Below are 72,089 nucleotides of genomic sequence, written 5' to 3' on the forward strand. Positions count from 1 at the left end.
AACCTAGCTTCAGAAGTTTACATCAGACCCCCAGATATGGTTCCCCTATGGGTGCTCAGACTTTAATGACATTATTAAGACTAGCTAGGCACCAAATCATCTTCCTATCAAAATCTCTGGGCCACTTGCTCTTATATAGACTCACTCATGTCTTTCATATTGGAAACCACATAACATTGTACCTTATTTCTTCAGTTTTTAAGGCAATCTGAAAGACTCTTCTGTCAAATATGCTATAAAAGCACATGTCAAAATTTTCTGTACAAGTTCCCCAAATCAGAGATGGCCAGAATCTGTGTAGCTGACATTCAGAGTGAATTCATAAATGTCTTGCTTTCACTGTAACCCTGCACACAGACCACAGTCTCCATCTGTGCTGAGTTCCCTCTGTGTGTACCCCTGTCCAAAGAAATTCTTAGTTTATTACCACAGCTCTGACCATACCTCTGTTCTTTTCCTGCAAACTCTGATACCAGCTATTTACTGTGCATTTAAGAACCTTAATTTCAAGCCCATCTTTGCTGTTTATATTAGAAATTATTTCCCTTATTTTTGTAGTAGAAGAGTAATGCAAGTGAGAATTTTCTTTGACATGTTTCATGAGGAGTAGGTACATGGTGTAGATATGATAGAAGATGCAAGAAAACGTATTATGGTAAATTATTTTTTGCATGAATTTAACATTTCTTTTTCCCAAGTGTCCCAATGCAATGGAGCCCATTGCTGTTTTCCCAGTACAGTATTTGTTTTTTAATGCAGTGTTTTTATCCCCACGAACCTGACCATCTCAAGCATTCAGTGCTTACCTGGAATTTAGGGTTGGAAAACTCCCACTTTTGCTTTCTCCAAATATATTGGGTTTGAAGGACAAATGAGAGCCACTGGAGGCTTGAGGAAATGTGTAATGTCTGAAGGACTCTTTGTACCTTGGTCCTAATTTCACCTGCGATGGGAAAGACTCAGGTCAGAGCTCAAGTACTTGAGAAGTCAACATAGCACATACAGCAGAGGATGCTGAGGAGCCAGGTGGTAGGAGCAACCTCCTTAATAACCTCCTGCATCCTCACAAAAACCAACTGAGGTCAGGAATCAGCTGGCATGTTATCAAGTCTTCCCTTGGCCCTAACTAAGGCTGTACACACCAGTTATGCCCTGAGGACATTTAGAAGCATTATTTTTTTTTTCACCTTCTGTTACTGTAGGATTGAACCCGGTCTTGCCCAGGCTAGGCATCTGCTCTATCATTGAGTTATATCTCTAGTACCACAGATGCAGTCTTTAGAAGCAGTGGAGAGTGAGTTGCTTACAAAGCACAGCCTTGGAGACATAAGGCCCCACTGTGGCAATTATAATCTGTCCTGAATCTCTCAGTACTCTCTATTCACCTACTTTTGTCAAACATAAGTGACCTATTGTGAATACTCAGGATAACTTCTTACTCACTCATGTGTTTCCGCATCCAGAGATCCCTTCTGCTTCTCCACTGTGACTCCAATCACATCAGCATTTTGCTAGACAGACTAAATCCTCATCTCACTTGAGGCCAGCCAAGTTCACCATGCAACAGCTGTCTCTCTTTTCTGCAGTCATCACAGGAAGCTTATGTATTTGCAGATAGTTGGTCTGTTGATTAAACTATATTTTGTTTTTCTTATGTAAAGTATGATGTTCTTGTTTTTTTTTCTTTTATAATTTAATGGGTCAGTGCTTATTATTTTATGCTTCATTTTTATTTTCAACATATTTATAAATTCACATATTCATTAAAAAACAATGCAGGAGCAAGTAACACTTTTTTTCCTAAAATATGAGGGTAAGTTTGTGCAAGTTGTCCATATTCATTTAATGACTTGTAATATGAGTTAAGGAAAACAATCTTTGTTAATACCTTTAATAGCTTTGTGACCTTACATGACTGAGCCACAGCTTCCCTGCAGTAAGACGTTATTATGGTCTATCTCTAATATCGTTATTTGTGGTTGAATGGCACATTAAACCTGGTGCCTGGTGTATGGTAGATATTCACTGAGTGGTTCTTCATAATACTAAAATTTATTCAGTACAGACATATTTTCTTGGACGAATATAGTCTTCAAAACACACTCTACTTGAAATAAGTTTAATCAATTGGAAAGTACAAGTGTCTTCTTTCACACAAGAAGCATAATCCCATCAAGAGAAACATTACTAACACTGCAAACACTATTATCTTTACACATAAGTAGCGTGAAGGACACAGATTATCATATACAAGAGGAAGAATGCTATTTGGACCTGCCCGATGAATGGACAATAACAGCTAAAACCACATAGTGATATACCAGGCATTTGTCCAGGAATTCTGTACATATCAATTCAGGCAATTAATTAGTCCCTGTTATCATGCCCACTTCATAGAAGACAGTGCTGGGGCACAGATTACCCAGTGTCAATTACACAGCTACTCAGTGCCACCCTTTCCTCTAAACCTTGGTGTGCTGGATAGATTTATGTCAACTTGACACAATCCAGAGTCATGTGATAGGAGATAACCTCAATTGAGATAATGCTTCATTTTGACTGGGCAATGGGTATGCCTGTTGAGCATTTTCTTAATTGTGGGTGGAAGTGGTCCCACCCACAATGGGCTAGTGGTTCTGGGATTTATAAGAAAGCAGGCTGAGCAAACCACGGTGAGCAAACAAGGAAGCAGCATCCCTCCATAGCCTCTGCATCAGCTCCTGCATCCCTGTCCCCACTCAGTTTGAGTTGCCTTTGCTTCCTTCAGTGAACTGTGACAGGATATGTAAGCCAAACAAACCCTTTTCTCCCCAACCTGCTTTTGGTCATGGTGTTTCATCACTGTCGTAGAAATCCTTATTGAGATACTGGGTGTGAACAAACAAATATCATTTCCAGGAATACTTTCCCATAGTTTGGAGAAAAAAAAACGAGAAGGTTGTAAACTATATGACTGCATATGTGGTTACACAGCTGTGTTAGTGAGGTTTTTCATCACTGTGACAAAACACCTTCAGAACGAGGTAACTGGGGAAGGATTCATCTTTACTAGTGCACTGTTCCAGACCATCATGGTGGGTATATGTGGTGGTCTGAAATAGGCTCATATATTTGAATACTTAATCATCAGGGACTAGCACTACTTGAGAAGGATTAGGAGATGCTGCTTTGTTAGAGTAGGTGTGGTCTTGTTGGAGGAAGTGTGTCACTGGGGGTGGTCTTTGAGGTTTCAAAAGCCTAAGCCAGGCCAAATATTTCTCTTTTTCTGATGCCTGTAGATGTAGATGTAGAGCTCCCAGCTACTTCTCCAGCATCATCAGCATCATGTCTGCCTGTCCACCTCCATGCTCTCTTCTCTGCTGATAATAGACTACACCCCTGAAAGTGTAAGTGAGCCCCCAATTAAATGCTTTTTTTTTTTTAAAGAGTTGCCTTAGTCATGGAGTTTCTTTACAGCAATAGATCAGTGACTAAAACTGTATGGTAGACCAGCATACTATTTACTAGATTGCTTCCAGGCTCACTTTCAGCTACCTCTGTTATATACCCAGCCTCATTTGCCCAGAGTTGGTACTGCCTACAGTGGGATGGACCTCCTACATCAATTAGCAATAAGGAAAAAGACCCACAGACATGGAACAGGAAATTTCTCTGTTGAGGTTTCCTCTTCCCTGGTAGGTAAAATTGTCAAGCAACATCACCAACATATGCAGAGGCTTGAGTGCACATGCACTAGGGACACCAGAAAATTTAAACATGTAGACTTATATCTTCAAACAAGGGAGCTATTTGTCTGTTTTCTACCAGGAAAGCTGGAAATGGATCCAGTTTATAACCTGGTGATCTTTTGTTATTTGTGGATCAAGGCTTCACCTGAGTCCCCCAGGTGATTATGCTTGTTATTATTATGTTATCTATAATATATTTTTGGTTTTATATATCTTTCGTTTGTTATTATGCTATTATCAGAGACTCTTCCTCCCTAGGTCTTGAGAATTTCTTCACAATTCATAAAACCTATCCTTATAGGAAATGTCACTCTTGCTTTACAACAGCCTAGGTAACTTCTATGTCAGCTTAGGATCAGGCCAGTCTGAAAGGCATTGTTTACCTCAGTCACTCTCCCTAGACCTTTATCTTGAATATTGTTCCTGAGATAACAGAACCCAGCTCTATGGAAGCGGGCACATATACCTTGTATAGTTTCAATGTACATGCACCTTAATCTTGGTTGTACACACGGGATGGAGTTAATTGTCATCAGAAAACTTTAATCAGAAACTTGTGCTGTGTTTAAGCATGTCTGAAATAATTTGCCTGGTGTCAGCTAACTAATTGTTTTGCACTGGATTTTCTTCTTGCCTCATGAAGATGGACACTCTTCTGGCCCTGATGTTTGCAGGAATGTCCACATGCATGAACTTGGGAAAGGGTCCTGAAAGGGAAGGGGATACAGTGGCAGCAGGGGGAAGACAAGAGAGAGTGGGCTCGAGAGTAATCAGAATACATTACATGTATGAAATTGTCAAAGAATAAATTTCAGTAATAAAAGAATAAAAGATGCAGTTGTTATCATACTATGTATTGGTGTTGCATATAGAAGGGGTGTGGGAAGATTGTTGGGCCTTTGTACAGTAATAGACTTTGTTTGCAATATAATCATCATACACTGATTTTTAACAGCTTTCTTGAGATATAATCCACATACATGATGCACATGTTTGATATTTATATTTTGATGTTTCAGAATACTCTCAAATTTGTCTACTTATCATTTTAGAACATTTTCTCACCTCATTTCCTTTCATGCCCATTTGCAGTCACTGTCCTGATTCTCATATTTCATAGTAAGGTAGGTACTGCACAATTTGTGTGACCTTTTGCATTTAAGGTATGCTCTCTTTGCATAGTTCTGGGGGCTTGTCCTTGGTGGCTTATTTCAGCACACCATTCTGTTAGGTAACTGACATGGTTCTGTCTCATGGATAGACCACATTTTCTGTTTTCACTCACTGACTGATTGGCATTTGGCTTTTCCCAACAGTTTGGTAGCTATGAATAATGATGCCTTGCAATTTGGTAACTTTGGCATGTATATTGACTTCTGTAATTCCAAGGAAAAGCAAGGAATCTATTTTAGTTAAACTAAAGATGTTTAGCACATACCTGAAAACCTGGGAAAACACAGGCATTTTGTAAAAATTATATCAGTCCTCTATAGAGTTTAAAAAAAAAAGGCAAAAGAAAAGAAATCTGCTATGCAAATATCTCACAAAGTTATCCACCACAGAAGGTGGTTGAGCCTGCCATTTCTTTTGCTGGAAATTTTGATGACTAAAAATGGATAGAATCTATATGAGTCAGACTTGCTGTTAGGCCATAAACATGGGAAATTTATATTTCTTTTGAGTCTTTTGGGATTTTATAAGCCCCTGACTCTAATCTGCCAGGATGAGGTGCAAAAAAGTGACCCATTGAGGGAAATAGCTGTGTGTGTTTTCTAGGGCCAGCTGCAGCTGATTTTACCTGATGTAGTTCAGGATCAGTGTTGTCAGGTACCTGGGCTCCTTTAAAAGACAGAACAATACGTTTTCAAGTCAATTAAAAACATTGTCAGCACAAGACCTGTACATGATTAATCCAGTCAACAGTCCAGCCTGGAGAGAAGCTATGGACAGTTGAGAGCTGCTGGGGAGAGGGAGCCAGTTTCCTTTAGTTGGCTTTCTGCTTGATTTTCTATTTATTGTGATTGTAGGGCTCAAATCCAAGGCTTTTAGTCAGCAAATCCTCTGTCACTGAACCACTTCCCCAGCCCTTCTGTTTGAATTGTTTCTCGCTCTCTAAGGTTTTATGTATGTATGTATGTATGTATGTTTGTTTGTTTGTTTTCTAGTCAGGCTCCTGAATTATTTCTGTACTGTCTGTAGTTGTTGATTCTTTTCCTTTAAGCACCCATTTTAACTTCTCCATCCAAACATTTGCCCTGTCCATTCTTTGTTCTGTCAGGTAGACTTGTGTTCCCACGAGAGCTCTTGGTGCATGTTGCTGTGCAGCACCCATTTGTGAACTGAATGAAGCAGTAGGCGTTTATTGTAGGTTTTGTAATCTGGCTCTATGCTTGTCCTTGCAGATTTTAAGGCAGGCTTCTTTGCATTTTCTCTGGCCCCTTGGTTACTTTTGTGTTTTCAGCACTAGATGGCAGGCTAAGGCCAGGTTGGTCCCATGCACACTCCTGGTGTGTGTCACTGTGTGAGATAATCAGGGTGATGCAAACTTAGAGTGATCTGCCAACTTAAACTGCTATATTGTTGAGCAAATGTGAGCGAGTCCCAAGAAGATTGTTTTCCTATCTCAATCCTATGTGGGTCACAGCAAACAAGTCGCTTATAATCAGTGGTCTGTGGTGAGAAGCCAGCCATTCCCCTGGCTCTAGGTAGACTAACCATATTAGATTAGGCTCTGGCTATATGCAAAACCTAAGGCCACAAGCACCACAAACACTACACTGAACCTGGCCCACTGAGACCGTTGCAGACCTACATAAGACAAGTATACACACTAGCATGAGCTGTGTGCTGCTGATGTAAACCCACAGCCCAAGTCCACTGTAACCAGCCTCAGGTGACAGTGGCCAGAACAGAAATGTGGAATTAAGGCAGCACACCTCTTCTTAACTTGATTCCAGCACTCTTTGTATGAACAATAACCTGGGCTGGACACCATTAGGATCATCCCAGTGTTAGCTGTCACCACCCAGCCTTGAGTCCCAAGGCAAAACCTTGTGATTACTGATGCCATCCTACTCTAGAAAATGAAGCCTCAAACTGATGATCTGGGATAACGTGATGTCTCTAAGCTGGGAGATACCACTAAGGAATATGTTCAATATTATTTCAATGGTACTACAAAATAAAAAGTAATGCCATTAGCAAACAAACAAACAAACAAAAACAATGAGGAGTTACAATTAAAGTGATATATTATGTAATCACACTTACGAATAATGTAATCTAGTAGTAAACATTAAATACTTTTGCATCAGCCTAATTACTGGTTTTTGTTTCCTCTTCTGGAGGAAGAGTCTGTGCCTCTCCTTAGTATCCTCCACAAAGCCCCCTTCACATCTTTGTTCCTGAGGGTATAAATCAGAGGGTTGAGCATGGGGGTGACTACTGTATAAAAAAGAGCAACAAACTTCCCCTCACCTTCTGAATACCTCTGGACAGGTTGGAGATATGTGGAGATGCCTGAGCCATAAAACAGGACAACCACAATGAGGTGAGATGCACATGTCCCAAAAGCCTTTCTGCGACCAGCCATTGACTTGATGTTCAGCACTGCCCTGGCAATGTGGGCATAGGAGCCTAGAATTAGGACTAAAGGACAGACTAAGATAATGACCCGGGCCACAAACAAATTGGCCTCTGTTCCTCCTGTGTCCTCACAGGCCATCTTCAGGAGAACAGGCAGCTCACAGAAGAAGTGGTTCAGCTGGTGTCCACAGAGAGGCATGGCCATCACGAGGCTTGTCTGGATCAGAGAGTTCAAGAGTCCTCCAACCCAGGAGAATACAACCAATGCCCTGCAGAGATGGGGGTGCATAATGGCTGTGTAGTGGAGTGGGCAACACACGGCGGCATAGCGGTCTATTGCCATTACCACCAAAAGTACACACTCAATTCCTCCTAGTGAGAGCATTATGAAGAGTTGGGCCACACATCTTCCAAAGCTGATGGTCCTGTCGAGTCCAGAGAGGTTGACCAGAAGCTGAGGCACAGTGCTGGCTGTGTAGCAGAGGTCCAGGAAGGAGAGGTGGCAGAGAAAGTAGTACATGGGTGTGTGCAGGCGAAGGTCCAGTTGTGATAGAATGATGATCACAGTGTTGCCAAAGAGAGTCAGAGAGTAGAAAATAGAAATGAAGGCAAAAAGGACAGGTTCTAAATGAGGCCAATCTGAGAAGCCGAGCAAAATGAAGCCCTCTTCTGAACTGGTGTTCCAACTTCCCATAGTTCCCCACCTGTACAAATAGAAGAGAACTTAGTGCTTCCTATGAAGAATATGAATTACTGTTCCTTAGGTGCCCCAAAACTATGTGTTTTATTGATGTTAATATTCTTTTAATTTCTGTCAGGTCTGCCTGTATAAACATACTTGTTAATTCTCAAAGAATTTCATACACGCACTAAAATATTTTTATCATATTTATTTGCACTGCTACCTCTACCTCCTCTTAGAGTCACCCCTTCCTCCATCCTTTCCTAACTTCATATCCTCTCTCCTTCTAAAAAGGTAACCCATTGTGTTGAATTTGCAACGCCCATATGTATATAGTTATGGGGCTTAGTTTTGGAGCATGGTTGACCTAGAGGCCATAACCACTCCCTGATGTTTTTCTCCAAGACATAGCTCAGACTATTCTGGAACTCACTCTGTAGACCAGGTTGGCCTTGAACTCAGAGATAATCCTGCCTCTGTCTCCTAGGTGCTGGGATTAAAGACATGTGCCACTATGGCCTGGAATAAGGCTGTACCGTATTGAAAACTGAGTTTCCAGATAGAGTATCAGTTGTTAGTTGCTCCTTTCTCAGCTGTGGGTGGTGCTGTGAACTCTTCTCCCCTTCATGCTGGGACACTGTTACCCCTTATCCTGTACAGCTCTTGGGTAGGATATCAAGTCTTCCTTAATTCCACTCTTCCTAGCATGCAGATAACTGGATTAACCAAGTTATGGCCAGTTCGTGAACCCCATTCCTGCTGCCCATTTGTTCTATGACTTTTTACAGGCCACTCAGTCCTCTGGAATTGATGTTTCTTTCTCCGAGTGTAGAGATGATGTAGTGCCATCCTCATGGCATTAATATTAGGATCTGTAAGCAGCAATGTGGGACCTATTTCCAACATCTAATGTGGAAGGAAGATGCAACATTAACATTTGGTGTTCTCAAGGCAACAGCAAGACATCCAAGAAGAGTCTTAGTGAGGTCCCAGCATTGATGGTGGTCTCAAGTCAGACCAATGACTCTTTGCAATGAACACTTGCAAGTAAAGATACATGGACAAAGGGCTTTGCTGCATGACTCACTGTGTCACTCTACAGCTTCCATGACAAGATTTTTAAATATTTTTCCCCTTTTAAACTTTTTTCTTAAAATATTTTTCTGGGGGGTGTTGCAGGGGCAGAGTGTATGCAGAGGGATGGGGAAATGATGGGATCAAGATGCATGATATAAAAGACATATTGAATAAATTAAGAGAAAGTAGAACTATTTGCTGTTCTACTTCCCAACTTGTCTTAGTCTCTGAGATAGAGTCTGTAGTTTGAGACAGAGGATGAATCAGACCAAATTCACAGAAGTCTGACCATTTGGTTCTCTTTTGCTATACCAGACAATACTTTGAAATTATAATAACAAATATGCATTCTGTCACTATAGCTTGATTAAACACTAATGATGCAAGTAATGTTTTTATAAGATATTACATTACCCCTGCATAGACTATGGTTATAGAGGGTTAATTGTAAAAAAAATTATACATACATACATACATACAGACGTACATATATATATATATGTGTGTGTGTGTGTGTGTGTGTGTGTGTGTGTGTGTAGTCAACTCTAAGGCAATGTTTTAAAACAGGATTTTAAAAACTAGCAAAACTGAAAAGTTCATATATCAAGAGACAAGAGAAAACTAAGAGCTGTAAATGATCATTGGTAAGTAATGAAAGTTAGGCAGACATAGCAAGTTATTCTCACTGTCCTTGGGAGATACGGGCTGGAGGTTCAGGAGCTCAAGATTATCTTTGGCTGTAATGCAAATGTAATTTTAGGAACTCTAGCCATAGGGACAAAGTTTCTGTGAAGTGAACCGCAAACCTCTGTTCAGAAGCATATTTATTGATTGTACACGAAGGTTGTTTGGGGTACAAGTTCCTCATACCAAAGCCCCTTTGAGTCACACTATATGCTCTCTGAAGGAAATCATCACTGCCTGCAACCTCAGTCCTTACTGTTTTCAGTATCCAATAATTGAAGACCTCTAAGTGTGCTTGTGACTAAAGCCATGAAAGTCATGGAAAACCCTTTCAGCAAAACAACTCAATAAATCATAGAAAACAATCACCGTTCTCTACTCTGATTTCTTCAATGTCTAGGTACCTTCAACAAATGCTAATACATTATAGTGTTACCCTAGATACAGTGAGAAACAACCATTACATTCACTGTTACCCTAGATATGATAACTCTACTAGAGTCCCACTGCATTTATTTAATGAGCACTTGGCCTTATTTCTTCACACATAGACTTTCCTCTGTATCTCTAGCCCCTATTTCTTTCTTTAGGGGATTCTTCCTATTTCTTTTCTTCAGTGTGCTCCATGTATCCATTTCTGGAAAAACACAACTCCATGAATGACATCGGACGGATATGGTGGGAACAACTGCTGGTACAGAAGAGCAACTGAAGGCTGAACTCACTGAACCTGCAGCATCATCTGTGGCATTGCTAGACAGGTCCTCAGAGAGGCATGAAGCCTCAAAGTAGTGGGGCAAAGACATTGTCCTAATCCCTGGAGATCTACTCTTTTATTCAGCATTATGGTGTGCAAAGACACAGCCCCAAACTATGCAACCTCAAGGTCAAGGTGTTTTCTTTCTCTGCCCCATTAAGTGATTTCATTTTCCTGACAAAATGAGATTTTGTCTTCTGTGTGCCACTTTACAAGTCTATGGCTTGGAGAGATGTGTTGTGTTTTCTAGTTGTCAAGGTTCTGTGGTGATCGGGCTGGCATGTAGAACCCCAACATCAATGCTTACCTGGAACCCTGAGACCAGAGACTCCCCGTATTTGACAACACTGCCTGCCTTGCAGTTCTTACACTGCCCTTGGGTCTGTTACTTAGGAACCGGTTTCTCTGGCTAGCACTTCTTGCTAATTATTGCCTTATAGTACAGATTCTTTTCTTCGCTCTTCCCTTGTGGTTAGTATTAGGGCCTGATTTATGCCCTTGTTTGTTAATCAGGAAAAGAAAATTTCCCTGGGAATTATTTTCATTGTTTAAGAACAGTTGCATCTCCCCCCCCCCTTTTTGTGGATCATACTAGGCTTTTGTTATGTCTAATGCATTATTTCTGCTTCTTCATCTCAGATCCCATGTAAGCTTTGACCCCCCCCCCCATCACATTACTTCTGGAATTGGTCAGCATTGAGTCCTTCTGGGAGCTCAATGCATATGGTTGAAAGTTTTGTGTGTGTGTGTGTGTGTGTGTGTGTGTGTGTGTGTGTGTAGGATCATTAGAGTGGAAGGTCAAGTCCTTCCAAATGGCTGACTTCCAAACACTGAGAAAAATATTTATGGTGTGCACATTCACAGGGTTCTGTAGTGGTCCAGGGAAGATAAACTGCTTCTTGACCACATCAACTTCTTTTCCTGTTGATGAAACTGTCTCACTGTGTATCCCCTGGCTGTCCCGGAACATGCCATGTAGACCAAGCTTGTCTCAAATTGCTTATTCTGCCTGCTTCAGGCTTTTCAATGTTGGGAGTAAAGGCATGTGCCACCAAGCCTGGCCCTGTTAGTGAAACTTTTTATCTCAGGAAAAGCATGATATGAGTGGAGACTGGCATCCTAATGACACACATTTTATTTCCAGCCATCATCATGCATTGGCAAATTTAGAAAATTATGAAAAATAGAGAGGCCAACAAGAGTCCACATAGTCAAAAGGAATACAGAATAATAAGTTACTGGCACTTGGATCACACCATTGACTTTATGCATAGATTCAAAGAACAATAGAATTGTTCAGTTATCTGTAAACATCCTAAAAAGGCTCTAGATTTGAAAAGAGAATCTGTAAACACAAATGTGGGCTGGTCTCTGCGTTCAGAGATCTGACCTAGGTTAGAGGGGAAGACCTTGCTTTGTTATCCCCAAAACAACACTAATCAGGGGTCAGATTTACAGGAAGGAAGATTGTGACCAAGAAACCCAAAAAAGAAACAAAGGTTCTAAAACTAGACTGCCTGGAAGAGAGCCATACTCCTGACACTCAGATCTTCACACTTATTATGAGTGACCTTCAGAATTTGTAAAAATATTTCTGATTAGGTGAAGGCTGTGTTAGCTGATTTATGACTTCTCACCCTGCCCTAATCTTTACTTTTCCAGTGCTAACAACAATATTGAACTCCTTCTCCTAATATCCTTGGTGCACAGCTTTATAATAAATAAAACATATTTAGTTTTATTTATTATAAAGATCAGCTTTTACCTGCATTCATCTCTCTATGTGTCTCTATGTCTATGAATGATCTTTATAAATAATAAACTTTTGGCAAGCAAGAATGTTAAATTTATTTCTAACAGAATTAAATCCTTCAACCCAGACTACTGTTTGGGTGCTCTTGCCAGCTTGTAATGAAACCACATTCAAGCCATACAATTTAAGATCCTACTAACTCGTCCTTAATCACCTTCGTTGAATGCATATTGTTCGGTTTGAATCTACTTTTGCTTAGTTCCTTTGGTCCTTTGCATGTGGCTAACAGATTGGTGTTGGCACATCAATGCCACTGTCAAAAACAACCTGGCACCAAAGCATTATCCTGTCAATCCTCTACCCCAGGCTTTCCTACAAGTCTACTTATGCTCTGATTGGCCCCTTATCTTTCAAGACAGACACTGCACACTATCACATTTTCATTCAGGAAATCTGCAAGGTTCTCCAACCACATACCCTAAATACTCAGTATACATTCTCAAACCACAGATGGTTGGAGTCAGTTTATTTGAGCTTTAAAGAGTGAATTTAAGAGACTGCCATTTTTCATGAACTGCACACAGAAAGTTTCCATGCATGACAGGGTATCTCCTGTGTGTACCCCTCCAAGAGTCTTGTTTGTTTCTACAGCTCTGTCTACACTTCTATTCTTTGGTCCCCAGTGGTACCTGCAAGTTACTATGTATGTAAGAGACTTAGTGTTTATGTTTTAAAACTTATTTCACTAACTTTATGCAATTGCATAGAATAAGATTCAGGCAAGAATTTTCTAGACCTGATGTATAACAGAGCAGAGTGGTCAGGTGACAGAGAATGTAAGAGTTCATGACTGATAAAATATTTTTCTATTACTTTAATGTTAATTTCCCCCAAACAAATGGCCCAACACAATGGAGTCCAGTGCTGATTGTTTAGTGTTATATTTCTTTTTAAAGTATAATCTTGAGCATCTCATCTAATCCACTTACCTGAAGTTCAAAGACAAAACTTTTGCCTTTATCTCTCTTCGTTCTACAGGATTCAAAGGAAAGGTGAGATTCACTAGAGACTGGTGGTGCTTTGTGATATCTGAAAGACACTCCTCTCTTTAGTTCTGTGGTGGGCAGAGCTCAGGTCACAGCTCCTATCCCTTAGAAGTCATGATAGCACATGTAATGCACAGTACTGACCCTCCTAACCTAGGATGTGAGTATGCCCCTCACCCTGACTCTCTGAAACCAAGAAATGACGTGTGTTATCAAACCTACTCAAGCCTGCACACATCAGTTCTGCCCGGAGGGAATTTGAATGCCTTTCTGGGCTTTGAACCCAGGCTCTTCTGCATGTTAAAGTATGATAGCACTGAGTTATAGCCCCAGTCCTTCGGAAGCACTCTTTAAAATCAGTAAAGAGAGTGGCTGATGAAGGATGGATGACCTTGGAGACCTATGGCCCCACTATGGCAATTATAATGAACTTGACTGGCTCTCTAAGATCCGCCTTGCAGCTCTAAGTACTCTTTATTCCCCCAGCTCTGTCAAACCTAGATGACCTATGTTGTATTCCCAGGACAGCTCCTGACTTGGTCATGTGATTCTACAACCCAGGATTCTTTCTCTTTCCTACTTTGACCCCCACTAGCTTTTTGGCAGATAAACCAAATTCTACATTGCACCAAAGTATAGCTGTCTTCCTTCTCTGGAGTTTTAATACGATGCCCATATATTTGTTCCACTGAGCCAACTGATATTTATTTCCTCTCCTTTATCTGAACTAGGATGCGTTCACTTCCTTCCTTCCTATCTTCCTGCCCTTGTTTTGCTTTTGAGTTTCATTCATATTTATTAACTTTTACGATTGGAATGCAAAGTGATAAGTTTCATCATTAGATCTTCATATATATGTACATTATATGTTGCTATTATTTTTATCGTTCCCCATTGCCCCCTTTCAAGCCCCAATCACCCCTAGCTGCTTCACTTTCTTTCTCCAGTTAGTACCACTTTCTGTTTCCTGATTGCATGCATCCATTTACCTCCTCCATTAATTTCCTAGTTTGCTTTCTATTTTTGTGATAAAGGTCAGGACCAAAAGCAACTTGGGGAGGCAAGGGTTATTTGATTTTATAGCTTACAGTCTATCATCCAGAGAATTTAGGGACCACCAGCCCAGGGGTGGAACCACTAACAGTAGGCTTGTCCCTCCCATGTCAATCATTAAATAAATAAATAAATAAATAAATAAATAAATAAATAAAAAGAAAATGCCCCACAGGCTTGTCCTCAGACAACATAATAGAGGCATTTTCTCAAATGAGATTCCCCCTTTGCAGGTAACTCTTGTTTGTGTCAAGTTGACAGGGAGACTAACCAGCACAATTAAGATAGTTCCACTTTTCTTATGATGTTTTAGTTTGTAAACGACACACACACACATATCATGCAACTTTAAATCTTGATTCTATATATAGAGGAAATGCTGAATTTGTATTTCTAAATCCGTCTTATTTTGCTTTACATAATGTTTTAAGTTGCACCCATTTCTTCCCCAAGGATATGACTCTGATTTATTTATTTCTGACAAATTAGATTTGTATATACACTGCATTTCTTAATCCACTTCTTAGTTGATGAAAACATGACTTAGCTATGGTGTATACTGCTGCAATAATCATTGATGGAACAGACTTCTATGATAAATTGACTTGAAGTCTTTCGGATAAATACCCAGGAGTGATATAGTTGGGCCATACGATAGATCTATCTTTAATTTGTTTCCAAATTGGGTACAGTTTTAAGTTTTTTTTTCATAATTTCATATGAGTACTGTATTCACCTAAATTCTACTCTCCTCTCTCCAGCTCCATACACATCCCTTCCATTCCTTCTTGAATTCATAGCCTTTCATTTTTATTGTTATCATTACACACACACATACATATCTAGATATGAATTTATAAATACAACCTGATGAGTTCATTTAGCATTTCTTATATGTATATATGTTTAGAGATGGTCACTCTGGATTGGATCACCTGTCAGGAAGCTTGTACCTGGAGAACACTGGTTTTCCCACTTTCAGCCTCTAGCTCTTTGTGTAGGGATAAGGCCTTGTGAGATTTCTCTCATTCACATCGGCATGCCAATGGGTAGTGCCATTTTTCAGGACTTTTTTAGGAGACCATATTGTCGAAATTGCCTAGGTGTATTTTCTCTGCCATATACAAAAATTATAATCTTGCAGCAGACGTCCCTGTCCATTAGCTCTTATAGGCTTTTTGCTGCTTCCTCTTACATGCAATTCTTAGTTTTTGTGGATGTGTCATATTGATTTCTATAGTGGATGGATTCATTTACAGTCTCACATTGGTTGTTATTTATTTGTTTTCTTATTGATTGAGGTGAGATGGAATCCCAATGCAGTCTTAGTTTGCATTTCTTTGGTGGATGGTGAATTTAAAAATTTTCCCCATATGTTGATTGGGTATTTGTGCATCATCTTTAAGAACTATTGGCTCATAATCAGCCCCATTTATTAACTGAGTGGTTTGAGTTTTTGCTATTTAGTTTTCTGAGTTCTTTGTATTTTCTAGATATTAATATTCTGTTATGTAGATAGCATTCATCATCTTCCATTCTTTAGGCTGTTCTTCACTCAATTGTTTCCCTTGCTGTGGAGAAGCTTTTAATTCCGTGAGATTCTTTTCTTTTCTTTTTTTTACATGTTGATCCCAGTTTCCTCTCCCTCCTTTCATCCCTTCCTCCCTCTTACCCTCTCTCCCCCCTCACATGCATCCTGACCACCCTCCCCTCCCATCCCCCCACCCCTATTCCACATGTAGGGCTATGCTATCCAGATGGGGGTCACATAAATCTGTCAAGTCATTTGAAGTAGGGACTAGGACTTCTCTCCTGTCTCTAGGTTAAGGGAGTATCCCTCCATGGGGGATGTGTCCCCAAGGTCCTTTTGTGCACCAGGATTACATCCTGGTTCCACTGTCTGAAGTCCCTTAGACTGCTCAGTCCTTCTAGCTGAGACCCATATTCAGGGGGTCTGAGTCAGTCCCATGCTGGATTCCCAGCTATCAGTCTGGGGGCCAGTTAGCTCCTCCTTGTTCAGGTCAGCTGTCTTTATGTGTTTCTACAGCTTGGTCTTGTCCTCTCTCTTTGCATCTGGATTCTAGTTGGACTCAGTGTTTAGGTATGGGTGTTTGCTTCTGTTTCCAACTGGTACTAGATGAGGGCTCCATGATGGTGGATAAGTTAGTTGTTGATCTCACTATCCGGGAAGGGCATTTATGGTAGACTTTCCACGGTTGCTCAAATTGTTAGTTGGAGGCAGTCTTGTAGGTCTCTAAACCTTTCTTTAGGTTCAGTTTTCTCCGTGAGATTATTTTCAATTAATGGTGTCACTTCCCAAGCAAGTAGAGCCCTATTCACAAGTCTGTTTCTATGCCTCTATCTTGAAATGTTTTCCTATTTTTTCTTCTAGCAGTTTTAGACTTTCATTAGGTCTAAACACATTAGGTTTAGACATTAAGGTCATTCAGAGTTGATTCTTGAACAGGATGAGAGGAATGTATTTGTAGAATTCATCAGTGAATATTTCCCGAGCTTGGACTTAAAAACGATTTTAGTTTTAATTATGTGGAGTCTTACAGTTCTATTTCTGTGAAGAGACCCCCACACCCAAGGCAACTCTTAGAAAATAAAGTATTTAATTGGAGGCTTGCTTATGGTTCCAGTGAGTTACTCTATGATCATCATGGTGGGAAAGCAGACAGGCATGGTGCTGGAGCACTAGCTAAGAACTTTACATCCTGATCCACAGGTGGCAGGCAGGGAGATAGTGTGGGAACCCACAGAATTGACTGCATTCCATTTTGACTTAAGGTCAGAAGAGTTTTCACCTGCTCTTGCTAATCCAAGATGTCTGGCCTAAGATGTAACGCAACAGGATTCTTGGCCTACAGTGTAGCTGCTGCATGTCCTGCCTAAACAACAAAATACTTAACTCCAGAGACTTCCATGGTTTCCTAAATTATCCAATCATACTTCCCCAGATGGAGAGCAGAAACTCCACATTTGATAATTTGGAAAATAAAACCTCTTTTATGCTGCTGTTGTTGTTGAAAAGAAATTCTAAATTTCTTTTGAGGGCCTCCATCATGGCTTAAAGAAAAGCTGCCTAAAACCTTTCTTTTATGTGTTTTGGTCCAGAGCAGCCTTGACCTTGCAATCATCTTGCCTCAGTCTTTAGCAGTGCTTGGGAATGTATTTCTGTAGCATCAAATTTATATTCTTGAACACCAGCTGCAGCTTACTCTTTCCAAAGACCCACATTTGATCTCTGGTAGATGTCAGACATTATTCCCAGGTTTCTATCTTATAACAAAGATAAACTTTGACCTTGGTCACAATGCCTCATGGAGCCTTGCTGTGGGAGTCTAGTTCACATGGGAGACAGGTGGAGAGGCACAGATAAATGAATACTTCCATTCAAATGTCAGTCACAAACACTAAGGAAAATAATCATGACTAGAAGCTTTTTGTGCTCAAGGGGACAGTATGGATGATTGTGGGATTGTGGTAGTTGGGTTTTTTTTGGGGGGGGGAGGGGTAGGGCACATCTGAAAAGAAGGAACAACAGTTGAGAAAAAAAAACCTTTGTAAAATTGGCCTGTAGATAAGCCTGTGGGGTATTTTCTCAATTAGTGATAGATTTGAGAGGTTCCAGTTTATTTGTGGGTGATGCTACATCTGGACAGGTGGTACTGGGGTATATCAGAAATCAGGCTGAGCAAGCCATGGAGAGGAAGCCAGTAAGCACCTTCCCTATATGGCTTCTGCTTCAGTTCCTGCCTCCAGATTCTTACTTGAGTCCCTGCCCTGAGTTTCCCAGGGTTGGGTTATTACCTGTGAGTATAAGATGAAATAAACCCCCCGACTTGCTTCTTGTCATGCTGTTTATCATAACAAAAGAAACCCCAGCTATGATACCAAATATTTTATTACTGTAAAAGAAAAAAATGAGGCTAGGCTGATAAACCTGGTTCTGCACTCTAGTCTCCAGTTGTCATCCACCCTTAAACAAAATACCTAAGATTATACGTTGGTGGTGGAGAAGTCTAGTTTAATTCTAGTTCTTGGCTGTAGACTCGTTTAAACTTTAAAACCTTGAAAAAGAAATATAATCAAGGCATGATAGATGTATAAAGTGTCTCTAAGCAGCCAACAAGAAATGCTCCATCATTGTTGGAGTGTAGATGAGAGCACGCTCAAACCCAGCCACGAGGGTTTAACTCTGTATTTAAGGGTCTGTTGCTGTTGTCCTAAAGATAAAATTGGAACCAACTGGCTAGATTTATAGGAATGTGGAGTGTAGCTTAGCAAGAAAATATCTTGATGAGAAAATGGAATCTGAAAGTGGATTCTCTAGGAAGGATTTAAGCTTCTTGATCACTCAGAGGTAGAAAGGATGTTTTTCAGGATGTTATATATGCGTTTCTATACTAGATGTTTCTGTGATGAGTTCCTTCATGTCCTCTATTCTTTGGAGATTTATTTCTTTGATTTATTTCCATAACTGAACATGGTCTTATTGTTCACCTCCTGCCTTTGCCTTTTTTTCATTTACTTCATCCTTGGCATTATACTATTTGGGTTTTGAAAGGGATTTTGTAATTGTTTGGATGTTAGCCTTCATAATTTACATCTTTAAAAACTTGTTTTTCTGTTTATGTGATTGTAGAGGAAGAGGTGCCTAGAAGAATATTTTTTTGCATGTTCCATGTAGATTAGGTAGAGAGTAAGTAGATAAAAGATCATCAAAGACTTTATGGGTGACTAGATGTTTTTGCATGAATTGAACTTCTTTATACACTATATACCCAAATACAAGGGAGCTCAGCACTAATTATCTAGTAGACCATTATTCATCTTCTGATTTTAACAGAGTGTCATTGATGTAAAACAACATGGAGAGAAGAGGACAATGGTGTTAATCTTTGAGTTTTAGCCAGTTACTTCTCCTAGGTCTAGATTAGGGTGTGAATGAATAAAGTGGGTTTACAGTGACAACTCAGTATACATTTCTGTAGAATAGAAGGAGGCTATGGGAATGTAACATATATGCACATCTATGGATGTCTCTCCATCCCTCTCTCTTTGGTGTTTTCCTTTTAAACCCATATTGTTTTCCTATATCACTTTCAGGATGTTGTGTAGTTATTTCACTTGATTTGAAACATCCTCTCCTAGAGGGTGGTAGAAGGCTCATAAAACTTTGAAGTAAAAAATACCTAAAAAGCCCAGAAAGTAATAGAACTTGTGAGACTCAGGAAGTTCCTGAAAGTTACAAGTTTCACAAGGTCCCCTCCAGGTTTGTATGAGCAGTAAAGGTGGCTGCAGAGTGGGAACTCTCCCATGGGTGACTGCTTACAAGTAGTGCAAGGAACTCCAGGGATGCAGCTTTTATAAGTCACTTCTCATGAATGGTCGAGCTTTGCAGTGATGCTACTGCCTTTGAGTCATGTGTGCTCCTGCAAATAACTCCTGATGCATACTACTGTAAGCAGCCTCAGGAAACTCACTGGTTCATTAACCTAGACTTAGGTGAAATCATTTTATTGATCTGCTGGTGGTGCCCTACCTGTGGTGAATATACATTCTGTTCATGTCTCTGTAGGAAAGGGCACACATCATAGGTCATATTTCAATGAATGTTCCTTCCTTTTATGTGGAAGATACATTTTAAGTGTAGTTTGATGATTTTTTTACTTTTAATTTTTGTGTTATAATTGTACAATTTTGGGAACATTGTAATACATGCATTCGATGTGAATCACCTACCCAGGGCAATTTATGTTTTCATTTCCTCAATTATTTTGTTTCTGTGTATTTGGTGTAGGGGGAAAGGGCCAAGGAAAGAACACACTGCCCCTGACTTGGTCTCCTGACCCCAAGTTCTGAGACTTGGAAATCCCCACCCCTGTGATTCAGTGTTAATGACCAAATAAACTTGGTAGTCAAGCAATACTTTTTAACTAGCTCACTGGGCACACTCCAATAACCCTATAAAAATCCTTTCCCCTGTCCAGCCCACTGTTGTCTCCCTCCCATTCAGAGGCAGCTGATACTTGATGTCTCTCACCAATAAATAAATCTCTTAAGTGAGATTTGTTGCAGACAGGTTTTTATGGTATTGCTTGGCTCCTGGCTAGCCAGAAACCTTTGTGACATAAAAACACTTTCATTTGTAATCTTTAAAATCCTCTCTTCTAGTGATTTGAAATATACAATGCATTGTTTAGCTCATAAGCAAACCCCTAGGCTATGAATTATGAGAAACTACTCCTTAGTACATCTTTCCACATTATTTGACTTCGATGTCCCTCATTGTTACTTTTCCAAGTCTCTGGTGATGAATTTTCTGCTTGTCACTTCTTTGAAAAGTACTTTATTTTATATGTATGACTATTTGCATACATATATGTATGTATGTATGTATGTATGTATGTATGTATGTATGTATGTGCATTGTGTATGTGCAGTGCCTGTGGAGGCAAGAAGAAGGCATCAGATCCCCTGGAACTGGAATTTCAGATGGTTGTGAGCTGGAATGTAGGTGCTGGGAACTGAACCTAGGTCATATGGAAGAACAGCCTGTTCTTTTAACTCTGAACCATCTCCTCCAACTGCTTGCTTCTTCTATGAAATCAACTTTATGTGTGAATGAAAAGATAGAATTTTCAACATTGTCTGATATACTTTTAAAAACCTAATATAATGTCTTCAGTCCTGGTGAAAAACACCAGGATTTCTTTGTTTTTGTGACTCAGTAACATTCCATTGTGTATCTATATTACATTAAAAAAATCCATTCTGTCATTGGCATCCTGGTTGATGGCTATTGTAAGCATTTTTGCAATAAACATGGAAGCTGAGTGGAATATATATTGTACCATATAAAGAGACCTAATTGTGAATCTTACTTCAGGCAATAGCATGCTAACACCATTCTTTTTTTTTTAATTTTACTTTATTATTATTATTTTTTTATTTTACATGTCGATCCCAGTTACCTCTCCCTCCCTTCCTCCCCTGCCCCTTTCAATCCCCCCCATTACATCCCCTTTCTGCTCCCAAGGGAGGGTGAGGCCTTCCATTGGGGATCTTCAAAGTCTGTCCTATCATTTGGAGTAGGGTCTAGGTCCTCCCCCAGGTGTCTATGTGGAATGGGCTTCCAAAGTCCCTTTGTATACTAGGGATAAATACTGACCCACTACCAGAGGCCCCATAGACTGTCCAGGCCTTCTAACTGGCACACACATTCAAGGGGTCTGGGTCGGTCCTATGCTGGTTTCCAAGCTATCAGTCTGGGATCCATGAGCTTCCCCCTTGTTCATGTCAGCAGTTTGTGTGGGTTTCTCCAGCTTGGTCTCTACCTCTTTGCTCATTGCTCCTCCCTCTCTGCAACTGGATTCCAGTAGTTCTGCTCAGTGTTTAGCTGTGAGTGTCTGCTTCTGATTCCATCAGCTACTGGATGAAGACTCTAGGATGGCATATAAGGTAGTCATCAATCTCATTATCAGGGAAGGTAGCCTCTCCAGTATTGCTTAGATTGTTAGGGGTCGTCCTTGTAGATCTCTGGACATTTCCTAGTGCCAGATTTCTCTTTAAACCTACAATGGCTCCCTCTATTATGGTATCTCTTTTCTTACTCTCCTCTATTCTTTCCCTGACTCAATCTTCCTGCTCTCTCATGCCCTCCTCTCCCCTCCTCTTCTCCCCTTCTCTTTCTCCTAACTCCTCCTCCCCTCCCTGCATGCTCCCAATTTGCTCAGGAGATCTTGTCTCTTTTCCCTTCTTCGGTGGACCATGTATGTCTCTCTTAGGGTCCTCTTTGTTCCCTAGCTTCTCTGATGGTGGATTTAGGCTGGTAATCCTTTGCTCTATGTCTAAAATCCATATATGAGTGAGTACTTACCATGTTTGTCTTTTTGGTTAACACCATTTTTTTTAACTAGTGAATCATTCATGATTTTGTCTTTTTTTCCATGCTGTTGAAGCAGATCATATCTGGAAATTTGATATATCCCATGATGTATTCCTGTTCATGTTGCCCTAATTGCCACACATATACTAGGAGTGCAGGCAGGGTATTAGAAATGGACCTGAAGGTCAGAGAGAGACCCCAACCACTGGAAATGTCAGAAAGAGGCCCCATTCACCTTGGGAGTGGTGTTTGAGGCCGAAAGACCACCAGGGAAGACCACAGCAGTGGCTTCCAACAGAGACTTTCATAAGCTATCATAACACATTCCCAGTCACCATCCACTGACATTTCTTGGTAAGAGATATTCTGCTGCTACAGTGACTACCAGAACCTCAGTCCCACATTTACCTAAAGAAATGATTACCAGAACTGTTGCTCTACCTCCACCGGAGGAGCAGTCACCAGATGCGACTCCACCTGCACCTCCTGGAGCAGACAACTGAGCCTTGAACCTGTTTACACCTGGAGGAGCAATCACCAGAGTTACAGCTCATAACTACATCAATTGGAGGAAGAGGGATCCTTTGAAGCACAGGCTTTACCTACAATGAGTAGAGGAACAGATGGGTATACAACAATGTTAGAGTACACTCAACACCACAAAGAGCAAAACAGCACCACCAGAAATTAGTGGTGCTATAACAACAAGACCTAAACATCCCAATGCAGATGAAACAGAAGGAACAACCTTAAAAATAACTTTATAAGAATGTTTGAGACCCTTACAGAGGAAATAAAAAATTCCTTTAAAGAAATGGAGGAAAAGACAAACAAAAAATTGAGAGAACTCAATAAATCCCGTAAAGAAAGCCAAGAAAACCAAGAAAAAAAAACCCAATCAGTTAATTCCAAGACTTGAAAATTGAAATAAGAGACAATAAAGGCAACCCAAAATTCTGGAAATGGAAAAATTGAGTAAATGATCAGGAACCACAAATTCAAGTGTAAACAACAGAATACAAGAGATGAAAGAGAGAATCTCAGGTGTTGAAGATACGGTAGAGGAAATAGATTAATTGGTCAAAGAAAACATTAAATCCAATGGATTCTTAACACAAAATATCCAGGAAATCCGTGACACCATGAAAAGACCAAACCAAAGAAGAATAGGGATAGAAGAAGGAGAAGTCCAACTCAAAGGCACAGAACCTATATTCAACAAAATCATGGAAAACTTTCCCAACCCAAAGAAGGAAATGCCTATGAAGATACAAAACACCTAGAGACCACCAAATAGACAGGACCCTCCAAGAAAGTTCTCTCACCATGTAATAATCAAAACACAAAATATACAGAGTAAAGAAAGAATTTTAAGAGCTACAAAGGAAAAGGGCCAAGTGACATACAAAGGCAGACTCGTCAGAATAACACTTTACTTCTCAATAGAACAATGAGAGCCAGAAGGTCCTAGACAGGCATTATGTAGACACTAAGAGACCACAGATGCCAGCCCATACTAATATACCAAATAAAACTTTCAATCACCATAGAACCAAAAAACAAGATATTCCGTGACAAAACCATATTTAAATAATACCTAACCATAAACCCAGCCCTACAGAAAGTACTAAAAGGAAAACTCCAACTCAAGGAAGTCAACCACATTCACAAAAATACAGGCAATAGATGATCTCACAGCAAAAAGCTCAAAGAAGGGAAATGTACACAGGATGCCACCACCAACAACAAAAACAAATACTCCTCAAATTGCTCCACACACTAAAAACAGAAAGAGCATTGTCAAACTCATTTTATGAGGCTACAGTTACCCAGATATCCAAATCATACAAAGACACAAATAAGAAAGAGAATTACACACCAATCTCCTTTATTAACATTGATGCAAAAATGCTCAATAAAATACTGGCAAACTAAATCCAAGAACACATCAGAAACATCTACCATGATCAAGTAGGCTTCATCTCAGAGATCCAGGGATGGTTCAACATTCAAAAACCCATCAATGTAATCCATCATATGAACAAACTGAAAAAAAAAACCCTACATGATAATCTCATTAGATGCTGATTAGGCTTCAACAAAATCCAATACCACTTCATGATAAAGGTCTTGGAGATACCAAGGATACAAAGAACATTCTTAAACATAATAAAGGCAATATACAGCAAGACAACAACCAACATCAAACTAAATGGAGAGAAACTCCCAACTATTCCTCAAAAATCAGGAACAAGACAAGATTGTCCACTCCCTCCATATCTATTCAATATAGTACTTGAAGTTCTAGCTGGAGCAATAAGACAACAAAAGACGATCAAGGGGATCAATTGGAAAGGAAGAAGTCAAACTCTTGTTATTTGGGGATGATATGATAGTATACATAAATGACCCAGGGAACTTCTACAGCTCATAAACACCTTCAGTAATGTAGCAGGATACAAGAATAATGCAAAAAAGTTAGTAGCCCTCCTATATTCAGATGACAAACAGGCTGAGAAAGAAATCAGAGAAACATCACCTTCTCAATAGCAACAAACAACATAAAATATCTGTGGCAACTCTAACCAAACAAGTGAAAGTCCTGTATGGCAAGAACTTTAAGTATTTGAAGAATGAAACTGAAGAAAATATCAGAAAATGGAAAGATCTCCCATGCACATGGATAGATAGGATTAACATAGTAAAAATGACAATCCTACCAAAAACGATCTACAGTTTCAATGCATTACCCATCAAAATCTCAGCACAATTCTTCACAGACCTGGAAAGAACAACACTCAACTTCATATAAAAAACAAAACAACCTATGACAGCCAAAACAACCCTGTACAATAAAGGAATGTCTAGAGGCATCACCATCCCCAACTTCAAGCTCTAATATAGAGCTATAGTAATGAAAACAGCTTGGTATTGGCATAAAAACAGACAAGTGGACGAGTGGAATCAAATGGAAGACCCTGATAGTAGCCCACACACCTATGAACAACTGATTTTTTTTACAAAGAAGCTAAAAATATAAAATGGAAAAAAGAAAGCATCTTCAACAAATGGTGATGGTGTAACTGAGTGTTGATTTGTAGAAGAATGCCAATAGATTCATATCTATTGCCATACTCAAAACTCAAGTCTAAGTGGATGAAAGACCTCAACATAAATCTATCCATACTGGGATGTACCCTTGAACACATTGGTACAGGAGACCACTTCCTGAATCTAACACAATGGCACAGACACTGAGAGCAATAATTAATAAATGGGACCTCCTGAAACTGAGAGGCTCCTGTAAAGCACAGGACATGGTTGACAAGACAAAATGGCAGCCTACAGGATGGGAAAAGATCTTCACCAACCCCATATCTGTTAGAGGGATGATCTCCAAAATATACAAAGAACTTAAACTATACACCAAACTACAAATTATCCAATTAAAAAAAAAAAAAACGAAAACAGACCTAAACAGAATTTTCAACAGAAGAATATCAAATCTAAAAGATACTTAAGGAAATACTCAGCATCCTTAGCCATCAGAGAAATGCAAATCAAAACAACTCTGAGATACCATCTTATACCAATCAGAATGGCTAAGATCAAAAACACTGATGACAGCTTATGTTGGATAGGTTGTGGAGTAAGAAGAACACTTCTTCATTGCTGGTGGGGGTGCAAACTTGTATAGCCACTGTGGAAATCAGTATGGTGATTTCTCAGAAAACTAGGAATCAATCTACCACAAGACCCTGCAATACCACCCAAAGGAGGCACACTCACAGCATAAGGAAATTATTCATAATAGCCAGAACTTAGAAACAACCTAGATGCCCTTCAACCAAAGAATGGATAAAGAAAATGTGGTATATTTAAATAATGGAGTACTTCTCAGAGATAAGAAACAAAGACATCCTAAAATTTCAAGTGAATGGACAGAACTAGAAAACAAAAACAAAACCAAAAACCAAAAACCAAACCAAAACATCCTTAGTGAGGTAACCCAGATCCGACAGACAAATATAATATGTATTCACTCATAAGTGAAAACTAGAAATAAATCAAAGCATAACTAGCTTACAATCTACAACCCCAGAGAAGCTAGATCCTTCTTCCAGAAACAGATAGAAGCAGATGTGGAGATCAATAACTAACCATTGTGCTCTGACCTCCTGAAGTATAATCAAAGTGAGAGAGGAGCGATAATATGAATAAAGGAGTCAAGACCACAATGGGGAAACCCACAGAATCACCTGGCCAGAGCTAGTAAGAGATCACTGACTGCACTGTCCACTGGGGAACTAGCATAGGACTGAACTAGGACTCCCGAATCCAGGTGACAATAGTGTGGTTCGGGCAGTATGAAGCCACTGGAAGTGGGACCAGGACCTAACTCTAATGCATAAACTGACTTTGTGGAGCCCATTCTCTATGGAGAAATTCCATGCTCAGCCTAGACATGGGGGTGTGCCTTGGTTCTGCCTCAACAAGGTGATGCGACAGGCTTAGTTGACATCCTAGGGAAGGCTTTACCCTCTCTGAGGGGCATATGGGAGGTGAGATGGGGGGATGAGGGGAGAGCAGGAGGAGAGGAGGGTGGGGAAACTGGGATTGGAATATAAAAAGCCAAAGACCAAAAAAAAAAAAAAAAAAAAAAAAAAAAAAAAAAAAAGGGGGGGAAATAAAGAAGAAATGGGTCTGAAGATATGAGAGGTCATAGCTAAGGCCATAATTGCTCATGAGAGATGTATGAACTCCTGGCCTCTACCTTTGGAACAATGTCTTCTATCTATCCATGTTGTGAATATTGATTTAGGGATGATTTTTATTCTGAGCTTAGACTTCTTTCAGTCTCAATTCTGCCTAGAGTCCATGCCCATTCTCTACAGGAGAATCACTCCGCCTCTCTTCCAAATTCATGCCCTTGGAAAGTTGTGACACAAATTTGTCCTTAATCCCTGATACATGAGGTTCTGGACACTAAAACTAGAAAATCTCTTAGTTCACTAATTCTGATCCAGATAAGTAAGGAGGGCAGTTATGATGCCCTCTGAGGAGTATGTTCTAGTGACTAATGATCCTGAAAGGCAAAATGGGGAGAAATATTAGACAATATTTGTGTTAACTTCTGTTCCCTTCCTACCATGTGTCTGTGCCTCTCCCTAGTACCTTGCATAGAGCCCCCTTCACATCCTTATTTCTCAGGGTATAAATCAGAGGGTTCAACATAGGAGTAACTATAGTATAAAAGAGGGCAACAAACTTCCCTTCACTCTCAGAATACTCCTGGACAGGTTGGAGATAAGTATACATGGCTGAGCCATAAAAAAGGAAAACCACCATGAGGTGGGACCCACATGTCCCCAGAGCCTTCCTGCGCCCAGCCATTGACTTGATCTTCATCACTGCATGAGTAATATGTACATATGTCCCTAGAATTAGTGCTACAGGACAGACCAAAATCATGGCTCCAGCCACAAACAGGTTGTCTTCTATCATCTCTGTGTCCTCACAAGCCAGCTTCAGGAGAGCAAGCATATCACAGAAGAAGTGGTTCAGGTGACGGCCACAGAGAGGTATGGTCATGATGAGGACGGTCTGAGTCAGGGAGTTCACAAGACCTCCCACCCAGGAGGAGATGGCCAATGCCTGGCAGAGAAAGGGGTGCATAATGCTAGTGTAGTGTAGTGGACGGCACACAGCAGTATAACGGTCAAAAGCCATCACCACAAGGAGCACACACTCAGTTCCACCCAGCAAGAGCACTGTGAAGAACTGGGTCATACACCCAGCATAGCTTATGGTCTTGTCATTTCCAGAAATATTGACAAGAAGTTGAGGCACAGTGCTGGTGGTGTAGCAGAGGTCCAGGAAAGAGAGGTTATTGAGGAAGAAGTACATTGGCTTTGTAGTCGACAATCCATTTGTGAGACTGTGATGATGGTGGAGTTGCCAAAGATGGTAAGGAAGTAGAAAATTGAAATAAAGATAAAAAAGACATGTTCCAACTGAGGCCAATCTGAAAAGCCCATCAAAATGAAGCCACCTTCCAAAGTGGTATTGAAGCTGCCCATAGCCCTTCACCCTCACAAAATAGAAGACAATTAAATGCTTGCTATCATAGGGAACATTTTGAAGTCACTTGAACCCACAGAGTAACCCAAAGCTGTATGAAGCCTGGCACTTTGCCCTCTGTCTGGTCTATCTCTTGTTGACTCTTGACTCTGCCGAGGTGGCACAGGCTGAAGGTACAGAGAGTCCTTCTTCTATTCCTGCAGTTAGGTTGGATTCCAGGAACAGCAGACCCTACAAGCAGGAAAGATTATCACTCAATTATCCACAATGGATTGTCTACTGTGTAGCCCATCACAGATTGGTTTCCTACTGTCAGTGATAAACACTGTGGTGATGAAAGCTATAACCACAAGGAACAAACACTCCATTACAACCAGTGCTATGAAGAGCTGAGCTACACACCAAGCTGAGTCTAGCTGTTGGTACTGATGGGGTAAGGGCTTTGGAAGTGAAAAGCCAAAACACTGCCAACATTATTCTGTAATATTCTATATATATTCCAGAGCCATACACTCCACGTTATACTTAGCTATTCAACTCAGCTCTACTCTCCAGGCCTGCATTTTCTGTTCTTAATTCTATTCTTACCCAGTGAAGAGATGATTGGAGCATTAGTCATGTGGCCTTTGCTTGAATTGCATTCCTTCCACCTGCTTGTTTTGTGACTTAATTCAGGCCACCAATGCTCTAGATAGTGTATTTTCAACCCTGTAGGGGTGGTATTGCCTTCTTCACAGTCTTGACCTGAAGATTCAAAAGCACTGATGTGGAATCTGCTGTTAAATTCTCATTGCTACTCCATTTCTTTCATTTGCTTCTTAGTCTATGAGCAAAGTGTTTCAATGGAATAGGAGGGAGGAGTACCCAGGCTCTATTCACTGGTTTGGCCCTGGCTGCTCACTTTCATCCAACTCCGTGCATATAATTAGTACAACAGTCTATGAGGCCCTGCCCATGACCAGTTGTCATCTGCTACAAAGGACTGAGAACCTGTAGCTACTTCATAGTAAAAGTACAATCATAAATATGTTTTTTGTGATGAGTTTCCCACCTGAATATTTTTTCACTTCTCAACATCTTCCCTGTCTGGTGCCTTCTCACCAGACCTGTCTGCATTATACAGTTTCTTTCTCTACTGGTACTAATCAGAATTCTGTTAAGTATGCCTTGTGCCTCTACATACTGGGACTCTTCATTATTAGAGATTACAGTAAATGTAGAAACAAATATCAGTGGCTTCTTTTACTGTCTAGTAAAGGGATGATGCATACATATCATTTTCTTTCACAACATAGCGATTTTAAAATTTGTTGAGTAAAACATTAGACTCTCACTATAAAAATCAGTAGGAATCAATTTCTCTCTGAGAAACTAGATTAGATACACTTTCACACACTAAAAGGGAGGAAAAGTATTAAAATTATATTCTTTTAGAAGGTCATTTTCTGAGGAGAAATTCTAGACAGAATTGTAAGGTTTTACGGTATCTGTATACAGGTCTTTCACCTCTTCATTTCATTTTATCCTAAGATACTTTGTTCTTTTATTGCATGGAATAATGGTATTATGTTTTTTTTCCTAATAGTTGGATGAATTCAGAGCTGCAGTTTCTTTTTATGTATTGTATCTTGTAAGCTATATCAGTTATTTCAACATTTCTGTCACTTTTCTGCTGTTGCTTTTGTGTTTTGAGGGTATTCTGTTCATATTATCATGTCTCTCAAAAGCAGTGGTTGTCTTGTATTTCTTTGTCCTGGGAAAACTGGATGTGTACATGCAGAAGGATAGAAGGAGACCCATATCCCAAAAGCCAGCCAAAGCATTAGGGACAGTCCACAAGTAGGTCAAGCCACACAATTGTCACATATATGTAGAGGGTCTAGGTCAGTCTCATGCAGACTCCTGGTTGTTGGTTCAGACTCTATGAACACCTGTGAGCCATAGTTAGTTGTTTCTGTGGGTTTCTTGTGATGCCCTTGACTTGTCTGGTTCATACAATCCCCCCTCCCTCTCTTCAGCTGGATTTCCTGAGTTCAGCCCAATGTTTGGTTGTGGTTCTCTGTGTCTGTTACCATCAGTTACTGGATGAAGTTATTCTCTGAAATTGGGGTAGCCACCAATCTCTGAATATAGCAAACTATAGTTGGGCATCATTATGTTGACAATTTTTTTTCAGTTAAGTTTGGTTCTATCCTAGGTCTCTGAACCATCCAGCCTCTGGGGCTCTGGCACTGCAAGCCAATGCCAGTGGACTCACTCTTATGGTATGGGTTTGAGACTGGACCAGTCATTGGTTAGCCACTCCCACAATCTCTATGCAGCTCTTACCCCCAACACACACACACACACACACACACACACACACACACACACACACCATAGGCAGGACCTTCATGTAGATTCAGGTTGGACATTTGCTTCATTTTACTTTTTCCCAAACAACTAGGGTTGCTATTCTTACAAGGTAAATTATTCAGAAGCAAACTCTCTTTATTTATTATTTAGCATAGAAAGTATTTATTTCTTGTATATTTTTCTTGCTTAAATGTTAATTTTTCCTTCAATTGTTAAAGTAGATATTATTTTAGAGTTTTAGAGCAGTTTAACTCACAGAAGTGTTATATGGAAATTTTCCATTTATTCTCTATGTGCCAACTTCCCCCCCCACACACACTTGCATAGCCTCCCAGATTATCAACAGCCTGAAACAGAGTCCTCTACTGATCACAATTAAAGAATGCACCTGAGGACATCATTATTGTCCACACTCCACAGTGTGTTTCACTGTCATTGGGTTCTGTGTTTGCTGTCATTCATAAAAAAAATTTCCAGCTGGATGGTGATGGTGCACAAGTTGGGCTGCGGTTGTGTACACCTCTAATCCTAGCACTTGGGAGGCAGAGACAGGTGGGTCTCTGAGTACAAGGCCAGTGTGGTCTATAGAGTGTGTTCCAGTACATCCAGAGCGGTTACACAAAGAAACCCTGTCTCGAAAAACTGATTAAAAAAATTCCCCAAACCAACATCAAAGTTCCCCATGTTCAGTTAATATTTACAAGAGGAGGAGCTTAGTCTACTGCAACTTGATATGCTGTGCTTTGTTGATACTTCTGGCGGGGGGGGGGGCCTGCCCTTTTCTGTACAGGAACATGGGATGTGTTTATTTGGGGGGAATTCAACTGCTGGAGTTATGACATCATCCCAGTCTTTCAAATATTTCCCCCCTCCTCTCTCCCTTGTAGTCAGTAGCCAGGGTCTGATGCATGTCCATATTTAATAATCAAGATAATCAAAGGGGTAAATAAAATTACCCTCAACCCTCTTAGAAACATTTCTATTTTGAACAGTAACTGCAATTTACTGATCACACGGACACAAATTTAGCCTCTAGTATATCTCAAATATTTTTTCTTTTCTTCCCCGTTTTTATAAAGCATAGATTATTTTCTCATATACTATAACCAGAATATAGTTTCCCTTCCTTTTCCTCCACCCCATTTCTCCCCACCTCCTCTCCCATTCAGATCCACCTTCCCCTGTCTCTCATTAGAAAAAAAAACCCAGGCTTTTAAGAGATAATAACAAAACATAAAAAAAATGGTAAGATAAAACCAAACCATCATATTCAAGTTAGACAAGCCAAGACAACAGAAAAATAAAGGAGCACCAAGGGAAGGCACAAGAATCAGAGACACACTCATTTACACACTCAGGAAAAGTACTAACTGAAAGTTATGGTATATATATGCAGAGGACCTGGTGCAGACCTGTGTAGGCCCTGTGATTGCTGTTTCATTCTCTGTGCATTTACATGAGCTGTGCTCAGTCAAGCATTCTTTCTAATTCCATATTATAAGCCAGTAATCTTTTGACTGTGGTTACCCTGGCTCAGGGACTGGGCAGAAATGAACCTCCCTAGGGAAGCCCAGTGCACATGGGTGAGAGGTGGTAGGGAGGACACATTAGAAAGCACACAGAGGTACCAAGATCTCCTTCTAGCTGATGAGTCTCCAAGCATTAAGGAAAATGGACACAGCTCAGATGTTTTCATGTGTTTTATTCATCAAGCACAGGTCAATGCTTGAAAGAATCCTGTCTTATTGATTGGCAAAAGCAGAAGTGATCCTAGTGTGTGTTAATCCTAGCCATCACCAGATGTTACAGGTTATTGTTGAGTGGATTATCTGATCACATCAGATAGAATATTAACTATTATACAAGTTCTTGGCTGTAGAATTGGAGTAGAACATTGACTAAACATCTAGAATCAAAGGATAGTGAAACTGAGAATCCATCTTTAAATGTTGCTCCTGGGAAACAGGTGTGTTCCTAATTGAGCATTAGAACCTGAAAGGAGAATGTCTAATGATAACTGTGATCATTTATAGCAGAGTGTAAAGATGTGTCCTATGGAAAAGCTATGATTTTGCCTTGCTCTTTTTCTAAACCACAGCCAAGAACAACTAACCACATTTACAGGAAGGCAAATGTCACTCACCAAGAACACTTGGAAAAAGAATGAAGGTTTCTAAAAGCAGCTTGCCTGGAAGGAAGTGATATTCAGGCAACTTTAAAGCTTCTGCCCTCTCAAAGGGTGCAAGATGCCTGTCCAGGATATGATAAATTGCTTCTGCATGGATCAAAGATTCTGTTAGTAGTTTGGTGTGTTCCAATCAGAACTGGTGATCTCTACTTTTATACATTTACTCATATTTTCAAATTTGGTTTGCTACCACTGACCTACTTTGTGCACAGATTTTTGAGTTATATTACAAATACAGTGATTACCAGTGTTGAAATCCCTGTAGTTTTCTCTCTTTCCTCTTTCCCTCCTTCCCTCCCTCCATCCCTCCTTCTCTCTCTCCCTCCCTGCTTCTCTCTCTCCCTCCCTTCCCCCTCCTTATCTCTTTTTATTTATTCTTCTCTCACACAATACATCCTGACCACAGATTCCCCTCCCTCCACTCCTCCCAGTATCCTCCCACCTCCCCTTTTCCCTAGATCAACTCCTTCTTCATTTTCCTTCAGAAAGAAGAGGCCTCCAAGGGATACCAACCAAACAGGGCATAACAAGATACAATAAGACTAGGTACAACTTATTTTCAATGCATCCATACATGATCATTAAAAGCAGCAAACTTCTTGGTCAACAACTACATTTAAATTATTTTCTAACAGATGAAGTTCTATACTCTTCAGCCAGTTCTAATGATTAAATGATGTTGTTCAACTATACTGGGATTGCTATCTATCTTTTCTCTGAACAAATGTGGTTCCACAAATTCCTTCCTAATCAACTTTGTTGTTCAACCTTGTTTGTCTTGGAGTGGAATGTCATCTTACTTCCTCTCCTTCTGTCTGTACTTGTGGTTCTTTTATTGTGTTTGGGAGATTAATATCACTATTGAACTTAAGTAGGTATCAACTATTTCTCCATTCCTAACTGCTATGCTACAAAGTTAGTCACTGTCTGATCTGAATGCCATTTTTTTCTACACTATAGAGTATAGGGTTTCCTACAGCATCCTAAGAGTCTTTAGTAGGATCTGCTGTAAGACTTGTCTACCAAATATCCAGTAGCAACCCACACAAATTTCTACTGTAAGACCAAGAAAACACATAGATTATAGTCAACATAATTGACATTCAAATAAATAACAAATTCCTTGTTTTCATTGTGAGTGTCTCAGTCTGGAAGAAGTTCCCTCCTGTTGTTTACCCCTCTAAGAAATGCTTGATTTATTCCAACAACTCTGACAGAATCTTTATTTGTCTTTTGGATCTGGTGTTTGGAATTCACTTAGATATCAAAGTTTTGGTATCATATCATCTGTTATAGAAGGGAATTCTAAGTGTTAATTTTCTCCTATTCTTTATATTTTCACTCTGTAACCTAAGTAGTTCACCCAGTCAGCACTTACCTGGAGTTTAAAACCTTCAACAATTCTATTGTCTGCAAAGAAGAAATGATGCCTACCAGAGACTGGTGATAGCTACTGAGGTCTGAAATTCCGTTGAGAAGAACTCAGGTCTGAGCTTCTGTCTCAGAGAAATCATGATACTAAATGGTCTTCCCTCAGGGCACAAAACACTGACTTTCTGGTCCTCAGAAGTGAGAGCAACGGTGATGAAGAGCCATCAGCCTCCTTCTGACCTCGAAACCACTCTGGCAGTGTGACACCATTTCCCGACTGTGTATTCATACATATATTCTTTGGTAAGGAGAAAGAGTTGACTAGTATATGTGGTCTTGGAGACTGCTGGGACCATTTGCACTACTTATAATCAATAGAATGGTCCTCTAATATTGGCCCTGCAGATCCTCAGTTCTCTCTATTCCCCATGCTCTGCCAGACTAATTTGCTGTACTAATTATTCTCAAAATACAACTTCTTACTTGGTCATGAGACTCTGTGGCCTGAGATACATTATACCTCCCTACTTTGACCCAAATCCTAGTAGACTTTCACCAATCAGACCAAATACTATATTTCACATGAGGCCTGCCATGTTCACAACACTTCAAATCTGGTTCTCTGTACCCTTCATATAGTGCTCATATATTTCTGGGTATGTTTACAAATAGGAATGGATCAAACTAGCATTTATTTTTCTGGGGAGTACAATACTTTAAAATTTTCTGAAAAAATGTGTAATATATTAATACTAATTATTTTGTGTCTAATTTTTATTTCTAATAAACTTATAAATTCATACATTCACTTAAATAATGTACTGAATAATATAATTTCATACTATTGGAAATAAAAAAGTCAATACACAGAGTTACCTATATTTACTTAAAGACCCACAATATGACTTAAGTAAATAGCTTACTAGCCTTGTGACCTGACATGCTTGAGCCTTAGTTTCCCCACCTGTAAAATGATGTTATCATGACCTGTCCTCTACCACTGTTTGTGGATTCCTAGTATATGGCAGATGATGTTAAATATATGTTTTTAGGCCTCCACTTTGAAAGGAGAACAAAAGCATGATCTTTGACTCCAAGGAAGTTCAAAATTAGAAGAAAAGAGAAGTTCACATATGTCTGCTAGGAAATAGGAACCAATGTTAGGCTTTCTTTTTGATGAACCAGTGAGTTTTTATGGGAACCTCTAACAGGAGTTTGGGTGAGGACTTACAGGAGCAGGGATGATTCAAAATCAACTGAACAACTGCAAAGTCCACATCAGCAAGGGTGAAGTCTTGTCAAAGCTCCAACCCTGGGGCACTCTCCACAGCTTGCGGCAGCTCCATAGGTCCCAGGACCTCTTCTCTACACATTGGCTGGTCAGAGTTCTCCTCAACAATTGTTTACTCCTGCAGAAGGCTTTCTTTTTTACTCCCTTTATTATATTTGGGTTCCCAGCCTGCAGTTGATGCTGCCCACATTCAGGACTGATCTTAATAGACACAGACAGAACTTTACAAGTAGCCCAAGTGTTTTTCTCAATCCAATCAAGGTGACAATCAAGATTAACAACTACTAAATAAGCTTTAAAAATGCTACAGGAAAATTTCCCTGGGCAGAATATGATTTTATTTATTAGTTGTGCACAATGGGAGGTTTTGGAGAGACTGATAGATTTTAAAAAAAAATATCACAGTTTTGTTTACAACATAACTATCAAATACTGATTTTAATAGCTTTATTAAGATGTAGTTAATCACATTGGGTGTGTGGTTTAGTGGACAACACTGTTGCTCTGCAAGTGTAGGGTACTGAGCTTAGATACCCAGAACCTATGTGGAAGCTGGTCAGGTTTGGTGACTAACTATAACCCCAGTACTCAGGAGACAAAAATGGGCTCTTGGACAAACTGACTAACTTGATAAACTCAATCTGTGAGTTTTCAGTTTCACTGAGAGACCTAATAAATATGGTGAAGGTACTTCAGAGGCAGCCTAGCAATTTAGACTGTTTGCTTCTTTTGCAGAGCATTGTGGGATATTCACCAGAGAAGACTTCTCAGACATGATGTGGTGGTTTGAAAGAAAATAGCTCCCAAAGGGAGTGGCACTATTGGGAGGTGTGGCCTTGTTGGAGTAAATGTGTGACTGTTGGGGTAGGTTTTGAGGTCTCTTTTGCTCAAGCTCCATCAATGTGACTGTCAGTTAACTTCCTGTGGCCTGCAAGATGTAGGACTCTCAGCTCCTTCTCAGGTGCCATGTCTGTCTGCAGGCCACCGTATGCCCCACCATGATGATAATGGACTGAACCTCTGAAACTATAAGTGAGCCACCCCAATTAAATGTTTTATTTTATAGGAGTTGCCGTGGTCATGGTGTCCCTTCACAGCAATAAAAAGCCCTAACCCCTAAGATACATGGGATTATGCCAGTGGAAATTCTTTATTAGCCCTCAGTGACTATATTGGGTGCTCGGATCCCTTTATAGCACTGAACATTTCTCAGGGTGAGCTTTTAAGCACAAGACCCATCATATCTGGGTTGACATATTTCAGTTAACAAGATCCGTTAGCCAGAAGCAGAACTACAGAAGCTAAAAAGCAAGCTTAGTACATTGTGAGACTTTCCCAGAATCATATGGACATTGATGGGATCAGGTCTTTGTTTTCATTTGGTTGGTTGTGCCCTCTTTGTGCAGAGTTTTACAGCCTGAATGGCACTCCCACCATTGAGTGAGTTGTGGTAAGGTCTGGGGCCCTGTTACACAGAGAATCTTAGTTCAGTTTCCAGCACCCATAACTCCATTTCCAGGAGATCAAATTTATCCTCTGGCCTCAGGTACCAGTGCATAACATGCACATACATATATAGATACATATAAACATAAAGAAATGAAAACAAATCTTTAAAAACAAAAGTAGAGAGAAATTGAAGAATATACCCAATGCCATCTTTGCATACACACACATACACACACATACACACACACACACACACAGACTCACACATACATGCATGAGTACCTACCTGCACACACACGTGTGCCCAGGTATTTAGGATTATAGGATTGTTCATACACACATACACACTATTCGTACCATACACTGAAGCATTTCACTGAAGTATTTATTGTATTTGCTTTTCCTTGAAATCATAGAAATTATACTCATGTAAAACTCAACCCTGGGTTGACCAGGATTACACCAGCTCCCTTATTTATCTATCAAACAATTACATACATGTGAAGTATGCAATAGAGTTAATTAATATTCTTTTAAAATACCTTATTTATTTAATGTTATTTGGCTTGTATAGGTGCTTTGCCTGCTCGTTTGTTCATGCGCCATGTGTGTGCAGTGCCAGCAGAGGCCAGAGGAGGGCACTGAATTCACTAGAATTAGAGGTACAGATGGCTGGGAGTTTCCCTGTGGATGCTGACAATCAAACCCAGGTCTACTGGAAGAGCAGCCATCTTTCCAGCCCCAGCAATACTCGGAACTGTTAGTTCAATAGCTTCAAGGCATGAGGAAGCCACCAGGTGAAGCTGTAACCATTGTTTCGTCCTCTGGTAGACACTGCTCTTTGGAGGCTCAGACCTGAGAAACAACTCCACAGAGATGAGAAAGAACACATGAGAACGGTTTAGGCAATAAGAAGATGTTTACCACTTCCTCCCCTTACATTGATTGTGAATCCTGTGACTTTGGAGAATTTGTTTATTAGTTTTAAGAGATGTCCTGGTGAATTTTAAAAGCTTTAACTATAGAAAGTCGTGTCATCGTCCCACAGTAACAATTTGGCTTATGTACTTTAACTTATTTCTCTTGCTGATTGGCCTCACTAAGATCTCTAGTACTGGGTTGGGTAGAAGTTGTAAAAGGAGCCATCATTGTCTTGGTCTAGATCTCAGAGAAGATAGTTTCAGTTTTTCTCTATTCAGTACTTAATATGCATGTTTAATATATGTACGGCTTTATTATGCTGTGGTGCATTTCTGTAGCAGATGTATTCACAGATTGTGTCTTAGAGAACTGGTGAACTTTTATCAAATTTAAATCCATTGAGATCATCATGTTTTTAATTTTAAGTTTTTTTAAATTTGGAAATAGATTCTTTTGTCATATAATATATCCAGACCACAGTTTCTCTTCATTCCACTTTTCATGGCTCGCCCTCCCACTCCTCTCTCCCCCAGATCCACTCCCTTTCCATTTTCCCTTAGAAAAGAGCAATCCTCCAAGAGAAAACAACCAAACTTGATAAAACAAGATATAATAAGATAAGGCAAAAGCCATCATATTCAGGTTGGACAAGACAACTCAATACGGAGATCATCATTTTGTTGTTGTTTGTTCTGTCAGTGTGAATCATTGTATTGATTTGTGTGTATTTCTTGTATTTGGGGGAAAAACATTTTGTCATGGTGAGTAGACATTTTAATGTACCATTGGATTTGATCTGCTGATATTGTATTGAAAATGCTCACTGGGGATATTGGCCTGTGGTATTTGTTTTGTGTATGTGTGCTTATCTAGTTTTGCTATCAGGGTAATTCTGACTTTACAGAGTGGATCTGCAAGATTTTTTTTTTTTTTTGCTTTGCATTTTTTTCTAGAATAATCAAGAAAGTTTTGATAGTGTTTTGTTATAAGTTTGGTAGTATTCAACAGTGGAGTAATCTGGTACTGGGTATTTCTTTGGTGAGATGCTCTTAAAATTACTTGTTTAATCTTGTTGAGTCCAATTATTCTGTTGAATTTTTACATTTCTTTATGATTCAGTCTTGCTAAGTTGATTGTATCCAATAATTTGTCCATTTTTGTTTGTGTCATCGAACTCATTGGTTTACAGTTTCTCAGAGAGAATTTCAGTGGTCTTTTGTTCAGTCTTATGTTTCTTTTTTCTAGCCAAGGTATCCTCATTAGGGTTCCTAGTGCTGTGAAGAGACACCATGACCATGGTGACGCTTATAAAGAAAAAAACCATCTAACTGGGAAGGCTTATAGTTCAGAGGGGCTTACAGTCCATTATCATCATGGTGGGGAGCATGGCGGCATACAGGCAGATGCTGTCCTGACTACATCTTGATCAGAAAGCAATAGGAAGTGGTCTGTGACACTGAAAGAAACTTAAGAAAAAAGATACCTCAAAGCCTGCCCTCACAGTGATGCATTTTCTTCAATAAGGCCACACCTACTTCAACAAAGTAACACCTCCTAATAGTGCTGCTCCCAATGAGCTTATGGGGGTCAACTACATTCAAATTACCACACAAGTGTTTGTTATTTCTTAATAACCAGCTTTTCATTTGTTGATAATTTCTATATATGCATGATCATATATAGAACACACACACATTCATCTAAGATCAGCTTATATCTCTAAATATGTCCCTGCTGTGGCCTCTACTTGAGAGACCGCCAAGAGTGCTTAGATCATCCAGAGTTACTGACAGAACTCCTGACCCACCTACACCCACCGGGAGAGCAGGGTAGAGAGAGAGGCTCCACCTGCACCCACTGGAAGAAGCAATGGGAAGACGAGAATACAAGAAAACACTCAACAATAGAAAGACCAGTATGACACCACCAGATTCTAGGGACTCCACACCAGCTAGACCTGAACACACCAAAGCAGATGAAGCAGAAGAGAATGACCTAAAAAGTAACTTCATGAAAATGATAGAGGCTCTCAAAGATGATATGAGAAAATCCCTTAAAGAAATGGAAGAATAAACAAACAAAAAATTGGAAGAAATAGAAGAAAAGACCAGGCAAAAATGCAAGAAATGAACAAATCTCTTAAAGAAAATAAGGACAGCCAAGAAAAAACAAACAAACAAACAAACAAACAAACAAAAAACAGGTGAAGGAAACAATTCAAGACCTGAACACTGAAATAGAGACAGTAAAGAAAACGCAAACCAACCCCATTTAAATGAAAACAAACATTTGTAAACAATATGTGGGAATTTGGGCATTGTTCTTTCCAAACTGTTTCCTGCTGGTAGGGGACGCTGTCTTGGGCATCCTAAGAAGTAGAAATTCTGGCTGTGGTGGTCTGCAAGGCTGCCTTGTCCAAGGTGTTTTGAATATTGGATCACCTAGAGTACTGCTTCGGAGGGTCTTGCTTGATTAAATCATGTTAGTCTGGAAGGAATCCATAGCTTTTCATTTTTCTGTGTAAACAAAAATAGAAATTCTTTTCCCTAGTAACTTGTCCTCACACTTAAATTTTGAAGTCAAAGCTTTTTTAAAATATATAAATTGGATTAATTCAGCAGCATTGATAATAAAGTGTATTTTAGCAGTTATTCCTTCTTTAGCAATTGCGCAGTTCAAAGACAGCACAATAGCATACAGTATCCAGATTCTCTGCGTATTTTCCATTATATATATATATATATATATATATATATATATATTATATAACCAAGTCCATTTAAATGAAAACAAACATTTATAGAAAATATTTGGGAATTTGGGTGTCGTTCTTTCCGAACTACTTCCTGCTGGGGGATTCGAAGAAGATGCAGAAATCCTGGCTGTTGTAGGTAAGGCTGCTTCGTCCAGCTGTTTTGAATGTAGAATCACCTGGGACTCTGTTTCAGGTGGTCTGGCTTGATCAAACCACATTAGTCTGGAAGGAATCCACAGCTTTTCATTTTCTGTGGAAACAAAAATAGAAATCCTTTTCCCCAGTAACTTGTCCTTGAACTTAAATTTTGGAGTCAAAGCATTTTTTTTATTTATTATTTTACATGTCGATTCCAATTCCCTCTCCCTCCCTCCTTCACTCCCTTTTACCCTCTCTGCCCTCTCACATGCACTCTAACCACCCTCCCCTCCCATCCCCCCCACCCCAATTCCATATGTTGGGGAATGCCATCCAGTTGGGGTCATGTAGATCTGACAGGTCATGTGAAGTAGGGACTAGGGCTTCTCTCCTGTCTCTAGATTAAGGCAGTTATCCCTCCATGGGGGATGTGTTCACAAGGTCCTTTTGTGCACCAGGGATACATCCTGGCTCCACTGTCTGAGGTCCCTTAGACTGCTCAGTCCTTCTGGCTTAGACCCATATTGAGCGGAGCCTGAGTCAGTCCCTTGCTGGCTTCCCAGCTATCAGTCTGATGGCCTGTTAGCTCCTCCTTGTTCAGGTAAGCTGTCTCTATGTGTTTCTGCCGCCTGGTCTTGTCCTCTCCATCTGCATCTGGGTTCTACTTCGACTCAGTGTTTATGTATGGGTGTTTGCTCCTGTTTCCAACAGATATTAGTTGAGGGCTCCATGGATAAGTTAGTTGCTGATCTCACTCTCCAGGAAGGGCATTTATGGTAGCCTTTCCACGGAAGCTCAAATTGTTAGTTGGCAGCAGTCTTGTAGTTTTCTAGACCTTTCTTTGTGTTCAATTTTATCTTCAAATCAATATTGGCTCCCTCTTTTATGCTCTCTCTCTCTCTCCCTCTCTTTCCTGTCTTCTATTCCTAACCGGGCTCAATCTTCCTGGTCGCACGTGTTTTCCTTTCCTCCCCCTCGTTTTCTCCTACTTCTCTCTCCATTTGCTGCCCCCCCCACTTCCTCTGTGCTCTGGGGGACTTTCAGCCTTTTTGATTTCCTCTATTGAGAATTCTTTCTTCAGTTCCGTACCCCATTTTTTAATAGGGTTGTTTGGTGTTTTGTTGGCTAGTTTCTTGAGTTCTTTGTATATTTTGGAGATCAGCCCTTTGTCGGGTATAGTATTTGTGAAAATCTTTTCCCAGTCTGTGGGCTGCTGTTTGGTTTGTCGACGGTGTCCTTTGCCTTGCAGAAGCTTCTAAGTTTGAAGAGGTCCCATTTATTAATTGTTGCTCTCAGTGTCTGTGTTCCTGGAGTTATGTTCAGGAAGCAGTCTCCTATACCAATTTGTTCAAGGGTACCTCCTACTTTCTCTTCTAAGAGGTTCAATGTGGCTGGATTGATATTGAGGTCTTTGATCCATTTGGACTTGAGTTGTGTGCATGGCAATAGACATGGGTCTATCTGCAATCTTCTACACGCCATCATCCAATTTTGCCAGCACCATTTGTTGAAGATGCTTTCCTCCTTCCATTGTATACTTTTAGTTGTTTTGTCGAAAATCAGGTGTTCATAGGTGTGTGGGTTAATATCCCCCATGGAAGGCCTCACCTTCCCTGAGAATCAGATGGGGGGTGGTTGGTGGGGAGCATGGGAGGATGGGGAGGGAGAGGGAACTGGGATTGATATGTAAAATAATAAAGTTTCTAATTTAAATAAAAATTTATTTTAAAAAATTTCTTAGGTTCATGTTATGTGAACATGCATAAGTTACTTAAAAATTTTAAATCTTAGTTTAATCATGAATTATTAGAGATTATATAAAAATATTTCAAAGATTATGTAAGTAGCGATTGCTATTAGAACTAAGATTTTTTATCCAACTTGGAAGTTACTAAAACTTCAAAGCGTATTTACAAGGGTGTCTGTACTTTGATCTGAAACCATCATTTAAGTACATGAAAAGAAACAGTTGTAGTAGATTGCAGTCTCCATGCCTCCTCCCTACACTGACTCTTCTCTGCATTCACTAGTGTCACTCTCTGATAATATTTCCTTTTGTTATTCCATTTTCACAATGCTTATTGTTTTTATAATCATTCCTAGTCTCTTCTCTCTTCAATAAAAGTATCTTCACCCCGGCAGCAAACAAACCTGTGGCCCATCTGAGAAGATTTAGATGCTTTTCCTTTCTTTCTTTCTTTCTTTCTTTCTTTCTTTCTTTCTTTCTTCCTTTCTTCCTTCCTTCCTTCCTTTCTTTTTTTCTTTCCTATCTTTCGTTTGTTCATTTTTTGTTGTTGTTGTTTTTCTAGACAGGGTTTCTCTGTGGTCTTGGAACCCATCCTGGAACTCGTTCTGTAGACCAGGCTGGCCTTAAACTCACAGAGATCCTCCTGCCTCTGCCTCCCGAGTGCTGGGATTAAAGGTGTGCACCACCACCACCCAACTAGATGTTTTTCCTATTTGGTGCTGTTTCAGCAATTTTGTTATTTTCTTTAAGTATTAGTGAAATGACATTATGTCTAAAACTCTATTGTGATGATGTATATCTGACTACAGTCTCCTGTCTGCCTCTCTAGTAACAGTGTGCACTAAAAATCTAGAAAAACAGAGGTGACCCAAGAACCTAAACCCTGAGGCAAGTAGTTAAAGAACCAGTGACGAGCAGTGTTCTATACCTATGGGCAAAGTGCCATCTACACTACCTATGAAGGAAATTACTGGCTTTGGAAAAAGGGTGTCACATTCAATTAAGCCTTCCCTCATACCCAGAAATTCCTAGACACCTGAGCTATTCTCTGATGTGGAAAACAGACCATCTTCTCAAACATTCTTGTGGGATAATTGAGATAAATCAGATTTGACACCCCTTTTTCAAGGATCATAGACACAGGGAGAGAAGCTAAAGAGATCTTGACTTTCAAATCCAAAAGAGGAAAGCAAGAAATTTCTGAGACTTGCTGAAGGCATTTCTTATGTTTGTGGCCAGAGCTATAATTTTGGTTTTCCCTGCAGACCCTGGTGGACTTAAGGATATGAGAGCTATCACAGAAAGTTGTAGTGATCCTATTTTCTTCCCCATGTTACTGAGTTTGTGCCTCTCCCTAATACCCTCCACAGAGCCCCCTTCACATCCTTGTTCCTCAGGGTATAAATCAGAGGGTTGAGCATGGGGGTGACGATAGTATAGAAAAGGGCAACAAACTTCCCCTCACTCTCAGAATAGCTGCCCTTGGGCTGTAAGTATGTGTAGATGGCTGAGCCATAAAACAGAGAAACCACCACGAGGTGGGACCCGCATGTCCCAAAAGCTTTTCTGCGTCCAGTATTTGACTTGATTTTCAGCACTGCCCTGGCAATCTGTGCATAGGAGCCAAGAATTAGTGCTGCAGGGAAAACCAAAATTATAGCTCTGGCCACAAACATCTTGGCCTCTGTTCCTCCTGTGTCCTCACAGGCCAACTTCAGGAGAACAGGCATCTCACAGAAGAAGTGATTCAGTTGGTGTCCACAGAGCGGCATGGCCATCATGAGGCCTGTCTGAATCAGAGAGTTCAAGAAGCCTCCCACCCATGAAGCAATAGCCAATACCTGGCAGAGAAGGGGGTGCATGATGGTTGTGTAGTGCAGGGAATGACACACAGCAGCATAGCGGTCAAAGGCCATCACCACCAGGAGCACACACTCAGTGGAGCCCAGAGCAAGAGATATGAGCAGCTGGGCCACACACCCGCCATAGCTGATGGTTCTGTCAAGTCCATGAAGGTTGATCAGGAGCTGGGGCACAGTGCTGGTGGTGTAGCAGAGGTCCAGGAAGGAGAGATGGGAGAGGAAGAAGTACATGGGTGTGTGTAATCGAAGGTCCATTCGGGACAGAGCAATGATGGCGGTGTTGCCAAAGAGAGTTAAGGAGTAGAAAATTGAAATAAAGATAAACAGAATGAGTTCCAGCTGAGGCCAGTCTGAGAAGCCCACCAAAATGAAGCTCTCTCCTAAACTGTCATTGAAACCGTCCATCGCCTTTCGTGTGTACAGAGAGCAGGGGTCAATTTAATGCCCACCATAAAGAATGTGAATCTAAAAAACATTCCCAGTATTCCCTAACTTTTCCTAAACCAAGCGCTTTGATTTCCATTTTACTACTCAGTAAAGGACTATCTGCCAATTAGTCTTTCTTTCATTAGTATAGAAATAAGTGCAGTAGGATGCTAGGGCATTTTTTAAAACCTCAGTCCTGTTGCCTGTGTGTTCCAGAACTTTGAACAAGTTTGCCTCCCTAATAGAACGGACATTTGAATCCATTTGCAATAACTTGGAAAATGTATTTTAAAAATCAAATGCAGAACTGGTGTTCATCTTGGTGGTAGAGTTTGGTTTTGATTCCAAAAACTTCTAAAATCAAGCAAAATAAATGAAAATTATTGACTGTGCAAAAATGCACATAGTAATCTATGGTCTTCTCTTTTGCCCTCTGTTGTCTATGAGGTACAGTGTTTCTGCCTATTAAGACTCTGGTCTAACCAGGCTGAGATCACATGTTTGTCTTATCTTGCACAACCTTGACTTTCTGCTCAGTGTAAATGGTCTGTGCACCAATAAGGGAAGCCACTCACATCACTGCCATCTGATGTAAAAGAAGCATGGGACTCTATTGTTTTAGGGGGACATTATTTATAACAAACTTGTTTCACTTCATGAATCATTATGCTTGGGATATATGGTAACTTTTCAGTCAACTTATGAACCACCTTTGGACTTCCCAAGAGGGAAGTTGTCTCTCAAACCCAGAGTTCTTTGCATCAATATTTTCTAGAATCTGTTGTATTCAAAGACAATCTTTCACATCTGTTTGTTCTTCAAAATCTCAGAGTTCCTGGGTACCAGACAACACAGTGAGTTTAAAAACACATGCCTTTCCTTAAGCATATTAACATTAATGGTATTGACAAATGCTAAATTACTGTCACTTTCATCCAGAGCATGTAGAAGGTGTTAGATACCTTTCTTGCGTGGGAAACATTTGCTTTGCTCTTCAAATCTCATGAAATATTCCTTCAGGAAACCTAAGAATTAACCATGAACACACTTTAATGAGTTATGAAAATACTATTTGCATAAAATCGCTTGCCTTTAAAGGTTAATATTTCTTGGGATAAAAATATATGAAAAAGTTTATCACAAGGAAAGAAATCAGTCGTTAACAGAAATTTCAACCCTGGTTAACATGAGAAAGTATGGCAACTTCATATATTACCCTCTCCTTAAATCTGTATTAGAAGGTCAGTAATGACACCATGCTGGATCAATGCTGCAAGGAATGCATTTGAGTATCACACTAGTGCCCTTTTGCAAAAGATGGAGAAAATGTGAATTATAAGGACTAAGTGTTAATATATATATATATATATTATTTAATCATGACATGCAAGGTAGTATTTTTATGGGGGTTGAGTGCTCTGATGCATGTTTAAATTATGAAGGATGTGACATAAACTTGTAACACTAGTGTGTTCTACCAATATTCTTTAAAGACCACCCAACTGGACCTGTTGAATTTATTCATATCACAGTGCAGCATTTTGAGGGATGAAAGTCTCTCAATGAACATGGTTGGGTGAATTAATGAATGTGTTCCACACCCTGGTACTTTGTATGATACATCCAAACATCTCAGATATGTTTATTTCCTATGCAATGATAAAGAATCAACACTGTTATATGTTCCTTTTAGTGGTATGCTAGATGCTAGCCATTCATGCTGTATATTTTAATCTCAGTTATAGTCACTGTCATGTAGACATTCTTAACATACCTACAACTTGACAAAATATCAGGATAATTATTATATGAAAATTCCTGAATTCCCAGTTCCCAAAGATTTTGACACAATGTAATCTCGAGCTATAAGACATTAAGTGGCTACCACAATCTATAAAACAATACTGAACAGGCAAAAAATTAAACTGAGCTTCAGAACCTCAGCTGGACACATATAGAACTGAGGGGACTGTTTAACAATCATTTATTTTAAAAGTAGATACCAGAAAGTGACCAAGGAATACAGTGGCCAAAGACTCAGTGTGAGGAAGCAGTTTAAAAACAAATGCAAACTAAGATTTTATATAAATAAATAAATGGTGGTACGGAACCTTAAAGAAACCTTAGTTTGGGAGGAAACTCAGAGGTAATTTCATGTGCCAATTCTCAAATTAAAGCTTGCTGAGTGAAACACTAGGCTCTTCTCATCCACAGCGCATTGCTTTCTCCACTGCTCGTTTCCCACTTCTGTCTTCACAGGGATTTATTTCTTTGACATACTGATCTATCATGTTAACTATTTTCTGGAAAATATCTTTAGCCTTCCACTTTCATATGAGTCTAATTATGAAAAATGCAAGTTTTTATAGTCTCCCTGACAAAATCAGACTAAGAAGTTGACCTCATTCAGACTTGAAAGTTTAGTATCTTGAGTAATGGCAGATTCATCAGAGTGCTTGAGCTACCCCTGAGCCTGCAGGCTCAGATTGTTCCAGTTCTGAACAGGTCCTTGGGTATCAATCACTGCCATTGTTTCAGTCTTGTGTAGACAGTAGGGTGTAGAGGTAGCTTCTGACCTTTGTATCTGGAATCTAGTGTGCAATGAAAGTCAACTACGCTGACCGTAAACTATATTTTCTTCTTCCTGTATTGACTTTCATCTGCCACATGAAAATCCATGCCTGCTTGTGAGTCACTTCTCTGGGATAATGGGTCTGCCATTCTAATCCCCAGGGCTCTGCAGAGAATGACCTGATCTTCACAGCAACAACTGCCATGAAGTGTAATGTAACTCTTCTTCAGAGTCTCTTCTGAAACTGATGCTAGTGACTGTGTCCAGTGATGCTCACCTCCCTCTCCTTGTGTACCTATCACTTAGGTACCACTTTTTGCAGTTATGACAACTTCCCATCTCTCATAGAGCCTCCCTCTACTCTTTTTTGGGCTCAGATGTAGAGGTCAGCCTTATTGTATCCATACTGGGAAGTCACAAAATGAAACTATTTGGGGAGCCTTTTCTGTCTTTCAAAATCAGATTCAAGTTTCTGTGGTATGAACTCAGTGAGGGGCTGCTGGCAGTCCTTCACACTATTTAGAGCTCTGAATCTTACAGCCCAGGCAAAGATTAGATTCTGGTTGCACTAGTTTAGGGGATTGGGAAGCACTGGGCCTTCCCGAGGGAGTCCAGTGCCTGCGGGTGAGAGGTGGGAAACACATGGATAATGAATATCATCCAACAAAAATATCTCCAAATATAAAAGAAAATAGTGCATGTAAGCATGAGTGAATGTGACAACTTAAATTTTCTATTTCATTTCATATTGTCTAAATATTGTATTTCAGCAAAGAAGAAAAGTATGATGGCTTGCATTTCTATTCATCCATCCATTCATCCATCCATCCACAAATAAATACCTTCCTACAACTTCATCCTAAAATAAAAATATGGTGCCTGGCTGTCAGATAGAATATGGAGTACTAAGTCAGTCCTTGGTGATAGGTGGCTTTGGCTGATAACAGATCAAAGGACAATAAGGTTGACAAGGCATGTAAACATCCTGGATGAGGATCAGGTGATCTAAGTAGAGGTTTTAGATAGGGAACAAAGTGCAAATTGTTTAAAACCTGCCACATAGAAAACACACCCGATTTTCTTTGTTCTTAAAAGGTCAAAACTTCTACTGACCGGTGACATTTCCAACAAGGCAGGTTGTGGCTTATTATGAGCAGAACAAAGAATGAAGTGATCTAAACATACGCCGCTGTGAGAGGAAGTGATTCTCCTATGTCTGGAAAGAGCCTGCTCACTCAAAGGTGAAGATTTGATCAGAAAGTTGTAAAAAGGTTCCTGCGGTCATTGGATGACAGGCTGAGCTGCTGGAGACTACTTCTCAGCCCTGATATTTATTTTGTGTGTATTTTAAAAGTTTATTTCTTGTTTTTTTTCTAAAGATTTATTTTTCAATGTACATATCAACCCCAATACCCTTCTCTCCCCTTCTCCCACCCCACTGCTCCTTTTCCACCCTCCATCCAGTCCTCAGAGGGGGCAAAACCTTCCTTTTGGAGTCAACAAAGTCTGACATACCAAGTTGAGGCTGAACCAATCTCTTCCATATCAAAGCCGAGCAAGGTATCCCATCATAGGGAATAGGCTCCCAAAAGCCAGTTCATGTGCCTACGATAGGTCCTAGTGCCACTGTCAGCCCCACATCCCCCAATAGATCAAGTTACATAACTGTCACCCACATTCAGAAGGCCTAGTTCAGTCTCAAGCAGGTTACCCAGCTGTCAGTCTATAGCACGTGAGCTAGCTCAGGTCAGCTGTCTCTGTAGTTTTCCCCATCATGCTCCTGACTACCCCCATTGCTCATATGATCCCTCCTTTCTCTCTTCACCTGAACTCCAGGAGCTCAGCCCACTGCTGGGCTGTGAGTGGGCTGTGGGTCACTGCGTCTGCTTCCATCAGTTACTGGACGTTTGTTCTATGTAAAAGTTTATTTCTTGTACCAAATCTATATGGGCCACACAGAGCACTTTTGACATTTATGTATTTTGGTTTTGGCCATAGAAAAGTCAGTGATTGTCTGAGGTCAACTATCTGTGAGTTTGTGTGCCTTGAGTGTATTGTGCATAATCTAAATAATTACTTTCTCGGCAGCACGGGTCATCTCATCTTTCATGCTAGTCGACTAATTTAATATTGTCAGACCATTACATTTAATCATCTGTCTGGGCAAGGGGTGGAGATTTCTCAAGCATTCATTCCTAATATTGTCACTGTGAATTGTGAATTTTAAAATCCAAGTTCACTTCTTCCTATTATGCCATACCGGAAGCTTTCTCATCAGTGTCTGGTATATGAACTCACTATCAAACCTTTCTGGGCCCCATGACAGCCTCCTGTCCTCCATGTTCATCTACAGGCTCAATAACTTTCTGATCTGGATATTGTCCCTTAACATTAGCACCAGAACCACACAATATCCTAAACTGTCTCACAGGGTTTGGGTTTTTTTTTTTTTTTTTCGGATGATCTTCAGTACTGATAAGTACTCCAAACAACATGATGACATTGTTGGTATAGTGCTACAAATTCATGGTTTGAATCCAGTTATATATATATTTTACACAAAAGACTAAATTGACAAATTGCTTATTTTACGTCTCTGCCACTGTCTATGCTTCCAGAGAGTCTTTCTGGTTTTGAAATTTAAGTATCTATCACATATCTATGTGAGAGGATAGAGATGCCAATACACTTTTTCATAAATTTAAACATTTCTATGTGCTCAAACCAGGTCACCAGCAGATTGGAAGCGAATGCCAATTGTCTAGTGGAGTCTTGTCACTTCCTGATTTTAGACTATGAATCCTGAGCATCTCACTCAATCGTTACTCACCCAGAGCTCCAGGAGAGACATTTCAATCACCACCCTCGATTCTGTTGGCTTGTGAGGCACGTCTGAGACTGTATCTAGAGACAAGGTAGGCTTGTTTCCTTGAGGAACTGGTCCACTTTCTGCCATATAGAGGTCTTAGGACATGGCTCCCCTATCCTGGAGAAGTCAAGATTATACATAGTTCTGACTGGAAGAGAGGAAATCGAGCTTCATAGCCTAGAAGGTAGAGGCACCCCCCCACTGTGTAGGACCTGGCACTTTACTGAAGTTCCTGTGGACATTAAGGGTATCTAGACATCTCAGACCCTCAGAGTGTGAGCACCTCACTCCCTTCTGTCCTGGGGGCATTTTCTATTCCTCCTGACAAAAAAAAAAATGTGTTCATCAAGTATGGCCTTGGAGACCTCTGTGCCCCAATGTGGCAATTATAACCAATTGGCAGACTTTCAAAGATCTGCACTACAGCCTTCAATTCCAACTAATCTCTATGCTGTGACCAAACCAAACAGATCTATTCAGTGTCTTCACAACTTACACATACTTACTCCTGAGACTACATAATGAGATTCCTCATATTTCCTCTGCTTTGGCCAAGTCCTGTCAGCAGTCAGACCAAATCCCACATCTTTACCACACACCTGAATTCATTTCCCTTGATGGACTCCTCAGACAACACTCTCATTCCCCGCTATGGGTGAAAGTGATCTAACTAAACATTTTCTCCCTTGATGAAAAGCTTGAGGTTGTTAATGTATGTGCCAGTCAATATTTAATAGATCACCATTTCTTATTTTTATCCTGTTTTATCCACAGTAAACCTGAAAATTACTATCTTCTTTGGTAATGCAGACTCAGGGGGGAAAAGGGAGATTCTAAGGGGTCACATGTTTGCTATGACTGTGGAAAACCAGGGCACTGAGAAAACTGTCCTCATCAGGTCCTAAGCAAACAAGACTTTGCCGTTTCTGTAGAAAGGAAAAACCACAAAAGTGGACTAAAAGCTGCCCTTGAAGACTAAAGGTGCTGGATGTTTCCCAGTGAAAACCCTTTAAGCCTAAGGATGACCATTGTGATCCCTCAGGCGGCTCAACACCACAAGCACAAATAGGAATTTTTGCTTAGATAAGAAGGCTTTCTTCTTTTCCTTGATTTGGATTGTGTAGTAACTAAACAATTCATGAAATCTTACGGTATAGGAAAAATTAGTTTTCTCCAATTGAGTCTCACTGGTTATGCAAACCCCATTAAGGGTAGACTCCAAGCCCAGAAGTAGATGGCTTAAACAAGGTGAACTCAGTTGTACTTTATTTCATAATGTTTTGTTTGGGTTTAAAAACAAAAACAAACAAACAAACTTTACCAGGCTTTTGCTTACATAGTATGGTTTTCAGTTTTGTGTTTTCACAGGATTTCTCTGTGGGCAAGTATGTGTGCCTTTGCATCTGTGTTTCTTTGCCTTTTTTTTTTTTTAATCTTTGTTTTGTTCCCACCTGGTTTGTTTGTTTAATTTTCTAAAGAGGAATAAAGGGTGTGGATTTGGGAGGGTGGGGAGGATTTGTAAGGGGTTTCAGGAAAGGGAACCATGATCAGAATGCATTGTATGAAATAAATGTATTTTCAATTAAAAAAACCTTTTTGCAATGGATGACAACCAATACAGAGAATCAATGTGCAGTGACTAGGAGACTTGGGTTGCTCAGCTCTAAATGGGGCATTTGTATTAAGCCCTCTCCCCACAAATCTGTTATCATCACATGGAAGGTGTAGAAAGATTGTAAGAGGCAGAGGCAGTGGATGCCTGCCTTGAACGTGAAATAGTATTTTTGGCTTGGGGGGGGATAATGCACACCTGTGGCCACATGTTCACCTTAACAAGATCAAATCAGTCCCAGAATGGACAGGGGAGGGCTGCTGGTGGAGCAAGTGTCAGTTTTCTCCGAGGATGTGTTTGTGGAGAGCCCACACATGCTCTCACAGATAGTCCTGCACACATGCCCATAAAGGCAGCTAAGTGGATGCAGTGGGTTCAAAACCAAAAGCACATAACACTGGAAATCAGCTTTGGATACTCTATCCAGACCAAGAACCATGTAAGAACCAAGAGTTGATCTCAGGAAACCATGTCCTCCTCAATGACACTCATTAATGTGCATTAGTTAAATTATCTATTAATGTGCATTAGTTAAATTACCTAAAATCAAAAATGATCTCCAAGTAAAGCCATAAGATAATCCTCCACGTGATCTTCTGAAAATTTAATATTCTTTTTTAATATTAGTGCCTTCAATCTATTTGTGACATTGGAACTAGACCGTCAAGGATTCCTCAGGAGGATATGTACATAAGATCTAAAGCTCTGGATGCTGAGTGAAGGGTCTCAGACCAGGATCTCCTTATTTTCTCAGGGACAGAAACCATGAGAAAGCTAGAAGGGTAGCGAATGTCAGGAAAGTTAGTAAAACAGGCCTCAATATGTTGCCAGGGCATCTGCCATATGATGGCATGGGTGAGATGATGCTCTCTCCAACCCATCAATACCGAGGCAGGTGGGAGAACAGGCCCTGAGGTCATATTGGCAGCCACCACCAACTGCAACACTAGGAAAAGCAGGCTCTGCACCTCACCTGGGCAGCACAACCGAGCCAATCCTATTGGCAGAGGAGTGGGGGAGCCAGTGCTGAAGTTGTTAGCATGGAAGAGTTGTCCCCTTACTCACCTGTCATATGGCCCCAGGGACTTGAAAGAGCTTTTCCCCACATGCCCCCCACCTGCCTATCAACACCTGAGGCAGGTTGGAGAGCTGGCCCTGAGGTCCTAAGAGTAGGAGAGCTAACCCTGCCCTTCATCTGCTGTAGCACTCGAGAGAGTGGCCGCTATGCCATGACTGAGCAACATAGTAGAGCTGGCCTTGAAGATGTAGGTGTGGGAGATCTGACCCTGAGGACATGAAACAGGAGAACTGGCCCTGGCCCTTGCTCATTGCTGCAAGGAGTAAGCTATCCAGGGCAGTGCAGGAGAGCTCTTCCTTGCAGTAAGGACAAGGGAGAGCTGGTGGGCTGACCAACCCTGCAACTACCCAGGCCCAGAACCACGGTTATATGTTGGCCCACCCCAATATCCACTGCAGCTGTGATGTGTTAGAGAGCTTAAAGCAACCAGTCCTGCAGACCCTAAGCTTCAGTATTTCCATAACACAGGACAAGAGCAGAATAACCCACAGGAGTTTCAATGAGGGTCCATCATCAATAGTATAGCAGAAATCAGAGACCTCGAACCGCACCAATGACTCTTTGCAATGAACACTTCCAAGTAAAGATAAATGGATAAAAGAGTTTACTATGTGACTCACTATGCCATACTACAGCTTTAATGAGGAGATTCCCCCCCCCATTTTCTTTTTCCTCTTAAATTTTTATTTGGTGGGGGTGCTACAAGGGCAGAGGGCAGATATGCAAGGAAGGGATATGAATAGGATGTATGATGTGAAAAACACAAATAGTAAATATAAAGAAAGTGAAAAAAATGTGTTGGGAGGGTGTGACCAGAGCTACAATTACTTAAAAATTAGGTGGTAAACTAAAGACTTATATAGTTAGGCTCAGTGTCATCTGTGTTAGGAATCACTGACTTAATGAAAAGTAATGTCACATTTAATTATATCTCCCATCACTGCCCCAAATATCTATAGCACATTACTACCTTCCAGTGTGGCCAGAATATACTCTCCAAGTAAACTCTCATAGAAAATTGTGATATAAATAATATCTTACTTTCTTTTTGCATGAAGACTATAGATATTCCAACAGATAGCCTCTTATAATGTACTCAAAAGAAAGGCCTTTTCTTAAGAATAACTGAGCTGATTGCTTCGGCCAGTGAAAGATCAAGATGAGGTTCTAGATGTGAGAGATACAACAGAAATTTTTCTAGATCGTCTCCTCACCTACTGTCCTGAGTCTGTGCCTCTCCCTAGTACCTTCCACAGAGCCCCCTTCACATCTTTGTTCCTCAGGGTATAAATCAGAGGATTGAACATGGGCGTAACTATAGTATAAAAGAGAGCAACAAACTTTCCCTTGCTTTCAGAATATCTGTGCACTGGTTGAAGATATGTATAAATACCTGAGCCATAAAAGAGAGACACCACTATGAGGTGGGACCCACATGTCCCAAAAGCCTTTCTGCGTCCAGACATTGACTTGACTTTTAGGACAGCCTGAGCAATGTGAACATAGGAGCCTAGAATCAGAACTGCGGGGCACACTAAAACTATTGTTCGAGCAACAAACATCTTAGCTTCTGTTCCTTCTGTGTCCTCACAGGCCAATTTAAGGAATATGGGCATTTCACAGAAGAAGTGATTGATTTGATGGCCGCAGAGTCGCATGGCCAACACCAGTACTGTCTGAATCAGAGAGTTCACAAGGCCTCCTATCCAGGAGGAGATGGCCAGTGCCCTGCAGAGAAGGGGGTGCATAATGGTGGTGTAGTGGAGTGGATTACACACAGCAGCATAGCGGTCAAAGGCCATCGCCACTAAAATCAAACATTCTGTGGAGGCCAGGGCAAGAAATATGTACAGCTGGGCCACACACCCACCATAGCTGATGGTTCTGTCAAGTCCCTGAAGGTTGATCAGGAGCTGGGGCACAGTGCTGGTGGTGTAGCAGAGGTCCAGGAAGGAGAGATGGGAAAGGAAGAAGTACATGGGTTTGTGCAGTCGAAGGTCCAGTCTTGCAAGAGCGATGATGGTTGTGTTGCCAAAGATAGTTAGGGAGTAGAACATCAAAATGATGACAAAAAGGAAGACTTGTAGTTGAGGCCAATCTGAGAAACCCACCAAAATGAAACTCTCTTGTGAAGTGCTGTTGAAATTTCCCATAGCCGTTCACCTGCTCAAACACTAAAACTCAACTCATGGTTTCCTAAAGGAGCATGGGTTCAAACACTACTCTCAGTATTCTACAAATACTCAAAATTCATGCTTATCATCTTCTAATTTGCTATTCCATCCCATTGGTCCGGTCTTCTTTCTATTCTGTCCTTCAGATAGGAAATCTCTGGATTAAGGTATTGTGGCCCTTGTTAGAACTTCAATCTTGCTGTCTGGATTTTTCCAGACAACTCAGGCTTTAGGTCCAATGCTTCTTTGTCTGAAGGTAGGAATTCTATATTGCTTCCATGACAGCACTGAGATGCAAATCCAAATGCAGTCACATGGAAACTACATTAAAAGTTTGATTTGGCCTTTGATAGCTGTTGGGAGAGGAAGGATCAGTTTCCTTTAATGATGTGACCCCTTGCAGGCTGACCACACACCAGGGCATGCCTCACTCTCAAGACTTGTTGAGCAGCACAGACTCAACTGGGTGAGGGAAATAAAAAAAGAAAAGAAAATCTCAAAGTTGGATGGATGGTGGGAAAAGTGGTTATAACTGATTTAAGGTTGTTGTGAATATGTTGAAAGTACAGTATATGAAATTCTCAAATAATAAATGAAATGCTGTTAAAATTTTAATGTAGTGTTCATGGTGCAGATGACTGATAAAGAAGTTGTCTAGCGTGTGTAAGATCCTATATCCAACTGCCGGCACCTGAGAAAATGTGAGTGTATACATAGATAACATGAACTTTACAACAAGACAGTTTTAGTGCTGTTGTCATTGGTTCCTCTCTTTGGTTTATTAATCAGAATTCTGCAAGAAGCTAAAGATTTAGGATTAAGCAGGCTAAGATCACCAACCTGCCCTACACAGTGCTTATTTGCTTCTCTTTGCTGAGTGTATATGATTCTAGCAGCACTCACAGACGACTCAGTCATGGCATCAGTCCTCTGTCAGAAGGACCGAGAAGAGTATCCGTCTGTCTCTGTAGGGAAACAAAATGGATTGTTATTGAAGCTTTCAAGATCTTGACTTAAGAGTCTTAAGTCAGGTTCAAAGAGAAACGCTACAATAAGTCTGAGGGCTATAGAAAGAGAATCTCTTCACAACACATTCTTTCTATACATGTGCTCTTTATTGTTCTCTTTTTCTTTTTGTCTGTACTCTAATTCTTTTGTCCCAGTTGTCTGTAATTTCTTACCTCTAAGTCTATGTCTCGATTATGATTCCAATTTTAATGTTTCATTCCTCCGCCTCCTTTTCCCCTACATATTTATTTTTCCTACATTCTTATTCTTTTACATTTCTGCTAACTTCCACCAGCTTCTTCCTCAAACTACTATCTTTCTAGACACTTCTCTCTAAAATTCTTTCTTCCCCCAGAGGCTTGAGGCAAGAGATAGTAGTTACAGAGTTAGCTTTTTCGTTGGTCAGAAGCACATTCCTAGGATAAGCAATAAAGCAGAGCCATTGTCCTGGCAATATAAGGGTCCAAGGTTACAGAAGTAAGATTGTGCCCAGAGGGCAGTGAGATAAGCTTTGAGACACAGGTGTTTAGTTAACACTGGCAAGCAAAAAACAGGCACACTTTCAAGTTAATGTGAGATTAGCTTGGGACATCACTTTCCTATATACTGGCAGAGAGAATCTAGGACACTCTTGTTCTCTCTCTCTCTCTCTCTCTCTCTCTCTCTCTCTCTCTCTCTGAGAGTTATGGCTCAACAACTTTAGACATGTTGTAAATCTTGTCCTTGGACATCTGTGAATGTCTCAATTGAGGTCTGTTTGCCTGGATGCCAACACTGACCAAGTGTTTTCTAAGGAAGATAACTGCAGTGGGGCAGACTTCTAAGTTTATACAAAGACCTAGACTCAGGCATAGGGGAAAACATGCTCGGTAAATTATTACCACAATGCAGTGCTGTGGAAGAAATCCCCAAGCTGTAATATGAATAAAACAGCTCTTCACACAAGAAATCTGTAATGGGGACAGCTAACACATTCAGAAGACAATATTCCTTATTGCCTTGCAGATACATTATCTCCATCAAATGTGCATCTCTGTTGACAATACTTCTCATCAACTTAATAAGGGAGGTCTTATTCTTCAAGAGATATGCATCTTTGATGGATTGACCCCTGAAGTATGTGCTGAACTCTCACTGCATAATTCTGCAGTCTATATCAGCTTGTGATAAATATGTTGCTTCCCATATATCACCATGCCTGGAACATGTGCACAATTTCATCCCACTGATAAAGCCAACTCTGAATGTCTCAGGGAAAGGGATCTTTTCTTTTCAAGCCATTTTTTTTTTCTTACGGCTTTTATCTGTACTTTCAGACTGCTTCTTAATTAGTAGCACAAGGCTTTTAACTGTCTCTGACCCATCTATGATGCTGATAATGAACTCACTAAATTATTTTACACTTCTTTGTCCTCTTCCAAGCAGAGATGCTCCTAGACACGTAGGAACTCAGAAAATAGGTAATGTCTTTTCTTACAGTATATATGAGGCATTAAATTAATACTAATTTCACTTATGGCATGTAGTAGCTATTAAATAACTCGAGTGAAACATTTGACCCTCCTTCCCAATCTCATTAAAATCCATGTCTTCTAGCAACTTTGAGAATTAACTAGGAATGCATTTTAATAAACTATATTAGCAGGGTGTGGATAAAAGTATCATTCCTTTATAAGTGGACGTTTATTATTGTTTTTAAAATCTGAGTACAATATGCAAAAGCAGAAAAAGATCTCCAGAATCCTGCAGAGGGCACACCGATCTGCCCAATCACAATACAATGTTTACCTGAAGTGTCCCATTTATCTTGAGACTGATGCCATCAGTTCACAGCTCTCTTCGTATGCACACTGTTCATGTATCTATCACTCAGGTACCAGTTGCTGTAGTTATGTCACCTTGTCTGTCATTCAAAGGTATTTTTCTTCACTCTTTTTTTGACTCTGGTAACTAGAGCCTTCTTGATCATACACAGATTCTGAAATCATGGAATGAAAATCTCTTGGGAGCCTTTTGTATCTTCTAAGGACACATGCAAACTATTCCTCACATGAATCCAATGACTGGCCTCTGGCAGACATCAAAAATCATTTCTAGTTGCATGACTCAGGATGATTTTGACCTTTTCACACTGACTCATGGACTGGGCAGCACTGAACCTTCCTGCGTGAGACCAGTACTTGTGGGTGAAGATGGGGCAGAATTGTTAGGGTACACACGTATAGATATACATGTTTTCCACTTGACTAACCTACATTCACTTAGGAAAACAATGACTTTCAAGTTTTACTGGATTCCATATACAAGTAGAGTAACATTTCAATTTATATTTCCTTTTATATTGTACATATATTTCATCCAGTAAAAATGAAATGTTACACAATTAAAAATGTCCTAATTATTAATGCTTACATTTCAGTCACCCACTAGTTGTTCAAATCATCCTGTTATAACTTTACACTTTTGTGACTCAGTGTGAATATAGTTTTAAAGTAAAGAAGTGTAAAAATAGATTGCCTAGAAAAATTTGATATTCTCAAAAATCAAAGCTTTCATATCAAATTCTGAATATTGAACATTTCAGGATGTTGGTAAACTGTCCCTGCATTAACTGAATAATTTGGATGTTTTGGACCCTCCTGCTCAAATGTGAATTTCCTTATTTTTCTCATCTTAAGTTTTTAAAGGTTGAATCCCTACTCCTAATCTTATTGTCACACAATAGGTATTTTGAAATTTATGTATTTGTTTTCTGAAGTATAATAGTAGTCATTCATGTTAAAGTATGTGTATATGTCTCAGCATGAACACACATTAATGGGCAGTCATCAGAAACAGTGTTCATGCAACATCCTAGCCAGGTGTTTGTGGAGCATGCCTTTAATTCCAGCACTCAGGAGGCAGATGCAGGTGAATCTCTTGAGTTTGAGGCCTGCCTGGTCTACAGAGCTAGTTCCAGGACAGGCTCCAAAACAATACAGAGAAACCCTGTCTCGGAAACAAACAAAAACAAACAAACAAAAAAACCATCCCTCCCCCTCCAAAAAAACAGATAACCAAAGACTGAATCCAGACAGTTTAATAGACAATGACTACATTGAGTTGTTTTAACTCCTGATACAAAATGACAACTCTAAGATCAGCTCCCCCTTGCTGTCTAATTCTTCAAACAAGTCTTCCCTGATTTCAGTTCAATAACTGTTGACTACAGTCTTAATTCTTTTTTTAAATTTATTTTTATTTTATGTACATTGGTGTTTGCCATGGGTGTCAGATCCCCTGGAACTGAAGTCACAGACAGTTGTGAGCTGCCATGTGGGTGCTGGGAATTGAACGCAGGTCCTCTGGAAGAGCAGTCAGTGCTCTTAACCACTGAGCCATCTCTCCAGTCCTTACACCCCTAATTCTTTATCTTGTAACTTTGAGACTATTTTTTACATGTTGCAAGTAGTCAAACAAGTGAATAGGTGAACAGGTCTTAGATGAAGATGGTTAGTGATAAAATGTTCATTTATCTATCCTCCAACCAGGTAACCAACCAACAGAGTGAAATCTGGTGTTAATTATGTTTTGGAATATTTTTTGATCTGGTTTTAAATTATGAGGCTGTGTAGCTCACACAGTCAGTACTCACTCAGAGCCCCAGGAATGGAAACTGTTGCATTGCTGTCTTCAATTTTCTTGGTTTCAATGGTGATGTGTGACCCATTTGCATGTAGAGATGTTGTAGGTAGAATTGATTTCTCATGTATGATGTTGGCCTTGGATGAGAGCTCTTCTCTAAAGAACTTACTTATTTTTGTGATTATTCATGACTCCTTTTCTAGTGAAGAGTTTTCTCCCTGCTGCTCATAACCTAGGGGATGGCAGCTTCCTCACAGTGTACCCTATAGTCCCCCTTAGCAGCGAGACAGGGAAGGATCTGATATACTGTCAAACCCCCTCTTAGCTTAGTGCATCCACATGCCCTGGGGAAATTGTTGAAGACTCCTTAGTAGCAGCAAAGAAAAAAAATTGTTTGGCAAGGATGGCCTTGGAGATGTCTGAGTCCCAGTGTGGCAATTATAACTAATCGATAGGTTCCCTAAGATGTCAAATGCAGTCTTCAGTTCTATATATTCCCAACATGCTTCCCAAATCAAATTCTATTTAGTATCCCCATAAAATGACTTTTTGCCCTTATGAATTTACTGTCTGAGATTCCTGAGACTGCATTCACTTTTATTTCATTTCTTTATGTCCTTGACCAATCAGGCCAAATTCCCTGTCTCATCTGAAGTGTACTGTGTTGACCACACCTCACAGTTTCTCCTTGTCTTGTTTATATGCATCATGGACCTAACTGAGTGCTTCCTTATGGAAGTTTGTTTTCTTTTCTTTTCTTTTTTTTTGATTTTTTTTAAATTTAATTTTGTATAACAAAGTCCAATTAAATGAAAACAAACATTTATACACAATATTTGGGAATTTGGGCATCGTTCTTTCCAAACTACTTCCTGCTGGTAAGGGGTGCTGTCTTGGGGGATTCGAAGAAGATTCAGAAATCCTGGCTGTAGTCTGTAGGGCTGTTTTGTCCAGCTGTTTTGAATGTAGGATCAGCTTGTACTCTGTTTCAGGCGGTCTGGCTTGATCAAACCACAATAGTCTGGAAGGAATCCACATCTTTTCATTTTCTGTGGAAACAAAAATAGAAATCCTTTTCCCCAGTAACTTGTCCTTGAACTTAAATTTTGGAGTCAAAGCATTTTTTTTAATTTAATTTATTTTACATGTCGATCTCAGTTCCCTCTCCCTCCCTCCCTCCCCCCAACCTCCCCTCCCTCCTTTCCTCCCTTTTATCCTCTCTGCCCTCTACATGCACTCTAAACACCCTCCCCTCCCATCCCCCCACCCCAATTCCATATGTAGGGGAATGCCATCCAGTTGGGGTCATGTAGATCTGACAGGTCCTGTGAAGTAGGGACTAGGGCTTCTCTCCTGTCTCTAGATTAAGGCAGTTATCCCTCCATGGGGGATATGTTTGCAAAGTCCTTTTGTGCACCAGGGATACATCCTGGCTCCACTGTCTGAGGTCTCTTAGACTGCTCAGTCCTTCTGGCTGAGACACATATTCAGGGGGGCCCAAGTCAGTCCCATACTGGCTTCCCAGCTATCAGTCTAGTGGCCGTTAGCTCCTCCTTGTTCAGGTAAGCTGTCTCTATGTGCTTCTGCCGCCTGGCCTTGTCCTCTCCATCTGCTTCTGGGTTCTAGTTCGACTCAGTGTTTATGTATGGGTGTTTGCTCCTATTTTCAACAGGCATTAGTTGAGGGCTCCATGGAGAAGTTAGTTGTTGATCTCACTCTCTGGGAAGGGCATTTATGATAGCCTTTCCACGGAAGCTGAGATTGTTAGTTGGGAGCAGTCTTGTAGTTCTCTCGACCTTTCTTTGTGTTCAATTTTATCTTCAAACCAATATTGGCTCCCTCTTTTATGTTTTCTCTCTCTCTCTTTCCTATCTTCCATTCCTAGCCAGGCTCAATCCTCCTGGTTGCACATGCCTTCCTCTCCTCCCCCTCATTTTCTCCTACTTCTCTCTCCATTCGCTGTCCTCCCCCACTTCACCTGAGCTCTGGGGGACTTGTCCCTTCCCAGTTCTGTGAGGGACTTTATATAAATCTCTTAGAATACACCTTGTATCCTAGTTTGTCTGGTGATGTGAATTATAGGCCGGTGATCATTTGATCTAGGTCTAAAATCCATATATGAGTGAGTACATACTGTGTTCCTCTTTTTGTGACTGGGTTACCTCATTCAGGATGGTTTCTTCAAGTTTGTTTTCTATCTTTCTCTCACACAAACATATTGTATCAATATTGTCTTAGGTTATTTCCTATGGCTATGGTATAACAGTGTGATCAAAAGCGACTTGCTTCAGTTCTTGCCTCCAGATTGATTGCCTCCTGCCTTGACTTCCTGCTCTGACTTCCCTCAGTGTTGGACTATAGCCTGGATGAAGGCTATAGTAAGATGAAAGAAACTCTTTTTCCTAGAGGCCATGGAGAGATGCTGCTTACAGACTTGCTTCCCATGTTTTGCTTGGTTTGCTTTTTATGTCACCCAGAACCACCTGCTTGGGGTGGGGTTACTGCCCACATCAATCACCACAGACATTCCCACAGGCCAATATGATGGATTCAATTCTTCAATTGATGTTTTCTTTTCCCAGATGTCTAGTTTGTGTCAGGTTGACAAAAAACAAGCACCACAAGAAGCACAATTATGTTTTCCTATTGCTTGGTTTCATCAATAATAAACTCAAAGTCAATAATTTATCACTATATCCCAGTTTATGTACCAAAAATTAACATGATTCTACACAGTATAGGGAGTTAATTTTTTTCATTTTTCAATAAACTTTAATATTTCACCAGTTACTTAAATTTTACAATCCTGATTTCTTGTATGCAAGTACTCTACAAAAAATTTCTTTGTGTCTAAAATAATCTTTTACATATATCTAAGTTGCTGAATTACTTTTTGTTTTAACTTTTTATTGATTCTTTGTGGATTTCATATGATGCATCCTGATCCCATTCACTACCCTGTCCCCTCCCTTCTGTGCCCTGTCCCTGGAAAGTCCCCCAGAAACAAAATTTAAAAGTAAAACCAAAAAACCCTCACCAAATCAAATCAAACCCACCAACCAAACAAAAACTATTTTAAAAAATCTTGTGGTGGAAGGTGTAGTGTGTGCCAGTGAGTCACACAGCATACCCTTTAGCCCATATACCTTTACTTGTAAGTGTTCATTGCAATGACTCATTAGTCTGGTACGAGGCCTCTGGCTTCTGCTACACTCTTGATATCCTATTGTTGCCTGTGTTGTGGAGATCCTGTTGCTTTGGATCTGCAGGTCCAGCCCCTTCACACGCTCCAGCAATTCATAGAGAAAGTGGCTACCTGGTACTGGTTCTGGGCCTGGGTAGTAGCTGGAACCAGCTTTCCCTCATCAACACCACCAGGGCGAGCTCTATGGCACTGCCCCAGCTAACTTACCCAATGTAGCAGACAGCAAGGGGGGGGGGGCAATTCTGCTCTCATACTCTCATGTCTGGTTTACTCACACTCACACCATCAGGGCCAGCTTTACTGTACTGATCAAGCAAGGTGCAGAGTCAGATCTCCCAACTGCTGCGTTTGTTGAGGGGCTTGCCCAGATCCTCCATTATTATGCTCCTGATCCTGGCAAGGCAGGAAGGTATATTTTGAGGAATGGAGTAGGGACAACTCTTCTGTTCTCACACCCACAGTCCTGGATCACCTGTGCAACTGCCAACAGGGTCAGATCTAGGGTGCTGTCCAGGCAAGGTGCCGTGCCCTCTCTCTGATGGGCTACAGCTGCTGAGGTTAGGGCCAAGTTTCTCACCCTCAGTGGCCCTGGGGCCAGTCTCTCACCTGCTACAAGTGGCAACGGGTGAGGGGAGGAAAGGCATTTTTCCCCCTCACCTATGCCACCACATGGCAGTTGAGGGGGACAGGGTCAGTCTTCCTGCTCTTTGCCCCTGGGCCACCTCAACTGTGCCCCTGACAACAGGGTCAGCTGTGTTGTACTGCCCAGGCAAAGTGCATAGCTCGCACTTGTGAACACTGCTGCTGATGGGGGGGCGGTGCCAATTTTCCCACTCCAATGACCTCATAGCCAGTTTACATGCCCTGTCTGTGGCAAAGGGCAAGGGATGGGGGAAGTCATCTCTCCCTCTCCCACCCTACCATATGGCAGATGAAGGGTAGAGTCAGATCTCCAATGTATGTTCACCTGGACCCCAACAATGGGGTAAGATCTGTGCTGCCTGGGCTAGGTGCAAAACTACTCTCAGAGTTGGTGAGGGGCAGAGTCAACTCTCTCTAGTGCTGCAGCAAGTGAGGGGAAGAGTCAACTCTGTGTTGCCCAATACTTATTGATTTTGGAGGTAACGGAAACCCTGGACATGAGGCTGTTGCAGGGCCACTGACCCAGACATGGCCCCTGGCACCAGCCCAGGTCTGGATGACACCATGGTGCTGGGTGTTTGTGCAGGCTACTCAGATCTGCATGGCCCTGGGAGAGGCTCAACCCTCAGATACTAACATGGTCCTAGATGATGGCCCAGGCTCTTGACATCCTTGTGGCCCTTGGTGGCCCTATGGGCCATGGACATTAATAGAGACCCCAGCTATGTTTGGACCATGGACGCAGACATGGTCCTTGACAGCAGCCTGGGCCAGTCATCATGGCCCAGGTTGGCAGTGCTAGTCACTCAGATCGCCATGAACACAATGACATCATGGCCCTGGAAACCCATATGGCCTCAGGTGAGAGCCCAGATAACGTGGTTAAATAAGGATCAGGATAAACAAATAGGCTGAATAGATGTTTATTCAGGGAGAAATAACTTACAACCTAGACAGATGAACACCAGGAAATTCAACCCGATCCTCTCCTGTCCGAGTCACGCCAGAAAGAGAGCGCCTTTCCTGGCCCCCTCAGACCTCCTTCCACAGGTCACTCCGCCCATGGCTCCACCCCCCAATGGGCGTGGTCAGTGCCACAGAACTATCTCACTACAATTCCCCTTTTAGTCTAAAGAAAAGATTTAGGCTTTATACAAAACAGTGAATAACAAGTGTGCTCTAAGAAAAGGAAAATCGAGAACAAAATGACCTACATATCTAGTCCTAGGGTAAGGGCATAATGGAGTTTACAATAGAGTTGTCCTAAGCTGGAAAAGGTAAGTCTAGTACCTAATATATCTAACTAGGAAGAGAGAATAATAGGTATGATAGTTTAATCTTCAACCTCATCAAGACCTGAGAAGGAAATTAACAATACTAGAGTAGACAGGAAATGCGCATGGACAACTTCCAAAAGGTGCAGCAAGGACAGAAACAGCAAGCCACCTGAACAGTCACCCTAGGTCTCACAGCCACGTTGGTACACCCAGATTTGGCTAAGGCCAAGATAACTTGACAGACCACAACAACAGCAGGGAGGTAGAATGGCTGTCTTACCCTGACTTGGCAAGGTCAAGCAGTCTTCTATATTTGTCTCCTGCAAGCACATAGGACTGTATGTCCAAATCAGTGGTCAAGGTGGGGGCAATTCTTTGCCCAACAGGCCATTAGCTGAGGCGAGATTGAACTCCAGCAGGAGCAACAACAGTCATCCACGTGGCCTTCAATGGCAACAGATCTTCAGCCATCACTGCAGACTCTGGCTGAGTAACCCAGACATCAACATGGTCACATGTATGGGCCCAGGCTCCAGACATCCACAGGGACCTCAGTGATAAAGCAGGAGCTATGGACATCAACACATACTCCCAGAGTTGCCTCAGGGCCACGGCCCAAGTCATAGACCTTGGTAGCAGTCAAGGCCCAGATATTGCCATGGCCCTGGGTGTTAAGAAGGACATCCACCTCAGCTGGTTCATAACGACCTCTTCAGATCTGCCTCTTTTTCAGGCACATGGATTGTTCTCTCTCTCTCTCTCTCTCTCTCTCTCTCTCTCTCTCTCTCTCTCTCTCTCTCTCTCTCATTGTGGCACCCTGTACTCATTGTATGGCAGGCTTGTGCCTGAATTCTAGGTCTCTAGCCCTGGGGTGGAGGTATGCTTGCCAGGCCTAGGAATTCCAAGTGGCTGGGTGAATTCTTCCTGCCCCAGGTCCCAGGGGGAGTTAAAATTTTAATCAAAATTATCTGTAAACACTTAAGGAATCACAACACATTGTAGGAAACAACTGTCAATTACAAGCTTTTTAATCCTGACGATTAATGAAAATATATGCAGATGCCTGGGTGTGGTAGAAATTCATTAAAAGGAAGACTTCAGGCTAAGTTCACAGAATAGAGGCTGCCCCTGTGTGAGGTGATAAAGGAAAGGTAGAAAAATTACAATTAAACAGAAACCTTATTCCCAAGAGAATTTTGAGCATCTATTGTCAAAGTCTATGCCCATTGGGATTTATATCCTACCAATATGTGACCAGAATGCTGACACCTTGCTACAAGTTTTAATGTGTGACCTGCTGGGTTTCAGTCTTAGTTTGGTCCCATCTCTCCTCTCTATGCTCCCATATCTCCATTTTGGGACAAGAATGTTCATCCTTTGCTATTGTATGTTGGAACTGTATAAAAGCTTTTTTTTTTTTTTTTTTGAGACAGGGTTTCTGTGTACAGCTTTTAGCTGTCTGGAAACTCACTCTGTAGTCCATGGTGGCCTTGAACTCACAGAGATCCACCTGCCCAGCCTCTGAGTGCTGGGATTAAAGGCATATGTGAGCACCTTCTGACTATAAATTCTATTTCAATGTTTACAGTGGCTCATAGGCAAGAGTTTGCTTTGAGTCTCGCAGGAGATTTTTAACTGGACCTTTTGAACAATTCTAGAATTGTTACGATTAATGGGCTTATGGAGACAGGGTGAGTATATGCTATTGTGTCCAGTTGACCATAGGTATACTTATTATGATAGATTTTCTTTGATAATCTGACTAGATTTTAGAATCAGCAAGGAATCAAAGTTGAGGCACATCTTTGGACATTTCTGTGAATGTCCTGAGGAGAATACAGGTGACAGGATCCATGAACTTAACTGGTTGGAGAGAATAAAAGGGGAAGGGAGAAAGCCAGCACAGTGCCTGTATTTCCCTCTCTGCTTCCTGGCCAACCATGGTGTGAAGCTGCTTTTCTCTCTTATGTCTTCCCCATCATGAGAGACTGAACCTCCTGAAGCCATGTGCAAAATAAATCTTCATTTTGAGTTTTCTGATGATTTGGTGGTCATAACAATGAAAAAGATAACTGACATACAGATACATTGATCAAATATTACTGACAGATTATTATCATTAAATCAAATTATTTTATTTGTCACCATCCCCCTTGACTCAGTGAGACATTTCCATTGCTTTGGGTGGACTTTATATAACTTTTCTGTCATGCTTTTTACCACAGTCTTAGGGACAGAAGAGTCACAAACGTGTAATAAGAAATTATCCATACTCAAGGAATGAATACCAAGGATAGGCAAATTAAGAGATAATTCTTTAGAATCTGACTGTGAAATTTTCTTTTTCATATTGTCCACTACAATACATAGTAGTGAACTCATGTACTTTGCATTAAGTCTCAGTGCCCCCTTGGGACACCTTCTTGGGAATCAGACGTATTTTGGAAAAGGAGATGACACATTTACTGAGCTTCTCTTCACTCTTGAGATTCCCACCATCCACACACTCTCATAATGAAGCAAGAACACCCCATCTACCCAAGCCTTCTCTAGAATGTTGTGATATAAGCCAGTTTTCATTCTCTGACACTGACATAGAAAGAACCAACCGCAAGAGATCCCCAACCTCTCCAGTAGGAAGACACCAAAACTTTGAGGTCTGCTGAAGGCTGATTAGGAGTGGCCAATGGTCCTAGAATAGCATATGAAAGCTATAGCAGAAAAATGAGTGGATCTTTCTTTCCCATGTTACCCAGAGTCTGTGCCTCTCCCTACCACCTTCCACAGAGCCCCCTTCACATCTTTGTTCCTCAGGGTATAAATCAGAGGGTTGAGCATGGGGGTGACGATAGTATAGAAAAGGGCAACAAACTTCCCCTCACTCTCAGAATAGGTGCCCTTGGGCTGTAAGTATGTGTAGATGGCTGAGCCATAAAATAGAGAAACCACCACAAGGTGGGACCCGCATGTCCCAAAAGCTTTTCTACGTCCAGTATTTGACTTGATCTTTAGTACTGCCCTGGCAATCTGTGCATAGGAGCCCAGAATGAGCATGGCTGGAAAAGCAACAACGACTACTCTGGCCACAAACATCTTGGCCTCTGTTCCTCCCGTGTCCTCACAGGCCAACTTCAGGAGAACAGGCATCTCACAGAAGAAATGATTCAGTTCATGGCCACAGAGGGGCATGGCCATCATGAGACTTGTCTGGATGAGCGAGTTTATGAAGCCTCCCCCCCAGGAGACAATAGCCAATGATTGGCAGAGAAAGGGATTCATAATGGTTGTGTAGTGCAGGGGACGACACACAGCAGCATAGCGGTCAAAGGCCATCACCACCAGGAGCACACACTCAGTAGATCCCAGAGCAAGAAATATGTATAGCTGGGCCACACACCCACCATAGCTGATGGTTCTGTCAAGTCCCTGAAGGTTGATCAGGAGCTGGGGCACAGTGCTAGTGGTGTAGCAGAGGTCCAGGAAGGAGAGATTGGAGAGGAAGAAGTACATGGGAGTGTGAAGTCTAAGGTCCAGTCTTGTAAGAGCAATGATGGTTGTGTTGCCAAAGATAGTTAGGGAGTAGAACATCAAAATGATGACAAAAAGGAAGACTTGTAGTTGAGGCCAATCTGAGAAACCCACCAAAATGAAACTCTCTTGTGAAGTGCTGTTGAAATTTCCCATAGCCGTTCACCTGCTCAAACACTAAAACTCAACTCATGGTTTCCTAAAGGAGCATGGGTTCAAACACTACTCTCAGTATTCTACAAATACTCAAAATTCATGCTTATCATCTTCTAATTTGCTATTCCATCCCATTGGTCCGGTCTTCTTTCTATTCTGTCCTTCAGATAGGAAATCTCTGGATTAAGGTATTGTGGCCCTTGTTAGAACTTCAATCTTGCTGTCTGGATTTTTCCAGACAACTCAGGCTTTAGGTCCAATGCTTCTTTGTCTGAAGGTAGGAATCCTATATTGCTTCCATGACAGCACTGAGATGCAAATCCAAATGCAGTCACATGGAAACTACATTAAAAGTTTGATTTGGCCTTTGATAGCTGTTGGGAGAGGAAGGATCAGTTTCCTTTAATGATGTGACCCCTTGCAGGCTGACCACATACCAGGGCATGCCTCACTCTCAAGACTTGTTGAGCAGCACAGACTCAACTGGGTGAGGGAAATTAAAAAAGAAAAGAAAATCTCAAAGTTGGATGGATGGTGGGAAAAGTGGTTATAACTGATTTAAGGTTGTTGTGAATATGTTGAAAGTACAGTGTATGAAATTCTCAAATAATAAATGAAATATTGTTAAAATTTTAATGTAGTGTTCATGGTGCAGATGACTGATAAGGAAGTTGTCTAGCGTGTGTAAGATTCTATATCCAACTGCCGGCACCTGAGAAAATGTGAATGTATACATAGATTACATGAACTTTACAACAAGACAGTTTTAGTGCTGTTGTCATTGGTTCCTCTTTTTGGTTTATGAGCCAGGATTCTTCAAGAAGCTAAAGATCCAGGATTAACCAGGCTAAGATCATAGATCTGCTCCCCAGTGCGTATTTGCTTCCCTTTGCTGAGTGTATGTGATCCATGCCGCAGCAACAGAAGGCTCATTCAAGGCAGCAGTCTCCTGACTGAATGACTGAAAAGAGTATTCATCTGTCTCAGTAGGAAACAAAATGGATTGTCATAAATATGTGGCTTGTCATGTACCACCATGCTTGAACATGTGCCTAATCTGATATCGCTGATAATGCCAATTTTGAACATCTCTGGAAAAGGTGTCTTCTCCTCTGAAGCCAAAATTTCTTTGTATACTTTCTATCTGGACTCTCGTACTGCTTTTCAGTTAACTGCACAAGGATTTTTTTTTAAATTTAAAGTAGAAACAATCTTATTTTATATATCAATCCCAGTTCCCTCTCCGTCCCTTCCTCCCATACCCCCGCACCAGCCCCACCCCATCTCTCTTCTGCTCTATAGAAAGGGTGAGGTCTTCTATGGAGGATCATCAAAGTCTGTCACATCGTTTGGGACAGGGCCTAGGTCCTCCCCCTTGAGTTGCACAAGGATTTTTAACTGTCCTACTCCATCAGTGATACTTACAATGAACTCACTAAATTACTTTACACTTCTTTGTCCTCTTCCAAGCTGAGATTATCCTAGACACTTAGAAAAATGGGGGTGGGGTGGGCTGGGAAGGTAATGTCTTATATTACAGTATATGAAAGGCATTAAATTAATGCTACTTTCACTTAGCCATGTAGAAGTTACTGAATAATTTGAGTAAAATATTTGACTCTCCTTCCAAATCTCACTAACATCCATGTCCTCCATCAATTTTGAGAAATAACCATAAATGCACTTTAACAAACTATGTTAGCAAGATGTGGATAAAAGTCACCTTCTCTTATTAGTGGACATTCATAACAGATTTAAAAATCAGAATAGGATATGCCAAAGCAGGAAAAGATTTTAGAATCCAATAGAACCTTCACCTATGCTCTATACAAGCAGTTCTGGCAAATAACACATTATTCTTTTCACTGAGTCTACTATACTGGAAGTCATCACCAGTGCCCCAGCTGGAACAATGGCTCCAGGAAGGTATTTGACTACCATGCTTGAAGCCTCTGTGGGAAATATGAACAAAGAGTGAATTGTGAAAGAGAGTGTGAATACACACACAGTGTAACCAGGACACCTAAGATGGTTTTGAATGAATCTGACAGATAAGTACAGGTGTTTATGAAGGTCACAATCACACCTCTACATATGGACTTTAATCATCTTTTATGGAGGCTTGTTTCACATAAGTATAAAACAATCAATTTTACAAGGTTTTGATTGAGAGTAAGTGCTGTAAAGCATTCTGAAATGAGAAAAATGCCATGTACTTCTACTAGTGGTCTGTCTACACAGCTAATCTTTAAGTATCATGTGTTTGGGTCTTCTCAATTATCCACTCATTTCCCAGTTAACTGCTTGGGGGAAATGGGATCTCAACAAATGTTGAACTTATTAGTGAGTACATAGCACTTATGGTATACCTTGCCTGATATCATAAAAATTTCAGAAATACTTTTCTTGAAGTAGGGAAGAATTAAGGCTTTCATCTTGCTCCTCAGTTACTAGCATAAGGAATTTAATTGTCTCTATCCTACCAATAATGTCTATAATGATATGTAGACAGCTTAATATACTTGCAGTACATGATTAGATTGACATATAAAAGTTGCTGGAATTACAATACCAAAGGATCTCAGCAAAACAAAAGAATATGTTGCAGTGGCTGACACATCTGTAAGGCTAAGTTCCTACCACATAAGTAAGGCAGAATTAACTTTACCTGCAAATTTTCAGATGGACAGAAATAGAATAGAAGAGATTAAATTAAAAGCTTTTAAGTCACATATTTTAAAAGTAGAAAATGAAAATGACCTGGATGTATTGACCAAAAGGTAAATAAAAACCAGCAGTGCTGACTTAACTCTGGATTTTTAACAAATGCAAGCTGAGCCTAGAAAAAAAAAACTCATAAGCTGTGACCGCTTTGGTTTAGAGGAGAACTTGAAAGTCATTCCCTCCACAGATGCCCCATATGGTATACCTCCCACACCTGAACACATTCTTCAAACCAGGACTTCTCTATAAAACCCGTGTGCATTTCCTTAGTCTTATGTGTTTCCCCACTATGTCCTTAGTTATTTTTTTTGAGACAGGGTTTCTCTGTATTACTTTGGAGCCTGTCTTGGAACTAGCTCTGTAGACCAAGCTGGACTCTAACTCACAGAGATCCACTGCCTCTGCCTCCCCAGAGCTGGGATTAAAGGCATGAGTCACCAATGCCCAATCCTTAGTTATTCTTGTCATATTTATGGTTAATTTATTTTTGACTCCTCAAGCTATCATTTCTACTTTTTCTGGCTAAAATCCTTCTTTTATTTTCACTCTATCTCATGCAACCAGTTCTAGAAAAATGTAATTCAGCATAGCCATCATGTCTGAAATTAGACCCACTAGTTGACCTATCTCATTCAGCCTTTTAATTTCAGTGTCTAGAATAATGACTTCTACATAAAAGTCCTCCATAGGTTCTTGACCTGAAGTACTCCCTTACACCAGCTCTTCAGCGGTTCCTTTGGAGAACGTGAATTCTTACAGCAATTCAAGTATTCC

At 40.6% G+C, this 72,089-nt stretch overlaps 5 protein-coding genes across 5 annotated transcripts; all 5 read right to left on the reverse strand.

Annotated features, from left to right (window-relative positions):
* Window positions 1–7,047: 7,047 nt before the first annotated feature.
* Window positions 7,048–8,007, reverse strand: LOC127218726 (olfactory receptor 2Y1-like). Its single transcript, XM_051179719.1, has one exon. It carries the CDS (start codon window positions 8,005–8,007, stop codon window positions 7,048–7,050), a length of 960 nt encoding a protein of 319 aa, XP_051035676.1.
* A 19,400-nt stretch (window positions 8,008–27,407) lies between these two features.
* Window positions 27,408–28,342, reverse strand: LOC127218727 (olfactory receptor 10-like). The gene is given in 2 exon segments (XM_051179721.1): window positions 27,408–28,177; window positions 28,180–28,342. Coding segments are annotated over 2 exon segments (933 nt in total).
* Window positions 28,343–28,469: 127 nt separating this feature from the next.
* On the reverse strand, window positions 28,470–44,825 carry LOC127218728 (olfactory receptor 10). The gene is made up of 2 exons (XM_051179722.1): window positions 43,896–44,825; window positions 28,470–28,574 (listed from the first exon to the last, which is right to left on the reverse strand). The coding sequence occupies exons 1-2, from the start codon at window positions 44,823–44,825 to the stop codon at window positions 28,470–28,472; spliced, it is 1,035 nt and encodes a 344-aa protein (XP_051035679.1).
* Window positions 44,826–54,191: 9,366 nt separating this feature from the next.
* LOC127218729 (olfactory receptor 10) lies at window positions 54,192–55,130 on the reverse strand. The gene has a single exon (XM_051179723.1). It carries the CDS (start codon window positions 55,128–55,130, stop codon window positions 54,192–54,194), a length of 939 nt encoding a protein of 312 aa, XP_051035680.1.
* A 12,525-nt stretch (window positions 55,131–67,655) lies between these two features.
* Window positions 67,656–68,591, reverse strand: LOC127219364 (olfactory receptor 10). The gene has a single exon (XM_051180838.1). It carries the CDS (start codon window positions 68,589–68,591, stop codon window positions 67,656–67,658), a length of 936 nt encoding a protein of 311 aa, XP_051036795.1.
* Window positions 68,592–72,089: the final 3,498 nt, after the last annotated feature.

Source organism: Phodopus roborovskii, unplaced genomic scaffold (assembly GCF_943737965.1).
Source record: "Phodopus roborovskii unplaced genomic scaffold, PHOROB, whole genome shotgun sequence".
NCBI classification, from domain to species: domain Eukaryota; kingdom Metazoa; phylum Chordata; class Mammalia; order Rodentia; family Cricetidae; genus Phodopus; species Phodopus roborovskii.

Coding starts and splice junctions, on each gene's coding strand:
- LOC127218728 (XM_051179722.1), bottom strand. CDS start 44,825: ATGGACGGTTTCAATGACAGTTTAGGAGAGAGCTTCATTTTGGTGGGC. Junction 28,575..43,895: donor TAGGGAGAGGCACAAACTCA/GTAACATGGGGA, acceptor TCCTGCTTGTAG/GGTCTGCTGTTCCTGGAATC.
- LOC127218729 (XM_051179723.1), bottom strand. CDS start 55,130: ATGGGAAATTTCAACAGCACTTCACAAGAGAGTTTCATTTTGGTGGGT.
- LOC127219364 (XM_051180838.1), bottom strand. CDS start 68,591: ATGGGAAATTTCAACAGCACTTCACAAGAGAGTTTCATTTTGGTGGGT.
- LOC127218726 (XM_051179719.1), bottom strand. CDS start 8,007: ATGGGAAGTTGGAACACCAGTTCAGAAGAGGGCTTCATTTTGCTCGGC.